Source organism: Eleutherodactylus coqui, chromosome 3 (assembly GCF_035609145.1).
Source record: "Eleutherodactylus coqui strain aEleCoq1 chromosome 3, aEleCoq1.hap1, whole genome shotgun sequence".
NCBI classification, from domain to species: domain Eukaryota; kingdom Metazoa; phylum Chordata; class Amphibia; order Anura; family Eleutherodactylidae; genus Eleutherodactylus; species Eleutherodactylus coqui.
Window position 1 is genome coordinate 36,525,676 of NC_089839.1, and position 72,089 is coordinate 36,597,764.

At 47.9% G+C, this 72,089-nt stretch overlaps 1 protein-coding gene across 1 annotated transcript; it reads right to left on the minus strand.

Moving 5' to 3' along the window:
* Positions 1–11,292: 11,292 nt before the first annotated feature.
* Positions 11,293–50,573, minus strand: LGALSL (galectin like). Its single transcript, XM_066595488.1, has 5 exons — positions 50,329–50,573; positions 35,869–35,940; positions 20,716–20,804; positions 17,871–18,048; positions 11,293–11,686 (listed from the first exon to the last, which is right to left on the minus strand). Exons 1-5 carry the CDS (start codon positions 50,359–50,361, stop codon positions 11,543–11,545), a joined length of 516 nt encoding a protein of 171 aa, XP_066451585.1. The 5' UTR covers positions 50,362–50,573; the 3' UTR covers positions 11,293–11,542.
* Between the last annotated feature and the right edge of the window lie 21,516 nt (positions 50,574–72,089).

Sequence of the window (72,089 nt, forward strand, 5' to 3'; positions counted from 1 at the left end):
GCGCTGTCCACATTGACAGTGGGCCGGGTGATCAGCTGATCGTCTGGGAACTCGGATGGCAGACCGCCACCCATCAGCTATTGACCTATCCTGAGAAGGAAAAGAAAAATCATCTTGATTGATCTGAACCAATAGTACCAAGGAGATAACAATTAAGGATAATTGTTCGTGCAGACGCCTGTTTTGTTTTGGGCGGTGTGCAGGTTCGTGCGGCTCAGCAATATAATTGATTCTGAATGAAGAAGTGAAAACCTCCTGAATATTAATACAGACTAAGGGCTCGTTCACATCGTGCAAATCGTGCAGATGTTAGCAGCGCAAAAAAAACCATGGCTAACTACCCAAAAATTGTGTGAACGGGTGATTTTTCTGCGCAGCAGTCCCAAGCTTAATTAGCATGAAAATCGCACATTCACACAGGGAGCAGCGTGTTGCTTAAAAAAGGCATTGCTGCTGTGGGAGGAGAGATGAAGGCCCATGAGGCTTCGGGCTTCCCCCATAGCAGGGCTAGAGGGCATCCCAGAGGGATTCACCCATAGCGGGGAGAGAGGGAGAGAGCAGGGCTGGAGGAGATCCCCGAGGGATTCCCTATACCAAGGAGAGAGAGAGGGCGGGGGTTTCTCCCAGGGAATCCCCCATAGCAAGGAGAGATGGAGGGCAGGGCTAGAGAGAGGGCGGGGCTAGAGGTCTTCTCCCAGGGATTCCCTAATACTAAGAAGAAAGGGTGGGGCTAGAGAAAAAGGGCAAGGCTAGAGAGCGGTTCCCTCTAGCGCCACTCTCTCTCCCAGCACTCTTAGGGAAGCCCTTTAGCCACACCCCCATCTTGCTCCCTGCTACGTAATGCCTTCGTTCTCCCCTGCAGGGGAATTCGTCATTCTCCGCTGCTGTTCGGGGACAGCTGAACAGCAAGTTTAAATGTCCCGTTGTAAACTCCTGTTAGTCCACGCTGCAAAGAGGTATAAGCCCCAAGGCGATGAAGGGAACCCCTAGGGAGTCCCCTCATCCCCGCAGGGACTAGCAGGAGCTTACAGTGGGATATTTAAAATGTGCTTCTGTGTTTAGCAGCCTGGCAGCACTCCTTCCCCCTGAATCTCCCTTTCTCTCCCATTCCCATTGTTTAGAAGTTTAAACTAAACAATCAGAATGTTTAGCTAACATCCCTCCCCCTCCCTTGTTATCCAGCTCCCATAGGAGTCTATGGAAACTCCTGCGCTTTGCTCAATAATAAACTCCTGCGGGATTGCTCAATAATAAGAAAGTGTTCCTCCTACGCTGGACCTGCTCCCTTTTCCTGTGCAATTGAAACAAATGGGTTCAATTCTCCGTGTATATTTTACGTGCGCAAAAATATGCACAAATACGGTTACATGAAGAAGCCCTTAATTGGTAAATGCTACAGCCATTACTAATTCTTTCCCTCCCTTTCTGCTCGTTGGGTTGATGGCTTGTCAGTCTCTCATCATGTTGGTCGTCATTACTCCCCGTGTAACGAGCAGGTTTTGTGAATGAACATCAGTGATGATGGATGTATATTAGAAACGTAAAGATTTCCATCAGCACTGAATAAATGGTGTGAGATTCTGTTCTACTGAACACCTTCTGCAAACCGTAAGCTGCTAATAATAAACTGGAGGTCACACGGCATTGACTTTCTATATGGAGCTCCGCCACTTCATCAGATGAGTCAGAATTACTTAGGGTATGGTCTTTATGTGAAATAGGATGTTATCTCCATGGAGAAAGGAAGTGGTGAATATTAGATATTTGCAATAAAAGAAATGCCCCATAAGTTTTTCAATTAGCCGACTACGAAAATATGACCATTCCATTAAAGTGACCGTCTAGACCTGGAGAAACAAAGATGGCCATGTCACTTCTCTGACTACCGGACGCACACTGTGCATTAGTATGCATCATTAGTCTGAAGCATTACACTTTTCTTTGATTGGTCAGTGCTGAGCAGTGCTGGCCAATCAGAGAAGCATGTAGTGTCTTAGACTACTAATGCATGCTATGTACAGTTGCATCAGGTAGTCGGAGAAGTGGTTCGGCCTTCTTTGTTTCCAGGGGTCGCTTTAAAACATAACCTGACTCAGTGGCATATCTCCAATGGAGGCAGAGCACACGGTTGCTGTGGGTCCCGGGGCCGCTACAAACTTCAAGATCAGGCAAACTTCACCCTAAATCCCGCCCCATTTATGAATCCCGCTATGTGAAAGAAAAAGTACTTTGTCACCACCAATAACTGCAGCCAAATAGAGGACCAGGCAGGACTCACCTTATTTCTTCCTGTTCTCTTCTGCTCCTCATAATGACGGGACGTATGTCTTCATCTGAGCGGGGAGGAGAAGCTCTCCTTAGTGCGAACCGCGGGAGTCTAGAGTCCCTGCTCTTCCACTATGGTTGACACCTCACTTGCTACTCACGGGCCCGGCCAGTAATTAAGTCCAAAGACGGGTGTCGGTACTTCTTTTTTACCAGCCATATTAATGGCTAGTAAAAAAATAATTGTTAGCTGAGAACACGACCGGGCAGCAACCTCACAGCATCTAGTATTTCACCCACTCACTCTCTTTAGCTCCCTGCTGTAATCAGAGTTGTGACCCCCTGACCTCTCCTCCCAGCATCCGTGTTCCTGCATGTCTTATACACATAGCAGACACTGGGAGGAGAGGTCAGGGGTCATGGCTCTGATTATGGCGGCTGGTAGGGAATTAAAAAGAGCGAGTGAAACAGCAGATGCTGTGTGATCGCTACACAACTGCAGGTTCAGGGTGTGGAGGGCGCAGAGGGGGCCCTATTTCTAATGGGGCCACAACTGGAGGCATTCCTGCTACTGGGAGACACTATTACTACCGGGGGCACTATTAATATTGGGGCCACTACTTCAGGCACTATTACTATTGGGGCCACTACTAGGGCATTATTATTACTGGGGCACTATTACTATTAATAACTGAGATAAAAACATATGTTGTGGTAAGCCTCTAACCACACCACCTTTTACCTTGGTAGGTATCTTTTGTGGCAAAGGTGGTAACCCTACTGATACTGTTGTATCTTGTCTCCACCACAAGAATGGGTGGAGACGTGGGATTGTCCTGGGGGAGGTATATGTTATGCCCACAGCTGCTGATTGGCCCCCTTTCTCTATTCCCTGTCATCCATCCTTCTGCCATGTCAGCTCCCCGTATAAGCTCTTTTGGCTGCTGCCGCTGCTTCCTTTGGCCGTTGCTGGTAGCCCCGTTGTTGTGGGCGGCAGCCTCATCTCCATAAGGTGCCAAGGGCACTTCCATGTTCCTCGCTGTGACTGTCCCTGCCGGCCTTGCAGCAATGTCCCCCGCTGTGAGTGTAATGTCGTCCCCGGGCCCCAGATGCCGACCGAGCTCTGTGTCAGCCCCTTAGCTCAGAACTTGCGTTCACACCCTGCACCCCCTTCCCCAGCTGTCATGGCCGCTGATGGCAATAGCGCTCTCGCACCCTGCGTGCCGTGAGTCCGATCCCACCCTGCTCTCCCTTCCCCCAGCTATAACGGGCGCCAGCGCCAACAGTGCTTTCGCCCTGCATACTGTTGGTCCGATCACCAGATGCAGCAGTGGTTCTTGCACACCTCCTCAAGCTGCCTCCAACTCAATCAGCCGCTACTTCTGTAAGCTTAACCCTATGGCTACCCCTAACCCTCCAGACACGGCAAAATTACATTCTAGCCTAAGCCTAACCCTAACCCTCCTGCCACTGCAAACCGCCACCCTAGCCAATCAGAAGCTTGCAGGCGTTAACAGGGTGGATACAGGCAATCACTAAGTCTCCACCGATTCTTGTGGTGGAGACAAGATACAACAGTACCAACCCTACCTGCCACTGTCATCACAGGGCCCCCCAGTGCAATAGAGCCAGTAGTGGGGACAGCATCAGCAGAGCTCAGGTATGATGATTGACTGCCTGCCTTTCACCCTGTTCCCCCACTTCCCTACCACAGCTCAATTTCTGTGCTCCTTACCTGCTTTCTTCCCACAGTACCTACTACCTTCTGTGCCCCCCACCCACAGAGAGACCCCACCACTTTCTATATCTCCTGCCCCAACAGACACCCTGCCCCTTTTACCTCTCTGTCTCCTGACCACCGTCTGGCCTGCTTCCCCCACAGCTTGATCACCTTTCATCACGCCCTTACAGGGGTATTCCCATCACAGCAAATCGCTGATCGGTGGGTTCTGACCATTGGGTTCTTCCACTGCCCAAGAATTCAGCTCTGGCACATTCTGAAGTGTAGGCAGCAGAGGACATGCATGTGCATCACGGCTCCATTCACTTCTATGGGACTGCAGGAGATAGTTGAGTGCTTCAGCATGGCTATTTCCAGTGGTTCCCACCCATCTGCAAGTCATTCCATAGTCAAGCAGCTGAATGCAGTCCTAGGCTCTTGCTCACAACCTGAAGGTTGCAGGTTCAATCCTTACGTGGTTCAGGTAGCCGACTCAAGGCTGACTCAGCCTTCCATCCTTCTGAGGTCAGTAAAATGAGTACCCAGCTTGCTGGGGGGTAAGAAAGCACTGTGGAATAAGTTGGCACTATACAAATAACAAGTTCCTTTCCATTTATTGCCCCAAGTACTGAAAACTGTGGCCAAGTGGCACAATTTTTGCTAAGAAGCAGTAAAACTGTAATATTATGTCATGATTTCACAAGTGTTACAGAAAAAGAATGTGACATCTGAATATTCAGTACACTAACATCCCCTGCTACCTTTTTGCATCCCTGTCCCTCCATTTCTATGTACGCCCCTGACCTGACTGGTTACCCTATCTGTATTAAGGCAGCAGAGATGTTGACCTGCCAAACCGTTTTAGAAATCACAGATAGGTTTTGCTCAATACAAAATTATAAGGCTAAAGGTGCTCATACCATTCAAACTTATCCGAGCTTGATGGGATCTGTCGACGAACTAATGTGTATAGAGCTACCCAACTCTCCTATCACAGATGTAGGGGAAGAGAAGGATGGAGCTTGTTGGATTTCAACATTAGCCGTTGTTCACACGGGCTACAAACTCTCGCTACAAAATCATCAATGTTCTGTAGTCTGAAAGAACCCATTGGAAACCCTGGGCCTCACATACATGCGCTTTGTAGCGAGATTTTGTAGCCCATGTGAACAAGGCTATAAGGCCACTCTCACACATGCAGCCGATGAAACAGTGATTTTGATTGCGGCGTTTTGACCCGAAATTACTTTCGTTTTTGGATGCAGGTTCCTTCCTCCGACAGCAGGATTTAGCACACCCCATCATTGTGATGGATGATGAGGTGCGCTGAACGTGGTAAAATAGAGCAGACTGCGCTCAAAAATCACGGCATTGGAGCACATGTCTGCAAGGCCCCATTTAACAAATCAATGGGAGCGTTATACCGTGATTTGAATGATGCGGTAATCACGACAAAAAGTGCATGTGTGAGAGTGCCCTTAGTTTGGCAGACAAGACTTCTGGCAGCAGCTCTAGTCCGCTCTGTCAGTAAGGTCCCCTGCATACTGCAGAGCTGGATTCTGCATGCGTAATCCGGCTCTGGCAGCAGTGGCGTCCGCGCAAACCTTGTCATTTTGTTTTTCTTCTGTACTGCGCATGGTCCGCATGGCGAGTCATCAGACATGCACAGTACAGATTTTTTTTTAACTACTGCTTTCCCCGTATTAGCGCTAGGTGATGATGCGGTATCTGCAACCTTTCCGTATTGTCATTGCCGAAGTGCTGCGGATCGGATGGCTTCCATTGACTTCAATAGAAGCCGTCCGCACGGATTTCACGAAAAACTGGAGCACACTTCGATTTTTTTCCTCTGCTTGCATAAACTGCAATTGGTTTCCGCAAGTGTGGAGGAAGAATCGATTTCCCATAGCATGCTATGGGCGCTTTTTGCTGCGGATCCGCGGTGCAGATGCCACAGCGGATTCTGTAGCAAATATCCGACCGTAGGCAGGAGCCCTAAGTATTCTATATATTGATGTGCTAAAAGTCTTCTGATAGCAGTATGTAAATAGATGTAAGTGGTATTACCTCAACTGATGGCTTGACCTGTATAAGTTGTAAGGTGTTCTCTTGTGAGGTTGAACACTCGCTAGCGTGCTCATAATGAAGCGTGGCAGTGAGTGCCAGATGGATGGAACATTTAATCTCCGAAGTTTTGTGGCCATTTTACCCTGTCTACATGTGGGGAGGGACGACCCCAAGCAGGAACCTAGGGAAACCTGACTCACCCTAGAGAGTAACAGACAGGAACACCAGACAAGGATGTAGGACGCAACAAACATCTGCACACCTACAGGCACAGGGAAATTCAAACATAGTACATCGTTCACACAAGACATCTGTCCACCTACCAACAGATGAAGGAGAATGAATCGGACAAGGCGTGGGTGTCCACTAATGGATGAGTAGAAGAAACAAACATGGACTGGGCATCTAACTACCATCGGATGGGTGGATCAGACATAGGACATAGTTTAGACATGGGACATCAACTACATGTATGCAGACCACGAACCACACTGATGGAACAAGACACAAATGGAACAAGGATCTGCACAGCATGCATCCAAACACCTGGGTTTAGTTAGGAGGTGTAATGGTATATAATGATCTAGTAAGAGGGTCTGGTATTTATCTGTACAGACCCCTGAGTATTGGCTGGCTGGAGCAATCCACACAATATCCAGCCAAATCAGCCTACACCTGCTCCTGGAAGCCCATAGTGTTACAGGTCCCAGGAGCACATGACAGGTATGTTCTCATAGCATGGGTTGGGTCCCCCTAAATACATCATTGACCAATGACCTCTATGTTTCAGTGCATGTTGGCCAATTATAGCACTCCATGGACTTCATGTACCCTCACATTGATGGGATATTCCAGCAGGATAATGCACCATGCCATCAGACCCAAGTTATCCAGAATTGGTTTGAGAAGCGTTCTTTAGAGTTCTTATAAATGGTGAGGCTTGCATGTTCGCCCAACATCAGCCCAATTGAGCATTTATGGGAAGTGAAGAAGAGGTCCATTCACACCCGATATCCTACATCTTCAAAAACCACAGCATAGTAGGTGGCCATCCAGATGACACAGCTCAACATCCCTCTAGACGTCTTACATCCACTTGTGGAATCGATGCCACGTTGAGTTGCGGCACTTCAGCAGACTTTAGGGAGTCCTACACAATGTTAGTTCCCATCCCATGACGCTCGGCACATCAGTGAATACAGAAAAGTTGGGAAAAACTGAGTAAGAGTTGTACTGAGTAATATGCATGGGCATCTTCCGACCATATCACCACTCTCATGGCACATGTTACAAATCCGACAGCGTGATATTAGAAAAAATATATCACGATCTCGCAACACCATTGGTATTCGTATCCACTGAGACATCACATATTAAATTGGTCTACATGGATTATCCCCGTTTTCAGTGTTTTTTTTATTTTCCAGAATAGACTTTTTGTGGAATCACCGTTAGAATTCTTAACAAATTACAAAAAAAATGGCAACATCGTCTTAATACTCGTGAAGTCAATACAAAAATTTAGAAATCATGAAAATCACATTCCTCAACCAGAAGGACTAGCCAAGTATATCCAAAATATCTATAAATATTTTCAATACATGAGATGCTCGATGACTGATTGTATCCTCGGGAAACACAAGTGTACATTCAACGTGTTCCGTTTTTAGTAATCCTAAAAAAGGGAAAAATATTGCTTGCCGTTCTAATGCTACGTACAATGGATAAATAAGCAACAAAGAAAGCGTCGTAAGGGTGGAGACAATATACTGTGCAAAACAATCTACATCCTATGCAAATACCCTGACGATATAGGAATATATTATTGTGCTATGCTAATTCACTTCAGTGCAGAAACAATGTTTTCACACAAAAACCTTCTTTATTTGTATGAACGCTGATCTTTTTTGCATTTAAGTTAATGCCATGAAGTACAACTACCCTGAAAGTGGCGCAAAATACATTAAGTGAGGCGCGTGGAACAAATGAGGAGCGGGTGGGTGATGCTGGCTCAGACGTAACGATGACGATTGTGATTAATGATGAGGAAACAATGGCAGATATTGAGTTTACAACTTGGGGGCGGAGGGGTGCTGATGAATAAAAATGTAAACTTTTTGTAACAATGTGAACACTTAGGTGTTATTTTGCATTAAAATTAATATTTCAACTCTACTCAAATCCAAAAATTCACATATGACTGAGGTTGACGTAACAGCCACTTGGACAACTTCTTCTCTAGCTAAGAACCTTCTGGCGATCCTCCCTTATCAGCAAGAAGAGCTGTAGGATGCTGCACGTTTTTCCTGCAGTGGCCACTGCAGGAGAAAAGTGGTATTGCATCGTACCCATTCAAAAGAACGGCTGGCCATGATCATGCTGACTCCTCTGAAGCAGGGCATGGTCTTTGCAGCAGCTATGTCCGGTTATGAAAGGGGAGGTTCTAAGTGGTCAACTGGAGACCCAATTTCTATGAAATTTTAATTTGCACAACAGTCAAGGAAGTGGTGTCATAGGAAGTTATTTGACAGGCTCCTTACAATAATGAGGTGATTGCCTATGGTGAGCCTGTACAACCCCTTAAAGTGACCATCCAGTCCTGGACAAACCAAGATGACTTCACTGCTTCTCTAACTACCTGATGCATGCTGTTCATCACTAGTCCATCAAAACAGCATATAGTGTCTTACACCAGTGATGCACTATTACCTGATAGTCAGATAAGTGGTGTATCTATCTTGATTTGTCCAGGAGAGTGGCTTTATGAAGTCGAAATAGGGGGTTTCACAATGCAGACCCTCTATTCATGATAAGAAAACAATGGAGGACTCTTGTCAAACAACAACACATATCTAAGTTTCCTTCAAACCACAAATAGTACAACACGGGGTGGGGCGGGGTTGAATGGTTTTAAGTAAAACTATAGTCAAATATTGGACTAAACCCATGTGTAAGGGTCCTTTTACACGGGCCGATAGATGCTCAAGTAATCGCTCAGAAGAGTAAACATGGGACTTGATGGGCAAGTGAGCAAGAATCAGCCATTTGTCAGAGTCACTTGGTTATTAGTTCACCTAAAAACCAAGTGACTGTCGGCCCATTTAAACAGGCAGTCGTTCATGTATGAACGACTGCCTGTTTACTGTGAATGGTGGCTGGAAGAGATCTCTGGCGCACTCCGCCTCCATTCAGTGAGAGATCATCGCTCTTTTGTGAAAGCATTGGAGTGATAATGGCTTGGACCGCAGTAGGGCGCTTAAGAACCCAACAGTCGTCTTGTACCCAACTCCACAATCCTTATGTTCTCCAATATCTGCTGTCAGGGGAGAATCAGAGGCTTCCATACACTTGGCCAGACCCACCAAAATCACTAGGTTCGGCTGATATACATTTAACATGTATGACCACCCTAAGTTGATCATAAGTCCGTAATCTGCCCACACTGGAGCCTATGCATTGTAGATAGATGGATTGTTGAGAGTGCTGCATAACAGTAAGCTAGGAACCAGGATCTCTGATTTCAAAGGGGAACCGAAAGGATTATGAATACGGGCTAAAGAAAAAAAATATGAGCTTAAAGGGCTTGTCCGGGACTTCTGAGATTTTTTTCTAGCAATGACCTATCTAGAGGTCCAGATTCATATTGCAGGCACAGCTACTATTGAAGCGTCTACACTACAGACAGCGGGATCTGCTTCCTGTGATGTCCCTACTGACAGCGGTGACGGGAATAAGCTGATTGGTGGGGATCCTGAGCGGCACATACCTGCTGATCATCTATTAACGACCTATCCTTAGTCTTCCCGGACAACGTCTTTAGCAACCTAGGATTCAGTTGGGTACCCTTGCATTGATAAAGGTAAAGTGCTTTTCGCTATTTGCATTCAAATCTGAATGCAGAATACAGTGTAGTCGCTCCTATGGTTTGGACTCTTTCAATCCAATAACCCTACGATACTTCATAAACAGAGAGCAGGACAAGGAAGTGTTGCCATTGGGACATGGGTGCATAAATTTTCAACTTCAATAACTAAACATATGAAATATTTTTCAGATTTTTTTTTAATCATTAAAGGGGTTTTCCACCTAAATAAAATCATTTACCTTTCCTCAGAAGGGCCCACCACCTGATCCCCACCGATCAGCTCTTTGCAAGACCGCTGTCATGGTGTGTGAAACAGGAAGCAGATAGCTCCGTCCATTAGTGCAGTGGCACGGCATGGTATTACTAGCACATCTTCTATTGAAATTAATCAGAACTGTGCCTGCAATACCAACCCCGACTATTGCACAATGTACGGAGCTATCTGCTCTGTATACTAGGTGATCGGTGGGGATCCTGATTGTTGAACCCCTGCCATTTGGTTATTGATGACCTATCCTGATGATACGTTTTTAAAACTGGGCAACGCCTTTAAGGTTATTTAATGGAGTTGTCTGGTTGCCGGATTATTTTTTTAAGTGTAGCAACAATTGCATTAAGATAACAAAAGCAGCAGTATTTACCCGTCCTTCGCCTCGGCGATTATCATCGCAGTCCTCCTGGTCTTAGTTAGGAAAAGGATATCACCTGACTGCTGTAGCCAATCAGAGGCTGCAGCAGTTTGGTGCTGTTCTCCTAGCATCATGGCTCCAAGCATCTGAGCAGTGATGCCAGGAGGACAGTAGCTGACCACTGCAGCGGTCAGGTATCCGCTCCACAACAGGGACCGGGAGGACCGTGGGCTACAGAAGTGGATCCACAGAGCAGATGATGGGTAAATCCCCCTGTTTTTGTTTTTTAAGGGGGTCATTCATAGGGTATATTTTCTGTCCATATTACATCTCTACGGACAGCATACAACGCCAATGATTTGCATCGGTATACTCAAATAAAGTTTTCTTCTTTGCAGACCGATCATTGGGGTACAAAAACGCAGAATGTCCTCTTTTCTTCAGTATTTATGAACTGAAATCGGATGATAAAGTTTATGGAATCACGTAAAAACCGCAGCGAATACGCAAAAACCTACATAGCAATCCAAATGTCAGATACGCATTTACTCTACATTCACAAGGACAATGTTCCCTTTATTGATTGGCTTTACCATGGGCACTGTGAATGCGAACTATGAAGAAGATGCAAGATGATGAAAGGTGACCTCCAAAAACACCGTTTCATTTAAGGAAAATTAAAAAAAATGGTTAAAATAATGAAACATTAAAAAAATGAGCCACTGTTTTATGAAAAAAAAGTAATCCCAAGTCAATAAAATTTATTATTATACAGGCAGCCACCCCTGATATGGCGGAAAAAAAACAGAACGGCCAACGGTGGCGTCGTAGTCCTGCAGTCCTGTAAAAATGAGGCAAACTCACTGCAGAAGGAGCGCCGGCCGCCTCCTCGCACGCGCTGGAGTGTCTGCTCTCAGTCCACTGGTGACATTAGACCTTTATTAAGACATCAAGAAAAGGATCCAGCATCCGTAAAATCATGGCTTTATTAAGACATCAACCGAGTTTAGTAAGCTGGAGATCTCCATTGATCTTAACAGTGTCAATAGCAGAAAGTAGTTCCGCACGATGGTAAAAGTCAAAGAGCTGGTGTCCATCCACAAATACCCTGAACCGCGGATGTTCGCAGAGGATCTCTACCTGCAAGGAGAAACGAATAGATGAGTTAACGAAGCAAGGTCCGCTGCAAGCTAAAATGGCTAAGGGCGCGTTCACACCTCGTTGATTTGTTTCAGATTTTGTGGCGGCTTTCGACCAAAATCAGCAACAAATCATGTGAACGCATCCTTAAAAGAGCAAACACAGTCAATATGTTGTACGTTATATTGGGGGTATTCCAAAAGTTGACTATTACTATCCGTAGGATTGGTGATCAAAGTCTGATTAGTGGGAGGCTCACCACTGAAACCCCACTGATCTTGAAAATGGAGGTCCTGAGTCCCCCTGTCCTCCCCACTGGGGGCTGATTGCACTCACAAAAGTGAGGAGGAGACTAAACGGAGTGGTGATTGCACGGTGCCGCTTCATCCATCTTCAATGGCACTGCCAGAGATAGCTGAGCGCTTGTACTCCGTCAACCTCACTGATGTGAATGGAGCAGCGGTGCACATGTCAACCGCCACTCCATTCAATTTCCTCCTCACTGCGGGTCCCGTGTTCTCTGCGGGGGACGTTCCAGCAGTGAGACCGGCAAGATCAGACATTTCTCACTTTCCCTGTGGATAGCAACCCTTTAATGTGCTTGTCAAACATGGCCGAAAACCTCCGTCCACAAGTTGCGTGAGCTTGTTGATCGGCTCATCGCTGGTCCTCAAGTGAATCTTTAACCTACCCTCTAAGTTCTCTTCCTCCTTAAATATTTTACCTTGCCTGGCCAGGACCGATCGTCAGGTATGTTCCCTCCGTCGGGCATCTTCTTCGGTGACTTCTAGAAGCAGAGCAGGAGTGGTCAAAATGACCGCTTCCTGCTCTGCTCTGTCCGCCAGCCACTTCTGAGGTGAACGGACGGGCCGCCCACAGCAAGCACGTCACAAGCGGTGTGGGCGGCCCGTCCGTCCTGGCTGAAGTCGGAGTTCTGCGCATGTGCAGTGGAGACGCGGCCAGTCCTGATTCCTGTCAGAGGGCACCTCTCCACTGCGCATGCGTGGATTCCCGAAGGGGGCGGCTCGTCGGAGAATGAAGAGGAGCCTGCTGGGAGATGACCCCTGCTGCAGAACAACATCAGGAACAAAGGTAAGTGTAAACTTTTTATGCTTTAGCAGCCATTGATCGTGGGTTCCCTGTGTCCATTAGGCAGACCAGGGAACAATGGCTGCTAAAGCATAAAAATCGGATTCATGTCAGAACCCCTTTAACATATATTTATTATTAGATACAAATGTAGCAAAGTTTAACTTGGCACTTAACTTTAGTGCTATGATTAGAGATCAATAACTTTTCAATGGCTTCTAATAAGATGACTTGTTGCAGAAAGTTATCGCAGTTGGGTTAAACTTTGCTACAAGTGTAAAGGCCCTTTTACACAGGCCAACCTGTCAGATGCAGATGCCCAACAGGTCATCCCAATGATGATCATTCCTCTGCTTCTATGCAGGAACAAGCATTGCTCAGTGAATGGAGACAGAGAGGATCGGGGATTGTTCCGGCCGTCCCGCTCCCATTCACAATAAACAGGCAGTCGTTCATAACTGAACGGCTACCTGTTTACACGGGCCGATCGTCGTTCAGTTTTATGCATGCAGAAACTGAACGACGTAAGAGAAGCGAACGAACTCTCGTTCGTCGTTCAGTCGGGGCGTGCCTTTACATTGAGCTGTAATCGTTCAGATTCTCATTGGATGCGGGAACATGCATAATTTATCAGCCTGTGTAAAAAGAACCTAAGCACAATCTATGAGGGTCAGCATGTGCTGGGGGGACAGTGAAGGTTACTGTGATGGAACAGGCCAGCCTTTCTTTCTGCACCACTTTGGCGCTGCCGGGGTGAGATGTATTCACTGCAGGAGAAAAGGCTGTTAAATGAGTGTAATTTGTGTGCGGAGTGAGTTCTCTCCCTCTGATGTAACCCTTCCCGCATACAAAGATGCCATAAAACACTTCTAAATGACTGTTACAATTTGTAGCACTTCCTCGCAGGTACGTGAAGATACAATGTAGCGCAGAACTGCAGGACTGTGATACAATGTAGCGCCAGAAGCAGCTTCTGCTCGTCTGTTTGTCCTTTTAATTTCCCTTCTGTTTTCACTCCTCTCTTGTCCTATTATAGCAGCACTAATCTTATAATGCTGGCAAATCCACACCAAGGAGAGTAAATCCCGCATGTCATTCGCCTCATATGTGTTATAAGGGTAGGAGCCAAGGCGCAACCAGGTGGCGGCCGCAACGCCAAACACCAAGAGCCCTTCAGTAATGCATGATGTGGCTACATTGTAGTGCCAGAAATCGTGATATCGGCACGAGAAAAAGCAGCGATATCGCACAGAACACAGATGCGATTTTTTTTTCACGGCAATATAGCTGCCGTCCGTGTGGAAGAGGCCTTAAGGAACACTACAAGATCTCGTGATAACCAGCAGGGTCTCGGTGATAGGTCCTCTGGGGTTTAAAAAAAACTGACCTCTGCAGTCCTGACCTTTCCTTGTTATTTGCCCACCCTTTCATCATCTGCTGCCTGCTCCGACTCTTGGCCTGATCTTTGTTCTGTAAGTATTCCGCCTGCCATGACTTCGGCTCTGTTCTATATCTCTGTCTACACCCCTTGGTATCACATTATGGAAAACCTGACCTAGTGAGTCAGATACCTCTTAACAAGATTATTTCTAGGGTAAAGGTCTGGGGGTCCCAGAAGTGAAGACCAGATCCCGATTTGTGAGGAAGAAGGGTGAAAAGCGGGGAACCCCAGGTGCTGCCTCTGGGTCTAGCCCCACGGTAAATCTCTTGTGCAGCACTGTGGACGGACTGCTGACTGCTATGTTCATATGAGGTAAGCACTGGTTAGACCGTTCATTTAAAGAGGACCCCTCTTTTCTTCTAGCCTTAGTAAACACCTGCATTCCCCATGAAATAACAATAGCGACAGATCTTTTCTTAGAACTCTGCATTGTGTTGTTCCTCTGTTATTCCTCCTAGAAATGTATTGACAACCGGGTGTTACCAGCTGGGCGTGTCCCTACATACTGACACCGTCCAATCAGGGCCGACAGTATCAGACTGAGTAGGGTCACACCCTAGTGGCAAGGGGAACCATAACACCCATTTGTTAGTATATCCATACATTTCTAGGAGGAACAACAGAGGAACGCCATAATGTAGAATTTTAAGAAAAGAAGTTGCAGAATTGTTATTTTATGGGGAACACAAGTATTTAAAGGGGACCTTTCAGCTCCTATAAGCACCATAAACTTAGTTATTGTGCTTATAAGACAGGTCCCACCGAGTCTGGGGATATAATTCTTATACTTAGGCCACATGCACATGGCAGAACCGGATTCCTTATGCGGAATCCCACTGCGGAATCAGACCCTGGCGTTCGTGCGTACCTGCTTACTGAACCTTGAATCTGTACTGTGGATGGTCCACACGGCTGGCCGTCGGACATGTGCAGTACAAATTAATTTTATTGAAACTCCTGCTTTTCCCGCGGAATCTACGGCCCGTCCGCAATGTCAATTGAGGACGGGCCGCAGGTCGGACAGTTTCCATTTACTTAAATGGGTGCTGCCCGTGCGGAATCTGCAGAAAAATAGAGCAATTGGTTTCCGCTCATGTGTGTGAAGAATCGCTTTTCCATAGCATGCGGCGATCACCCGCTCTCAATTCCGCAATTTAAACCCGGTCATGTGCGTGAAACTTACTGGGCTCCTCGTTACCGCACTGTCACCCGAGGAAGTTGGTGCTCTGCCTATCAGCATGACTCTTTTCATTAACCCTTTCCAATTCACTGTCTGACGTCTAAAGACATTCTGATTGAAAGCTGTAAAGCTTCTGATGTCGAAAGACGTCCAGCAGGGTATTCTTACTGTTTATTACTGGCCGCTCTGTTGTCGGGGGGCCTCTCCAGCATGTCCAATACCACAGTACTGGCTCTAGCCAACAGGTGGCACCATTGTATATTGGCAGAAAGAGAAAACCCCCTAGAAGACCCTGAATCCAAAATTGGATTGCAAAGGGTTAAACGGTACCTCTTGGGTATCCACAAAGCCTAGTAAATTTTTTGCAGCTGCTAGCATATCATTTACCAATCATTACTGAACTTTTGGATTTTTCCATAAACTAATCCTATACTATTCTAGATCCTCTACTAGGTTTACATTAAGTCTCCTAGTTTGCTCATTTATGGGCCGATCGTGGACATATTCTCAAGGGCCGATGAGCGGGTAAATGACTGTTCCTACAAACGCTCATACTATCGGCTTGTGTTAAAAGAACTTTGCACTTTGCACAGGAACTTGTTTAAGTGCTGTAAATGTCTAACATCCGTGTCCTTCATTGGGAAACCCTGCTCTCCAGTTTATGTGAAACATGCTGGTATCATGCTCCCTCCTAGGAAACACCACCTTTTAATTGCTGGTAGCCCATCCTGGAGGAGTCTTCAGGAAACGATATAGCCATAGCAGACTGAAAGCACCACAGCGGCACAATAAAAATAACAATATTTAGAGGAAGTCTTTCACATATCCAGCTTCTCATTACATATAATGTCCCTTCCAATAGGTGGCGCTGCAGAGGTATTGTTCCATCTCCCTTATTTGCATATTACCCAGAGGAGCATGGATGGCCTTATAAGTCTCACTCACCTAAGGGGAAAAGATAGCGTTTCTGACCCACATCACAGGCCTCTAGCCAGCCAAGCCAAAAACCCACTGCACACCGATGAGGGGCAAACCCCCCCGAAACAGCTGTCTGTGTGTGGTTTTCTGGCTTGGCTTTCAATTCCCAGTCATTGTTACAAGGTTTGTATAAAGAGTCTAACATGACTTGTAGGAATGCTGCCTTCCAATAGGTGGTGCTGCAGAGGTATTGTTCCATCTCCCTTATTTGCATAAATTACCCAGAGGAGCATGAATGGCCTTATAAGCCTCCTCACCTACTCACCTTCTAGGTGCTCTCCCTAAGGAGAAAAGCTACCGTTCCTGATAAAATGTGCTACTAACACGACTCCAATGCTACCTTTATCTTCCTTAGTTCTGCATTTCAGTGAAAATACATTTGTTTTGCACTTTCCACAGAGTATGTAAATGACTTCTGAATTGTCAGATGGGCGATTTCACTGCCCAATTCTTCCGGGACTCAGTGTGCACTTCAAACGCTGACTCAATGATGTCACTGCGCATGCAGCGATGTGGAAGTGCAGTGTCGGTGCATTCCTTCAGCGATGCCCAACATCTCCAGCGCCCCTGAGGTGGAGATGTCAATTAACAGCTAGGGAACGTGTTTAGTGCTTGCATGGGATAGCACAGGGAAGGAATGCCCAAGAGCTGTCCGTTGCCATTTGCACAACTTCTTAAATCGCCCGTGTACAAGTAGCCTAAGGCTCACACGAGCGGATTTCAATAGCGGAATCCGCGATCGTCACCCACATGGAATCCGGATTGCCCATGTGAGACCGGCATAAGGAGGGTGCTTGAGGCTCCATTTGCCCCCTATAATCTGACCCCAGATAGACTATGCTGGTTCGCAGAACCTACCTAAATATGTCCTGATAAACACAACAACAAATGGGATTCCCAGTTGCACAGTTTGTAAACATTCGCAAAATGGACATATTACAGATGAACCAGCATCCATATGTCATCAGTACTTCCTCCCATTGCTTTCATTCTCTACGGATTCTGGATGGACCCCACTATAATTAATGGGGTCTGTCCCGTTTGAGCCTGGCATGTACTACCGTGTTTCCCCGAAAATAAGACAGTGTCTTATATTAATTTTTATTCAAAAAGGTTTAACTTTTTTACATGTATAGCTGCCTGGACACTATTTAAATTGACTTTTTAAATTAACTGTTAGCAGGGCCTGATTTTGGAGTAGGGCTTATATTTCAAGCATCCTCAAAAAGCCTGAAAAATCATTTTGCATCCTCAAAAATTCAGGAAAATCATGCTACGTCTTATTTTCAGGGTATGTTTTATTTTCAGGGAAACAGGGTAGATCAGGCACTTCCGGTCTTACATTTGTTCATCTCCTAGGACCTGAGCCGAGTAAAGGAAACCATGTAAAGCACCCTGAAAGTGCTACACAGACGGCGCTAGAATGCCAAAACTTCAAAAAGAGTGAATTAGCAATTTTATGGGAAAGCCAACTTCAGTGCGGTCTTATCACTCACCCTGAATGGCTGATCGGCAATGAATGGGAAGTACGGGATTGCAGATTCCTCTTCTCCCCACTCCCCGGATACACAGGCGTTCCTGAGCAGCTGCTTATCGCTGAACTCTGCTTTCATCTCTATGGCCACATCGCCAGGTGGGTCTTCTGCGTCTCCACATGTCAGCTGGATGTCAAAACTGACAAAAAAGAAGAAACAATCGCAAGATAGTGATAGATCAGACGTTTGGTTTAATCTCATTATTTAGTTGTACCACTCGGAGAAATGCTTGGCAAAGTATTCAGAATCGGGAAGTGCAGAATAGAGAAAAACGTGTGTAAAAATTGCACGTAAATCTCACAGAAAAGCGGTCGTTTTTTGCACTGACCAAAATCACGCTCGCTACAGCTGCACTTAGAGATTCGCTTTACAGCAAACACAAGGAACCTGTAGACTGAAGATGACTCATTGTCTTCTATGGGGGACTGATCTGGACATGCTGATGTGACTTGTGCAGGGAGGAGGAGGTGGTGAGCTGTGATATCACCTATTGTGAATGGTGGATCCTGTGTTATCTATATATAGGTGTTACCTTTCCTTGTAATCCTGCCTCTGATGACAATGACTGCTGAAAAGTTTTCTCTATAGAACAGGAAGTGCCAGACTCTTACTAGTCTTAGGCCTAGTGCCCAGGGCCGCGACGGGCTCTGCAAGCAGAATACCGCAGCGGAGTCCGTAACGGCGCCCCCCCCCAGAGACTACATACTCCGCTCCGGATCCGCTCCCCGACGTCCCGCATCCCATGCCGGCGCACTTGCGTAGTACAGCGCATGACGCCCTGGCAGTGTCATGTGACGCGCCGGCAGCGTCATGTGACCAGGAGCATTGTGCTATTAGGTTCAATAGAACCTAATAGCTGCGGGCCAGCGCTGCGGATTTCCGCCACGAAATCCGCCCGTGGGAATTAGGCCTTAGTGGTTAGAGTGAAAACTGCAAGAATTCAGGATTTTTTTAAATGTACTACTCACTCGAGTAATGTGCCTTAGCGAGTATACTCGCTCATCTCTAGTAAGCACCCTTATATAAATTGCTATGAGGCATTATATACTGAGTAGTAGTCAAAAAGCCGGATTCAGCGCTATATATCTCAATACAAAACAAAACACTTCAACACATCAATATATCTCAATACTGATGTCCTACATTGAAACAACAATAGCGTAGTTGAACAGGAAGGTATGGATGTGCTACATGGTGTAATGGGTCAAGAGGGGTGTCATCTCTCCTTAAGGAGAGCATCCAATAAGTTTATAGAAACACCTAGGGGGTGAGTGGGATGGGGAATGGTAATGTCTCTCCCCAAGGAGAACACCCAGAAGGGGTGTAAGAAGACACCTGAGAGGTGAGTGAGGAGACTTATATGGCCATGCATGCTCCTCTGGGTAATGTATGCAAATAAGGAAGCTGGAACAATATCTCTGCAGTGCCACCTAGTGGATGGCAGCATTCCTGCAAATCAATGTCAGACCCTTTATAACAATGATTGGGAATAGGAAACCAAGCCAGAAACCATACACAGACACCTGTTTCGGGGTGTTTGCCTCTCATCAGTGTGCACGGATACCTAGTGTTATATTGTGCTGCTGAGACCTGTAGTACTATGGTTGCTAGCAGCACAGCTACACAGGTGGTGAATGATTGAGCTGGCTGGGTATGGTGACTTCCTGCTAGCCAATCTCCTGAGTCTTGGCTTACATATAAACCCAGCTCCGGTCAGTTTCTGTCTAGTGTCCAGAGTGAGCAGTCATGTATCCATGTTCGTTACAGCTTGCTGTGTGTTTAGTGTTCAGGGTGAGCAGTCATGTTACTTCAGCTTGCAGCTTTCTGTGTGACTTGTGTCCTGTTGTCTGTCCTGTTGCAGCTTGCTGTGTGATCTGTGTTCTGGTCTGTCCTGTTGCAGCTTGCTGTGTAATCTGTGTTCTGGTCTGTGCTGTTGCAGCTTGCAGTGTGAACTGTGTCTGGTCCCTCTGGACTCCTGGTTAGTGTAGGGACTAGTTGTATAGCCAAGAGCCGTGAAGTGGCCCGCTAGCTTCCATGTTTTGATCAAAATGTCAACTAATACCTGGTATTTATATTCAGCTTACTATCTGCTATTAGTGGTTGCATTTTGGCTGCTGTATGCTGTGTTTTCTGGCTCTGTGTGTCTTCTTCTTCTGTCCAGTTGTCCCTGTTATGTGGCATGTGGTTCCTAGGAGCAGCTAGGGCCCAGTTCCGAAGACTGCTGGGCCACCCTTTATTGGGGCGATGTTCCCGCTTAGGTAGGGCCATGTCATCCTCCCTGCAGCACAGGGCCAGTTGCTTGAAACCCATGTGCGTATCCGTTCCCTCGTGGTCACGATTGAGTGGGCCCCGTGCTTAGTTTGCCCAGACGATCGTAACACCTAGAACATGGATTTCAATGGGTTTTCTTTTCTATCTCTTACAGGGGCCACAACACAAAATTGAAATCCATGTTCCAGGGCCCCCAGCGGCCTGTACGCCATACTATCATGTAGCGCATCCATGCCTGCCTATTGCTATTTCAATATAGCATGCTAGTATTGTGATACAGCGCCGGATCCATCTTTTTCACTACACCCTGTATAGCCAGCATTACGTAGGCACAGCACTTTCAAACAAACTTTGCATAAATCAATAGTAAAGGAGACTATAAGAAACTTTGTCTTCTTTCTCCACTTATCGGGTATTCTATAAAAGTTGATAAATTCCCATATCTTGGCTGCTACTGTAATAACCAACTATTGTCCTACCAGTCACAACTCACAGATCCAGCAGGAACACAACAAATCAGTAAAAGTATTCACACCTCTCTGGATTCACGCCGACGATTCCCATAATGAGGATCTTCTTCCCTGGTCTCATGCCGCCTTTTATGTGACCGCAGAAAGGAACTGTCTGAAATAACAAGCAATAGGATGAAGCGAGGATATTAAAAACATACACTAATATATATATATATATAAACTCTTACAAGTAAGGGAACACCTAAATCACACATCAAATTTCAATGAATGAAGAACGACTTAGCACATCTGTGAAAAGAACGGGGTGTGAATGGGGACTGGCCAATTCTGGTGTCGTCTGGCGAATGCCAACAGAGCCGCACGGTGACGGGCGGCGAGTCTTACTACGGAACTTACTCGGGCCCTATCGGGTCCATTTTTGACACTTTGGTCAGAAACATGCATTTTGTATGGCTCTGGCAGTGCTCCTCCGGTCCCCCCCCCCCTCCCATCCTGATTTAAAAGGCTACTTACCCTAATAAGGTCCAGAAGTGTTCAATTCCTCACAGAATTGTGCATCGTATTGCAGAATTGCGCACCTCCCCATGACTTCTATGGGGCTATGTGGTACACAAATAAACAGAAAAAAAGAGCAGGTACCCTTTTCATGTGTGTGTGACTTAAATGTAACATAGTAACATAGTTTATAAGGCCGAATGAAGACAATGGCCATCTAGTCCAGCCTGTCTATCCTCCTGTGTTGATCCAGAGGAAGGCAAAAAAAAACTAAAGCAGAAGCCTTCCCGACTCCCTAATGGCCATCAGACTAATCCCTGGATCAACCCCTAATAGTTCCTACCTGCCTGTAAACCCAGATTACAATTAACCTAAGATTTATATCCTATAATGTCCCTCCTCTCCAGAAAGACATCTAGTCCCTCTTAAACTCCTCTATGGATTTTGCCGTCACCACTTCCTCAGGCAGAGAGTTCCACAGTCTAACTGCTCTTACAGTAAGGAATCCCCTTCTATGTTGGTGATGAAACCTGCTTTCCTCTAAACTTAGCGGATTCCCTCTTGTTACCGTCGCGGTCCTGGGTATAAACAGATCCTGGGAGAGATCCTTGTATTGTCCCCTCATGTATTTATACATAGTTATTTGATCGCCCCTTAGCCGTCTTTTTTCTAGAGTAGATAGTCCCAATTTGGATAGCCTCTCTGGGTATTCCAGTCCCAGTTGCGTGGAAAAAAAATCGTTAATGAGAAGATACCCATTGACATCATTGGGTTCTATCCTCTAAGTATTGCGTGTGCTAATTCCATGCGTGCAATGCAAGACGCGCATACGTCCGTGTAAAGCTGCCCTCATTTGCACCAAAGCAGGTGAAATAGATTCCCAATCGCTTCAGCTTCCAAACTGGACAGACTGATATCCCACAGTAGACTATGTATGCGCACACCCGTTACGGCAGGACTAGTCCTGTTCATTAGGAGTGTCTGCAGACGTAGTCAAGGTGTGACGGCTATGTGGGCGGACAGCAAGGGAACGGGGCGAGTATGAGTGACACCCCCTGATTCAAACATGATTCGTGACAGCATGTCAGGGGCGAAAAATGAAAGCCAAACTTTATTCCTCCTCCATCATCATCATCCCCCAACTCCATGCCTCAGCAACTGAACCCAAAGTGAACAGTACTCATAGGAGCCAGCGGTCTCATTATGGTCTTGTTCAAACCAGCAGGAAGGCGTGCTTCACACCCTTTTTGTGTGACTTTCAAGCATTTTTTCCATCTTTTTTAATACAGGCATTTTAGTCATAGGTTACCTTTTTTTCATATTTTTTGCCATGGAAAAGCATATGAAGAAAAGCCTGAAAAAATAAGCTAAAGCTAGAGTTGGCAAAAAAAAGGTCAAAAAAGTACAAAAACCACGACAAAGTGCAATATTTGTGGCATGTTTAATACTTGAATAAATGCATAAACTCTGCCAAGAAAAAAGCCACTAAACCCTAAAAATGGGTTAAATGTATCAAAACAGATGAATTAATGTATCCTCTGTGGAGGATAATGTGAGGCAGACTTTGTATCACTTGGGGAAACTCTTGGCAGAGCATTGGGAATCACAAATATTCATTGAGATCCTGTATGAAATGTGCCAGTCGGCCGCCTGTTCTTCCAACCGCTGCAGCTGGAAACCACATGTTGGGAGTCACTGATGCAATGTACACTATCCTACTACAAGTATGTGGACACCCCTATCGGTAGAAGGGATCGTGTCATATTAGCGTGTCACGTGTCCTAAGCCATACTACATAGGATGCAGACCCTTGGGGGTGTCAGCCATAGTTTGTGATGGGAAGTGTACACTATTGGATATACGGGTTATGCCGAAGGGCAATGTATCGGCCTGACTACAATGGTGGAAGGAGCGTCGTCATTGGATAGTAGAGCAATGGAAGAACATTCTATGGAGTGGTGAATCCTTCTACTCTATCTACAAATCAGATGGACGTACCTGGGTGTGGAGGACGTCTGAGGAGGTTCCATTATGGTCTGGGATCTTTTACATGGCATGGTCTCGGTCCGTTGGTTGTAGTGACAAGAACCATGAACACGGAGGCGTACCCTGACATTCTAGACAATAATGTGCTGCCGACAACGTGTCAGTACTCTGGGAATGGTCGGCCATACTTCCAACAAGACAACGCGCCTTGTCACAAATCTAACCATGTTTTATGTTGGTTTGAGGATATGGATGTTCAATGATTGGAGCCCTGAACCGAATCCTACTGACATCTTTAGGATGAACTAGAACACCGAGACAGAAAATATGAGAGAGCTCAGAGGATGTTTACAGGATGAATGGAGGGAAACACCAGCTGAAGTGTATCAGGCATTAGTAGAAAGTATGCCACGGAGAGTATCCGATGTCATTAGGGCCAAAAGAGCCCCACTAAGTATTAACCTATGGAAATAAATGCTTATTTTGGTTCTTGCTCAGGCTACTTTTGGTAGGATAGTGTATCGGTTATACCTACACAAGTATGATCAGGCGGTCAGGGTGGTTTTACAAATTTCATGAAGTACTTTGCCATATATTTTATAGTGGACTAGCTTACCCGTCACGCATTGCTGCGAAGACAGACAGACATACATTAATTCGTTTTTATATATCTAGATAACAATCACAGCGCAGCTTTCATGTTACCTCAGTGGTATAATATATAACAACCAATCACAGTGCAGCTTTCATGTTACCTCAGTGGTATAATATATAACAACCAATCACAGTGCAGCTTTCATGTTACCTCAGTGGTATAATATATAACAACCAATCACAGCGCAGCTTTCATGTTACCTTAGCAGTATAAAATATAACAACCAATCACAGCGCAGCTTTCATGTTACCTCAGCAGTAAGAGAAATAACAACCAATCACAGCGCAACGTTTATTCTGCCTCAGCAATATAAAAAATAGCAACCAATCACAGCGCAGCTTTCATGTTACCTCTGCGGTGTTATATATAGCAACCAATCACAGCGCAGCTTTCATGTTACCTCAGTGGTATAATATATAACAACGAATCGCAGCACAGCTTTCATGCAACCTCAGTAGTATAAGAAGTAGCAACCAATCACAGCACAGCTTTCATTTTACCTCAGCATTCTCAATATCCAGCAATTGTCTTGTGATATGTTCGGCGGATGCATCATTTTGTAGTTGAGCACGCATCCTGTTGCTCGTAATGCCTTTTGCTTTCGTGCTTGAGATGGAAATCAAACGATCTTTGTCTGGGGGGCATAACTGTCGACGATGCTCGCACGCACCCCACCTATCGTAGGATAGTTGTACTATGCCAGTAATCTTCCCAGGAGTGTACTCAACAACCTCCCAAAGTCTCATGGCAATTGGATGAATGGTGTAGTAATGCATAAAGGACAGACAGACAGACATACATTCATTTATATATATCAGGAAGTGAAAAATTACATTCCGTACGTAAAATTTGGACGCTAATTGTTTTGCGCTTAGAATTGAATAATCGAGTTGGGACCCATTAGCGTTTCCTATTTATGGCATAATTAATGCTCGTGCCAAATTTCATGTTTCTACAACATCGGGAAGTGAGAGAATTAGTGGCAATGATGGAAATCGAACGATCTACGTGGGGGGGTCGTAACTGTCGACGACGCACGCACGCGCGCCATTTATCGTAGCATAAATGTACTATGCCTATAATCTTCCCAGGAGTGTACTCAACAACTTCCCAAAGTTTCATGGCGATCGGATGAATGGTGTAGTAGCACATAAAGGACAAACAGACAGACAGACAGACACGCATACATTCAATTTTATATATATAGATATAGAAGATATGGCAAATATAAAAGGAAAGGACTTCTGCTTCTCCTTCCTGCTGGATCCGCTTCTTGCTTTTGCTCAAAAAACTGCATTATAAACTTCAGTGTTATTTTTAAAAAAACAAAAAAAAAACTGTGCTTGTGAAACCAACCTTGGGGCGACAATAACTTTGATTTCTTACATTGTAGTCATCTAAAGTCCTGCAAACACAGACACCCGGAGCAGCGCCAGTATACTGTGATGCACGAAGCATAACATGATTATAGGGTCCAATCTGGACTAACCAGAGCTGCTTCCAGTTATAATTACCGGCGTACGACATGTATAATTAGGTTGACATTGTTGTACTGGGGAACTGGACTTGAAGTTTTTCATGTTTTTTAAGAGCACATAAATGTAAAAAAGCATCTGCTTGTTTATAGACCTTGTATACAGCATTACTGTAATAACATAATTGGCTCGGTAACACTGAGCCGGCAGGACGAGACCGTGAACCGCCACCTGGCTCTGGACCTGGCATAACTCAGCTTACACAATGCTGACACAGGGATTACCTGCCGGGATGGGAACTATTTCTGGTCGTAGATGAAGGACGATGGTGATCATTACAGCAGATATTTTTAGCAGGTCGGATCCTATAATTGTCACCATTTACACACAGCAATTGTTGCTTTGATTGGCAGCCAGAACATAGCAAAAATGTCTTACTAAGCACCCCGTAAAAGCTTGTCCACCACGGCAACCATTTTTCTTGCTTGACTGCATATAAAATACAAAAGGCTAAAACAACTTTGCAAAGTCTTGCTTAAAAATATTATGCGGACAAAGTAATCTCCTGGGACAAACTCACAGAGACTCACGAAAAGCAAACAGAAAGTGGAAAACAAGAAACTAAAGTAAACGGGAACTCTCCCTATAGGATTGTAAAAGGTGAAATAATCCCTGCCTAAATAATGAATGGATCGCCCTGATAAGGACGCACTTACGCTGGAACCTGGGGTTCTCGCTCATCCTGACCTGGCGATACCAAAAACCCAATTCCATTGCACACACTCCACCATAACACAAAACACAGGACTTCTCTTAAAGGGGTTCTGTCATTAAAAAAAATTCCTCCCCCGTTAGTCTTCTTATCGCATCTTCTCCCCGCCGATCTTCTCCTATCTCCTGCAGTCCCCGGGTCACCTCCAGCCGGCCGATTCTTCTTTTTCCGGTGATGAAGCGTCTATTCTCTGCAGTCTTCTTCCTGCCGGGCAATGTACTCTACACTACTAGTGACGTAGTGTTCATAGCCTAGCAGGGAGTGCCGAGCTATTGCTGAGACTGCTGTGGTCTCGCTGCAATAGCATATGAACTCTCACGGCGAGACAGAGTGCACGCGCACTCTCGGTAATAGCTTGGCATTTCTTTCTAGGCAGTGAACGTTACGTTACTAGTGACATAACCTACCCTGACCTGCCACAAGAAGAATGCATAGAATGGACACATCATAACAAGAAGAGGATCCGGCCAGCTGGCGGTGAGGTGACCCGCGGGACTGGAGAAGAAGGCAAGAAGAAGACACGGTAAGAAGACGGCCTGGGGAGGAATACGTAGGAATTTAATGTTTTTTTTTAATGACAGAAACCCTTTAAACACTTGCAGCAAACCTAGGGAGCCAAAGCACCAGATGAGTGACTGCACACAGCTATGCTCTCTAGCATGTCCAGAAGGACACTGCATAGAACAACCGATTAGCACAGCTCTAAGTCTGAGGAGGGATTAAGAACCCTCCCAATTAACCCCCAGGTGCACTAAACCAGCAACCCAGACAAAACCCATTCCATCCGTAATCCAGGACACAAGTGCACAGAGGACTCAGACCCCCAGCAAAGTAGCTCATACTGACATAACAATCTCCTACCGTTTTGTGACTCCAGCTCCTATGCATTCCTAGGCGTCTCTATAGTTACAGACTACAAACAAACCATTAGCAGTCTGATCCTGCAGTCATACTTCCCCCTGTCATGGTAAAGGGAGGTTTAACATGGTTCAAATAGTCGCAAATGTAAGTGACAATCATTCACCAACTGGGTGACGAGCGAGAATTTGTTCACTAGTTGCTTCGTCTCAGCTTGCCTTAAAATAGTCGCTGTGCAGCGTCCGAGGAGTGGGCCCCAGCCTAGAAGACAACGGGGGTAGAGTAGTTCACTTGACACAGTGGCTCTAGTGTCTCCCTCTCGGAAGGTAACCAGGGACAGGTCCAAGGGCCGATGGCAGACTGTTTTAAATTGGGAAACCCACTGGTGGATTACCTTAGTCCTTTTGTCACGGGTGACGCCACCGTTCCTTCCTTCGCGGTGATCTCTCGGGGAAACAAATAAGAATGCGCACGCAGGTGGTAAAGTTTAAAGGCCAAACCGGGAACGGTCGGAAAAGCCGTTTACTGTAAATCAACTGGTAACGGTTCCACCAATTATAGTCCACTTTACATCCGCCGGCGGTACAATAGTGCAGAGGAACACGTGATGCGTCAGGGAGGAAAATACAGGAGAACTGAGTGACTTACACAGGCCTAGAAATCTGTGGTTCTCTGGTCCCGGACACCATCTCTTGAGCGACTCCACCAACACTCTACTGGTCTACACTCACGGAATTTTGTAGAATTGCACTTCACACTGCGTGGCGGGAAACTCACAGTAATTGCGGCACTCCTCATATACTCCACTCCACATGGGGAAAGAAAAAGGGGTTCCCGGCACTAGCAGTCTATCTGTTCAGCCTCTTTCATCTCTTCTAGTACTCAGACTGAAGGTGTCTGAGTACCGGCCCACCATAGTCCTAGCTCACTCTCCAACTCTCACCAACTACTGACTCCTCTCTACAAACTAAACTCAACAACCACTTTCATGCACCTTGCAACCACATATATAAAACAAGGTCACATGACATACAAATAGATACTTTTCCAGACATAACCCAGACTGTAACCCATTCAGTGCTGCAGCTATGCAATACACATCATATTCCTACACAAAGAAGACAGTGGAAATACACATAAGCACAAGACAACATAGACAATTCAGAAACTTCCAGAACATATGCACAACAACTTCTGTACACTACAGCTGGTTTATTATCATCTGGTGTAAAGAAGTAATCGCTGCTTTTGAACAACCAACCAACAACTTTGTATGGAGGTGTGCGCTTGTTTCCCTTTTTTTGGAACATTTTTTACTACCACTTAATACTCATTGGTTCCCGAAAACACATGAATATGTGAAAGTGATTTTCGACTGAACAGTCTGGCTAGTCTTTGAACTGCTGTGGTTTCTATCTGGTTTTGGTTAAGCAAGAGACCGCAGCCGCGAATGTTCACTTGAGACCACTTGCGCATATTGTGTACCTGCAGTGGACTCGGCAACAAATACGCAAGCATTGAGGAGAGGGTCAAAATTTCAAATACATGCCTGCCAAAGAACCTGGGGAATGATAGTTCAGGTACTGTTGTACCTTGACGCCACCGGAAGCTAGGGGTTTGACAGGGCTTGCAGCAGCGTCTGTATTGATTTTTGCCTGGGCTGGAGGGTTAGGATTCATTTTCCTGTTAGGCTTACATTATATGTAAGCCTAACAGGAAAAGTAACCCTAACCCTCCAGCCCAGGCAAAAATCAATGCAGACACTGCTGGTAGGACCTGTGGCTCTGCTGCCGCCGCAGCCGCCGGCTCTCCTCCTGCCACCGCTGCCTCTGCCTCTCCTCCTGGTGCTGCTGCCAGTGGCTCTCCTCTCGCCGCTGCCTCTCTTCCTGCCTCCGCCACACCCTCTCCTCATGCCGCGCCGCAGACTCTCCTCATGCCACCCCTGCAGTCCCTCCTCATGCCGTGCCGCAGCCTCTCCTCATGCCACCGCCGCTGCCTCTCCTTCTGCTGCCGCTGTCCTCCTTGAGAGACAATGGCACTTGGGGGATGACACACGCCCCCAGCCAATCAGAAGCTAGGGGCGTTACTCAATGTCAAGAGTGCTGTATTATGTCGCCGCCCCTAACTTCGGGTGGTGACATAATGCAACAGTACCGATAGTTCGTTCTGTATAAATGCTTCCAACAATTTGTTACACTCTGTGTAAAAACACACAGACAGTCATTCGTATGCCAGTAAGTCGTTTCCCCTTTTATGTTCCAGCGGTCATAACTTTTTAAATTTTTTTACCATTGTAGCTGTATGACACCTTGTATTTTGCGGGATGAGTTCTGCTTTTATAGGAATCAATTTCAGGTAAATAAAATGTATTAAATAACTTTTATTAATTTCTTTTATTTGCTAGGGGCACGAGAAAAAAACTAATTCACCAATTGTTTTTCTGCAATTTATTTTATGGCTTTTACTAAGTGGTATAAATATGATGTCAACTTCATTCTACGAGTTATTGCGATTATGACAACACCAAATTGATATATAATATAATATTTTATAGCACGGGTTGTTACGGATGTGGTGATTCTAATTATGTGTAGAAGGGAAGGGGTTCTTCTTATTTCTTTTCAATATTTAAAGCCATGTATAAGGGGAAAAAAAGGTTTTTTTTCAATCTTTTTTTTTTCTATAAAATCATTTAGAGACCACAGTCAGCAATGACTGCAGCATCTGTGGGGTTAAATAGTATAGAGAAATGCTAAGATGAGCAAGTCTTCATCATTTCACTTCCTTTCTGGGAAAAATCCCTTATGTGACAATCAGAGAGCAAACATGCTCACTGATTGATGTGGGGTTGACAACATAAACAAAAATTCATGTCACCCCTCCCCTGTGAGAGGAAGATATACAAGAGAATCACTATTCCCTATGCACAGGATAGGGATGACTTACTGATCTTGGGGGTCTCACCACTGAGTCCCCCACCGATCCCGAGAACATGGGTCCCATGTGTCTCGTCCTCCTCACTGTAGGCTCTTTGCACTGCCCACGGCAAGGAGGGGACTGAATGGAGCGCTGATCATGTAAGTGTGCTGACATTCCACTCACCTTTCACAGAACTGCAGAGATAGCGAAGTGGCAAGCGCTTGGGTATTTCCATCAGCCCCACTGAAATGAATGGAGAGCTAATTGCACATGCTCAGCCATTCTGACGTTACTGCAGGGGAAGAAATGACCTCACAGTGACAGGCAGAGGGGGACATGGGAACCCTGTTTATGAGATTGGTGGGGGTCTCACATCTGAGACCCCACTAATCAGTAAGTTAACCCCTATTCTGTGGACAGAGGATACGTTGTTGCCTCCCAATCCAATGCAGGAGGCCCTGTCCATGGTGCTCTGATCCCAGAAGAAACTGCAGTCATCACATCCCAATCACAGGCTTCACCAGTGATTCAGCGATGGATAGCATGTGACTGCCAAAGCCCTCTTTCTTAAGAAGCAATGCATGGCCTACATAAGACTACTACAACCTTGTGGTGCTCTCCATAAGGAAAGACATTACCTCTCAGACATTGATGGCCACTCATGTAGGTAGCCTCTTACTGTACACTGATGAGGGGCAATAAGCCCAAAACAGCTGTATCTACATGGATTATGGCTCGTATCTCTAGTCATGCTGCAAGGCCTGTTAAAAGGTTGGATATTGACTCAGAGTAGATACCTTCCTATAGGTGGCACTGTGGAGGAATTCTTTTGTCACTGATTTGCATAACTTTTACCCAGGAAGCACTGCACGGCCTATCTAAGACTTCTTGCACCCTCATGGTGCTCTCCTCAAGGAAAAACATTACTTCCCAGGCTCAGCCTTGGCATTACACCTCCCACATGTCATTGTTCCTGGGATAGGATATGTCTGTAATATTGTTAGTGGATGTCACATTATAGCAAGAAAGCATAAATAGTACTCAACTCAGTGCAAATATGGCGAGCCACACAGCATGGGGTGGCAAGCTGCATGTGGCTTCTGAGCCATTAGTTGGGGACCAATGCTCTAGTAGGACAAGTTAAGCTGACTTAGGACCTCGGACATCGCTGTGTGTAAAAGCATCCTTACACTTAAGGCCTCCTTCACACGCCATTTATCGAGCACTGGCTGTGATTGGCTAAGCGTCAGCCAATCACAGCCAGCGCTTCCAGCAGCCGGGGATTTTTCCATCCCCGGCCAGAAGATTAAGAAGATGATCAGTGCCGGGACTTGGGGAGAAGCTGCGGGGGTGCCCCGGACAGCACAGGAGAGGTGATGCATACTTTTGTTTTTTCTTCAGTCACAGCTTATTTTCAGGGTAGGGCTTATATTTCAAGCCCCCCGAAAATCCTTGTATGTGACGCTACAAAGTTGCACAACTTTGTAGCGTCACATGCGACTTTGTAGCGCTACAAAATCGCAGTATTGCCGCGAGAAGATGCAGCGATGCGATATCGTGGCGATGCCATGTCGCCCGTGTGAAGGAGGCCTAGAAGGGCGCTTACAGCTCCGGAGTTCCACTTGCAAGTGTAATGAATGTGCGCTGATTTCAATAGTCACCGTGTAATACAATATCATGTAGTTGTAATGAATCGGCAATCTGAATATGTACAAAGCGATTCTACATAGCAGAAGTAATGGCGTGAACGGCGTGTCCTAGGCGTCCGTTATTCTGCCACATTTTAGCCTGTAGCAGATTTTAGCGATATTTTTTGCAATATAGAAAGTAGCATATAGCCCCCCCCCCTCCCCCGTAGCTGCCGGCGGAAACACCAAAATGTATTATTCTTCCCCTATAATGAACATCCCCATGTTTTTGAAGTAAATGCAGATGATTTGCGGAGTGTAACATTCACGCTGCATTATATATTCTTCTGATCTTCTGCATGCTCAGAATTTACTTAGCATCTAGTCCAATCACCCGTCTCAGGGAGTCCTCGCTCCTCGCAGAATTACCACCCGTGCTACTTACAGTGTCGGCTACATTCACTGTGCATTTAAAGGGAACCTGTCATCACCTCTGAGACCCATATACTACGCTACTGAGGAGGAGCATTAGCCTCGCTCATTGACCTTTATGGGATAGCATACGCACAGAGCAATCTGAAGAGTCGCAACATGGGTACAGGGCTGGAACAGGGGACCCGGCAAGTACAAGAAGCAGCTACCCCCCCCCCCTCAATGTAGATTATGGGGCTCAAAAGTACTGACAGGTTCCTTTTAAACCCCTGTTTGGGAGGGGGGTAAGGGAGGAATCTGTGACATTCATATCACCTAAAATGAATAGCTTGCAGCTTTGATCTCCGTTTTAGTAGGCTATGGTTCTATCTGGACGTCATTCTTAATGATCCGGACGGAGTTCTGGGATGGAAGCCCCAAATGGGGCTTTAAGTGCAGTTGCCTAAGGCTCTATTCACACCACATTGTATGTTTTTTTTCCGATTGTCGGTTGCTATTCTATAATTACGTTCTCATATTGCGTTTGTTTGTTTTTTTTCCCGATTTTTACTATATCTGAATGCTCCCTTAAAGGGGTTCTATCAGAATTACAATTACTAATTTTCCTATCCAGCCACTTCTCAGACGCCTCTGCACTATGCCAGTTGCTGCACTGGCTGCCCATCCACTACAGAACTAAATTCAAACTCATCACCCTCACCCACTAAGCTCTCCGTGGCGCCGCGCCCCCATACATCGCCTCACTCCTGTCCCTACAGCACCCAGCCCGCACAGTCCGATCAGCCAACACATAGAGATTAAACGCCCCTCTAATGCTCACCCCCAGGACTTCTATAGAGCTGCATCGGTCCTTTGGAACACTCTACCCAAAACATCTGGACAATCCCCGATGCACGGAACTTCAGACGCGCCTTAAAAGCGCACCTCTTCAGGGAGGCATACCAAATCTCCTGATCCAGCCCCCATAACATACCCCCTGCCCCTCCCTATGGCTCCGCACACCTTCCACTTTGCCTATCTTATACATCCCCTGCCCCTGTACCTCCTTTTCATCCCCCGTTCTGTTTCCTAATAATGAAATACCGCATGCAATTTTCGTACTACTTTGTGCTCCTCATGCCTCCTCTCCTACACCTCCTGAACCACCCCCACCCCGTCTCTCTCCAAATAAGTGTGTACCATATGTAACCGCCTTGTTTGTGTTCCTCTGTGATTTGAAAGCTCTATGGAATAAGTTGGCACTATACAAATAAAGATTATTATTATCCCGTATCCCAAGGATAGGATGTAACTTGCTGATTAGTGGGAGTCTCGCCACTGAGAACCTCATGCATTCAGAGAACAGGGGTCCCCTGTCCTCCTCACTGCACCCCCCGCAGTGAGGAGATAAAACAATGGAGCGTTGGTCGCACAAGAGCGCTGCCGCTCCATTCATTTCCATTTGTCAGATAGTCAAGCGACAAGCGTTCAGGTGTTTCTGTAAAGAATGGAGCGCCGACCGAGCATGCATGACCGGCACTCCATTCACTGTGACGTCACTGCAGGAGGGGAAGCGACCTCGCGGTGACAGACATGAGACCTCCATTCTCAGCATTAGTGAGACCCCCACCGATCAGCACATTATCCCCTATCCTTATAATTCCGCTACTACACAGAGTTAGCCCACAAAGGTGTAGTACCGGAATTACAAGGATAGGGGATAACGTGTTCATCAGTGGGGGTCTTTTGAGAAAAACGAACAGCACACGGACTGCGCAAGGATGGCATCAGGGTTTTTTTCGTGTAACTTGAATGGGCGAATCGCACCAGCATGATGCACGCCAAGAGTTCTTTCACGCGTGTCCGTTTATAAATACTGGGTGTTCCTCGCCACATTGATTAATATGGGGTCGATGCCTTCTGTTTTCAGTCCACTTGTTAATCGGACACCACACAGAAATAAAAAGGCTAGCGTGACAGAAGCGGTACCGCCACGCACTGCAGAGGCTGCCGCTTCCTGGCAAGCAGGGCTGAAAGCTGTACTGTCATAAGTAATTGGAGGCCTGAGCAAGAATCAAAAGTAGTATTCATTTCCATACATTAATACATAGGGCCCATTTACACGCAGACGATTGTCGGGTGCCGGAGCCCGACAGTCGTCCCAGCAATAATCACTCCCGTCCTTCACACGATCATTGGGTCAGAGATCACTCCTTCAGCCCACCTCCATAGTCAGTAAACAGGCCGTCATTCATAGATGAACGACGGCCTGTTTACACGAGCCGATCTGTCATTCAGTTTTTATGCCTGCAGAAATTGAATGACGAACAATAAGTAATTGAATTATCATTCGTCATTCAGTCGCTGCTAGCATTTACACTGAATGATTAATGTCCCGTGTAAAAGGGCCCTTAGTGGGACTCCTTTGGCCTAATGACATCGGATCCTCTCCGTGGCACACTGTCTACTAACGTCTGATAGCTGGTATTTCCCACCATTCACCCTGCAAATATTTGTCAAGTTCTCTTAAAGAAAATGGACCCGCTGTGCATTTCCTAACCGCACGTTCCTGTTCATCCCAGAGACATTCCGTACGGTTTCGTTAGGTCCAATTATGGAACATCCATATCCTCAAACCAATGTAGAACAATGTTGGATCTGTGACAAGGTGCGTTGTCTTGTTGGAAGTATGGCCGACCATTCCCAGAGTATTACCACATTGACGACAGCACGTAATTGTCTAGAATGTCAGGGTTCATGGTTCTTGTCATTACAACCAACAGACTGAGACCGTGTCACGTAAAACATCCCCAGACCATATCGGAGCCTCCACCATACTTACTTTTGCCACTAGAGATGAGCGAGTATACTTGCTAAGGCACATTACTCGAGCGAGTAGTGCCTTAGCCGAGTATCTCCCCGCTCGTCTCTAAAGATTCGGGGGGCGACGCGGGTGACAGGTGAGTTGCGGCGGGGAGAGAGATCTCCCCTCCGTTCCTCCCCGCTCTCCCCCGCCGCTCCCCGCCCCCCAAATCTTTAGAGACTACTCGCTCGAGTAATGTGCCTTAGCGAGTATACTCGCTCATCTCTAGTTGCCACAAATCACCCAGGTAAAAGGTGTTGCTCAGGCTCCTCCACACTCAGGCACAGCCATCTGTTCTGAAGATGGAGTAGTATGAATCGCCACTCCATAGAACGTTCTTCCATTGCTCAACTGTCCAATGATGATGCTCCTTGCACCATTGTAGATGGGCCGATGCATCTTCTTTGAGAGAGCTCTCCAGACATTTGCAGGATTCATGGAGGGCAATACCAGCTGAAATGTATCGACATTAGAAAAAAGTATGCCCCTGGGAGTATCCAATGTGATCAGAGCCAAAGTAGCCCACTAAGTATTAACCTATGGAAATAAATACTACTTTTGATTCTTGCTGAGGAGTACATTACTTTTGGTAGGATGATGTACTTCTATTGGCTGCTCTGCAATGAACACAGGATACCTACAGAGACCTGGCTGCGGGGAGAAGGACTGAGCACGTGCGTCCTCCAGCACTCCGCTCATTAGGTGGACGTGCACAACAGATGATGTCATACTATGTAATTAAATGTCAGAATTCTTCCTTGTACCACAATGTTGAAAAGCCTGTAAAGTTGTGTTCACATTTGGGTCTGGGAATTCATTAGGAGTCTCTATTGCAGATTGCATCAAATTGACGGAAAAAATAGCGCAACTTTTTTTTTCCCCGGAAAGATGACAGACGCCATCACTGAAACCCGACAGACCCCATAAGAATCAATGGGGTCCGTCAGACGCCGCTGGTTTCTGTCATATAACTGATCTGCACTGTAGTCATTTTCATTCCTCTGACAAAAAAAAGGAAATGCGAATGCAGGTATGAATAAAGCCTAAATGGCTAATATTGTCCATTTTTTATGATTTCTACAATGAATATGATATTTAATAGTAGACAAGCCAATTAACTTGTATAGATTGCATGAAGAAAGCAGCGACTTACCAGTCGTGGAAAGAACACTTCAGCTTGTACCGGTGAGCCCAACGGACTGCTTAAACGTCTGCTGTCAAGCTGCTGTAGAGAGAACATACGACAAACACATTTATAATCTACTGCAATACTGATAATACGGTACATATGCTTTATATTATCCCGCCATGCACAAGTGAAAGGAAGTTGTATTTTTTCCTGCTTGAATATTCGACCTTCGGTACTGTGCAAATGACAGTGACAGCGATGATAAGCGGCGCGGCCACCTTTCCACCTGTTCTAGTAGATTACGGCACTTGCAACATGATCCCTAGTGGCACTACATGGTATACTGAGCTACGGAGCGCTCCTTAGGAGAAAGATCACATTAACTTGTAAGTGAAAGCTTAGAACGCGGGCAGAGATCAGCGCGACTACTGCTGCAAAGATGCAGTGTAACTTAAAGGGAACCTGTCATCACGTCTGAACTCCATAAACTACCTAAAGAGGCAATGGGTAGTCTGGGGAGCGGTGCTTTATACTATCCGGGTCCCCCGTTCCAGCGCTGTGTTTTCAGACGGCTGTGTGTGCACTTTCTTCCTATTCCCAATCATTGTTTTACAGACTTGTTGAAGAGTCATACATTGATTTGAAGGAATGCTGCCATCCTATAGGTGGCGCTGCAGAGGTTTGTGCTCTTCCATAGAAAGGCATTAGAGAGCGTACGCAGTAGTGTGCACGCAGCAACTTCATGCGGACAGAGCGCTGGAATGGGGGGCCCAGATAGTATCAAACACGGCTCCCTGCACTACCTGCTTCCTCATATTTAAGCCCAATAGTTTTTGGGGCTCAAACGTAATGACAGGTTTCCTTTAAACCTTTGTTAATTTTAGGCTTAGGAGTCCCGTGGACGGTCCTATCCGTGACTGACAGCTATCTCATAGGACCGCCCACTTGACTCCTAAGCCCAAAATGAGCACAGATTTAGATCAATAAAATAAAAGTTATGCTGAATGGTTTCCCATAAAACTATGCATCCATCCCCTCAGCTCCTCCTACTTTATAACATCCACAGGATAGGTGATAAAAGTCTAATCAGTGGGGTCTCAACACTGAGATCCCAACCAATCCCAAGAACGGGGATCCATTAGTTTGAACAGGGCTGACGGAAATGGCCAAGTACAAGCACTTGGCTATATTCAGCAATCCCACTGAAGACAAATGGGGTGGTATCGCACATCTGTGATCACTGCTTCATTCAAGCTTCGCCTTACTGTGGTGGGAGTGGGGGGCAGTAAGTCCGCAGAAAGGAGGAGGGGTGGGCACAGGACCCCTGTTCCTGGGATCGTTGGAGGTCTCAACAATTAGACTTTTAGCACCTATCATATGGACAGATGATAAAAGCCAATCTTGGTACAACCTCTTAAAGGGATTTTCTAGTTTCAGCATATAAGGCATACTAGTAATTATTAGGAAATTATAATACTAGTGTTTCTGGTGGTGCAATGCGCCACACAGCTCTGCTACATGTACATCACACACAGCTCTGCTACATGCACGTCTCACACACAGCTCTGCTACATGTACATCATACACAGCTCTGCTACATGCACGTCACACACACACAGCTCTGCTACATTGTACATCACACACAGCTTTGCTACGTACATTTTTCATCCCATACAACAGAGATCACAACCAGCAGAGTCCTGCGCACACTGATCACTCCCTGGTCATGTGACCCTCGGACTCCTCTCACACAGGTGGCTGATCACATGACAGTGACATCATCACAGGTCCTGTAAGCACACAGCTGTTGTCAGGCTCTGCATGTTTTATGACCTTTGATGACGTCACTGTCATGTGATCAGGGGCGGGGCATGTAACTCACTCACGGACGGGTGGTCGTTAGTATTTTGATTCATTGTTATTGAAAAGTTATGTCATTTCATAATATACTCTGTGTATTCATTTTTTTTTAGAGTTTTCAAGATCTCTGCTTGCAAACATTGAAATGGAACCTTCATTGCTTCCTGAGGATTAAAAATCAGTCCTGGTTATGTGATGCTCAATAAATGAACGGTCCAATAAATCTTTCCCGTTGATACATAAATGTCCGATTGGTGAGGGTGACCACCACCGCTGATTATCATAAGGAACTGGAAGTAGCTCTAGGAAAGCTCTATGCTTATCTCAAAGCCGTTACGTTCCTTTATTTCCTGGGGCCACATGGTCAGCAGTTGGCTATAAAGGGCCAATCATACGGCCACCGAAAAAAGTCAAGTAGAGTCACTGGAGGCCAAGGTGCCCCAAAGCCACTCCATTCATGCAATCACTGGAAGTCATATTTGTTGACCCACCCCGATTGGGATATTAGTGACGTATCCTCCAACCAATTGATGCTTATAGTCAGAAGATGCTATGGTGAAGAACAGTTGTATTCTGCAGTGAAGAGTTATAAAAGTTGGCTGCTGAGTAGCGACCTACATTTTATAGAACAAATTCATGCCACTTTTTTATAAGATGGCATGCTAAACCTTTTACAGTCTATATGGGCATCTGTAACCCTAGACGTGGCAGCCGCCTACTGACAGCTCGCGCCGTAGAGTCCATAAGCCGATTGGATTCACTAAATTGATTCTGACACAAGGATGAAATGTATCATTGTGTGCGCAGCGAGAACGGGTTCTGTTCCCTATTACAGTCCTCCTGCACATGGAACCTGCGTAATAAGATGGCGGTCATCGCGTACGCTGCTAATCAATAGCATAACTAATCACTCAGTGTATTACATTGTTGCAGTACTGTTAGGAGTCGGTATAGCACAGGGTTACGAAAAAAGGGGCTTTTTTTTTTTGCATATACAGATTGACAGTCTATTCTTATACTAGGCCATCATGTAATATGTTGAATATTACCCCAGAAAACCCCACAAAACAGCCATTTTTGTCATCTGGGCGATGTATGAGCCCGTACTGTAACTTGGTGAACTGCCTAGTTTTGTCAGAGTCAGTGTAAATACGGCAAATAGGAATTGACCCGGAGGGGTTCTGTTCGCATATTTGGTATTTCAGCCGCACTTCAGTAGCGGTGAGCGATTCCAGCGACCTGATGGGTTGTTGGGTACACCCCCCCTTTGGAGATGTGTATGAGTGGCTGGCCCGTTAAATAAGCAGCAGCAGGGCTGTAGGAGGGTCGGCAACTAACCCCAACCCCAAACGTAACCCTAAACTTAACCCTAAACCCTAACCCTAAACCTAACTCTAACCCCCGCTGGTCTCGTGACTTGAGAATTGCGGCGTTAGAAAACACTGCGATCGAGCGCAGGTCTGCAAGGCTCCATTAAAATCAATGGGAGCCTTGTACTGCGATTACCGCAGCGTTTAGAATGCCGCGGTAATCACGGTAAAAAACGGATGTGTGAGAGTAGCCTTAGGTTGGATGGCATCATGTGCAGATTTTTCTTTTGGCGCCTCCAAAAAAAACTTTATATATATTATATTGCACTGAAGGGCGGTCTGTCTGCATTGTGCTTGTGCATTAAAGCAGAAAGTAAGCTGCGTACCCACAAGTGAATAAATACTGTACCAGAACCAAGCTCAGAACATAAATAAAGCACCAGAACCAAGCTCAGTATAGAAATATAGCACCAGAACCAAATTTATAATATAAATACAGTATCAGAACCAAGCTCACTACATAAATACATCCCCAAAATCAAGCTCACAATATAAATACAGCACCAGAACCAAACCAATAATAGAATCAAAATTATAACGAATACAGTACCAGAACCAAACACAGTATATAAAAGCAGTCCCAACACCAATAGTATGTAAAAAAAAGCACCAGAACCAAGCTCATAACATTATTACAACTCTAGAACCAACCTCATAACATAAATATCGTACCAGAGCCAATCTAAGTACATTAATACAGCACCAAAATCAAGCTTATCATATAAATTCAGCACCAGAACCAAACTTATAACATAAATACAGCAACAGATTCAAGCTCATAACAAATACAGTACCGGAACCAAGATCAACTGCATAAATAGAGCACAAAATATCCTCACACGTAGATACAATACCAGAACTAAGCTACTAACATAAATACAGCTCCAGAACCAAGCTCAAAAAATAAATACAGTAGATACAGCAGAACTAAGCGACTGGGTTATGGATGCGTAAATAGGCTGACAGCGGTGCCTCAAAACATTATAGGGGCAGGGACAAAGCCAGGAGGAGGATTATCATCTGGCCAGTCAGACCTTAGGGGGGCAATCACCCCCAATGCACATTCTGGTGGCCCTCCCTACAAGCATGTGGCTAGCACCCTGTCCACCTGGATGGGTCGCAAGTAGCAAAGGCCTGCCATGACTAGGGATTTAAGCCTAACCAGAGACTTTGCCATAAGAAAATGACTCCCATGTACAGACAGCTGTTCCAGGGTTAGGGTTCTGATTGGCTTGGTGCAAGGCCTGTCCAATAGGTGGCGCTATAGATGCATTATAACATCTATCATTTGCATAAAAAAAGACGACCACCATGTTACAGTGATGAACTGCGGGATAACGCCTCCATAAAGCAGGGGCTATACGGCCTCCATGCAGCCAAAGAAATCAAATCAAGCAAGAAACGTGCCCAAAATGTAAAAAACAAAGCCCCAAACAGGGCATCCTAAATATGGCGCTTGGCATAATTACATTGATATATGTGCCCCAATGTTAGGAGCACCGACTAGCATTTCGTACAAGGGCCCGATCCATAGCAGCTGCCTTATTGATTCTTAGGACGTGGGATTTAGGCTTGGAAATAGATATTGGCAACTGAGAAGGCTTGGAGCGGCCGAGTGTTTGTTGCCGGTGGCTGTAAGCCTGAGCAGTATGACCGTAGCAGCGGCACTGACCGGCTTATACTGTAAGCTTCTTTGAATTCGGAGAGCGTTAAATCCCTCAAATAAGGAATGAAAAAGCTCAGATTTCTCCTCACGAATGTCGGCCACAATTCTCCTTCTGATCTCTGAAGAAGGACAACCTGGTAGCAGGCGCTGGACACAGACCCTTCAGATTAGGTCTTGAGAAAAGTGACGACCATGCCGGCATACTACTCAATGAACCCTGCTGGGGTCAACACTGGTAACTCATGTGGTGCAGATGGTAAATCAGCAGTCAGTCCTAAGCTCTCGCTCATGACCTGAAGGTCGTGAGTTCAATCCCAACTTGATTCAGGTAGCCGGCTCAAGGTTGACTTAGCCTTCCATCCTCTCAAGGTTGGTAAAATGAGTACCCAGCTTGGTGGGGGGGTAATAAATAAATTACCTGAAAGCCTTGTGGAATAAGTGCCTTCTCTCCTGCCCAGTTCTAGGTATCTACAGGCGCTTAACCCCTTCCTACTTAAATTTTTTTTTTACTTTACCATTCCATATAATATATTGGAAAACCTTGAAAAGTTCAATGTCCTGGTTTCATCGTAGACTATAGAGGCTACGTGTGCCGTCTGCGAACTGTATGCGGCCGTATGGATAAGGCCTTAGTTCTTGTACATCTTGTCTTTAGCTTTGGTATTGAACATATCTTGTCCATATGGATAAATATATATGGACCCCCCCAACTGGTGAATTTGCCGATATTAGATCAGTAGGATGTACTTTTTACCTCTACCGCTGGGTATGGTGTAACTGTTTTATCCCGTACCTCACCGTCTTGTCTTTCACTTCCTCCAATCTCATTTCTTTGTCGCCCAGGTGTGTCTGGCGTCCCTGGTTTACCGTGGTCAGCCATGGTCTTAAGGCAGCAGTTGGGCGCTTGCAAGAACCAATGACATGTCCTGACTGAGGTACGCTGACGTTAAGTGAAGCTTTTCGCTAGAGACCTGGGTTGGAGGAGTTTGCATTAGGCCAGCGCTGAGGTGCAGTCAGTATGTCGATGCTGATGGATGTGATGCCAAAGGGACAGCTGGCAGTTGGTTGGCAGTTAGCATGCCCACAGTATAGCAGAGAGAGATGTATTCGCGTATATACCAGTGTGGTAGACATCTTTCACTTCCATAGACCCTGTGTACTGGGAGAAGCGGGTCTGTACCCATTCCTGAAAAGTTGGGAAAAGTTTGTAAATAGTTTAAAAAGTTGTCCCACGAATTGAAGTTGTCCCCAATCCACTGGATAGGGATAAACTATGTGACTGTGGGGGTTCAACTGCTGTGACCCCCATCGATAATAAGAATTGGTGTCCCTAAGGTCTCCAAATGTATGGACTGAAGGTCACACACATGCACCGCCGCTCCATTCACGTAAACTGGGCATCTGGTGATAGCCGTGCGCTTGACCTCGGCTATGTTCGGTAATCCAATTTCACATCTGTGTCAGGCTGTACTTGTACGGGTGAGTTTCACGCACAATTTCTGTGCGATGCAAGATGCGCGGAAATCTCGCATGAAAAGGACCCATTATTTTCAAGGAGCAGCATGTCCTAATTTTGGGGGCAAATCTGTTCAAGCTTTCACCATTATTTCCTATGGGTGCGCAAAAAAAAAAAAGTAGTGTTGCACCAGGATGTCATGTGATTTGTATGTAAGTGCGATGTGCTGTTTTCCATTATAAGGCCTCATTCACACAACCCTTTTTATGCGGCTATTGAATGTTGCCTGAAAATTGGGACCATGTGAAGCATTGGATTCCAATGCATTCATTTTCATGAGCGATTTTTGGGCACGTGAAAAAAAACGCACCATCAAAACATTAAATCGGTGACCATTTTCAGTCACCGATTTTTCCTCGCTGCGTCCATAGATAGGTCTTGAACTATCTTTTGACAAAAAAAAAATCACTGGAAGCTCCTGGAACTTTCTTCACATGCATATAGAGAGATACAATATGTTTTTCTCGCAAAACGCATTGCAATCGCAGAAAAATCGCAGGTTTATGAGTTCGATATTGGTTTGATTTTCTCGGACTGATATCGCACCCGTATAAATACAGCTTGACGCTTCTTACCCACGATCATCCTACCTCCAAGCCATCAATTGGAGGAGACGGGACAGTTCGGCGCTTAGCTCCGCCCACATCGCACCCCCTCCCATTGTAAAGAACAGCGTGGAGGAGAGGAGAGGTGAGCCTGCGATGGGGAGGGAGGGAAAAGGGGTGACGGCATGGTAGTCTCGGCGTATATGCACTGGGACCCATGCCGTCTGAATGGGAGCACAAACGTTTGATTTGTGCGCCCGTTCACCAGTTTTATCTCTCCCAACGTAGAGTATATCGTCCGGCCGTGAAAACAGCGGCTGATATACACTCGTGGGAAAGAAGCCTGATACTGGAAAACTAATAGCTTATATGCGGACGGCTACAATAGGGGTCATCCCATTGGCCAGCCCAGGGACTCTCTTCGTACACTACAAGGAGATTCTAAGAGCGGACAGCCCCTACAGGCGGGGAGTACCAGACCTCCATGCAGTGGGATTTTGGCTGCGCCCCACGGCGTAATTCCGTTTTGTGTTAAAGGTCCTATAGGCTACCTTCTCGCAGGGCGGAAACGGAAAACATCACATCGCACGGCATGCCATGTGTTTGACTGTCTCATAAAAACAATGGGCAATGCATTCCAAGCAGAGCGTAAAAGTAGGACACGCGGCGATTTTTTGCACCTCTTACCATCGCTGCGAGGGAATAAAACGAAAAAACGCTCATGTGTATGGCTCTATTCAAAAGAACGGAGTACATATTGGCGGGAGTTTTGTGCTCGTTGCGAATGTAGCCTTAGGCTGCTTTCAGGCGTAGTGTAAATGCTGCGGAACTTCCACTCCAGATTTTGCGCGGTAATTACGCAGCATTGGAGATTTCATGCGTGCCGAAAACTGCTGCGTTTTTTCCACATGTGCAAAATGCACACGCAAAAATATGAAATGAGGACGACCCCATTGAAATCAATGAGCTCTACTCTCTGCGTACTGCGCGTATAAAATTTGCGCGTGCAAACATACCTGCGGGTACCCAAAATAAGTCTCACAGACGCAGGCCCCTTCCACCGACACTGTCATCAGTAATATGGCGTTCATACGCGGTAAATGCGTCAAAACCGTCCCCAATGTTTGGCAGTCAGAGGTTTCCTCGCTGCACGTATAGATACATAAAACGCCATTAATATACCGTATGATGCAAATCCAGTCCCTGTTGGACTAATCAGAGCACTTTAATTATTGATGTATCTCAGGGAGCCGGCCCTCGGGAGAAAGACTGATTTAATTACTACAGTTTAATTAAGCAAGAAGGATAAAGACAAGTTTGATCCTCCAAGAGGCGCATAAACTACACGTACCTCAATATGGTGGCGCAAGCCAACATAGGAGCTGGTGAAAGTGCGATTACGTGATCCCACCATATTCCCTTCCAACACTAATATACTGGTCTTACTGGTAGAACGGGCTTTACGCTGCCATATAACATCACAATGCTTTTATACAGACGGCTCGTTGGTAGAAAAATGGCGCAAGTGTTCATCAAATATGGAGCTCAAAACTTTGAGCCTGTTCTGGTCATGCCGCTGTAAAAACGTAATAAGACCATAATGAATGCCCAATGCCCTGGGGTGCTTTCACACAGGGGAACGCGATATCGCACATACAGCCTTGTGATTTTTGACTGCGAGCGCTGCATATTTTAAGAAAAACGTATTGCATCGCTGCGCTTGCGCTATTAAAGGGCGTGAAAATGGCATGTTTTTTCAATAGTAAAGATTGAAAATTCGCATTGCGCTGTCATGAAACTTGCATTTACATGTGAGCGTGATGCGGGGGTTTTTTTTGCCGTAGGAAATAATGAACAATTCTTAAACAAGAATTGCGCAAAAATAGGACATGCAGTGGTTTGGTTTCCTGTGAATTACATACCTGAAATCAATTGGTCATTTTCACGCACAATATCTCGACCACACTGCAGATGTCACACGCGAAAATCACTCGTGTGAAAATCACTCTTTTCCGCACAGCAGAATGTATTTCGATGCGGATTTCATACCGTCTATATGGCGTGAATTTTTCCGCCAACGGAATGGAGTTGTTTGCGCAGCATGTGTGTGCATTTATGGAGTATTTGAGGGCCACATTCTTAAAATGTGTGACTGAGGGCGGCGCTACAAAAGCAGACTGCAAAATATGCCATTTTTTTACGCAGAGAATGAGTGTTCTTTGCGTGCTTGCGCACAAAACTGTGCGTATTTGCGCAGGCACTGCTAGTTCACATGGGTGCCAGAATCACCCCGCTCTGATTTAAATGGTTATTAAGCAAAACGAGGTGCCAGTGGGCGCTGGTTTGCACAGCGTTTTTTGCATACACATGCGTACATATATAAACATTTGCGCACCTCTCATAGACATCTATGGGTTTCTCTGGGGGCGCACCATATACAGCAGGCATTACTTTTTTTGCACCTGCGAGAACCAAGAAATTAAAATGAGCCCAGTGAAATCAATGGGTTCTAGTCTATGCGTTTTGCAAGCCGGATTTTTCCTTGCGCAAAAATACGCTTGCGTGATGCCGCCCTGATATTGCAAATTCTTGGATTCAGCAGGGGGAAAGCATTAGGGCTCCTTCACACAGGCGGATTCGTGCACGTACAATTTACACGCGCGGTACGCAGAGAATAGAACCCATTGATTTCAAAGGGCACAAATAAACCCTGTGATAAAAAAAAGACAGTAAAATATGATGGTACGTGCGCAAAAAAGCGTTTTTCGGTACGCAAAAATGCAGCACTGCTGTGCGCGCAAATGTGCATTCGCTCGTGAGAACAGCGTTTTTTCTACAGGCGGTCTCACATTTGTGCTGGGATCGCCGGTCGGAGGTTCCGTCACAGATCTGGCTCAAAATACCGCTGCATGCAGGTGAAAGCGGACAAAGCCCATTATAGTCAATGGGGTCCGTCCGGCAATGTTCGGTTCTGTCCAGAAACGGCGCCGTTCAGCCGCAGGGATTCCCTTTTTCCGGTCCCAGAATGGAGCTGGGAAGCAGAATCCCCAAAGCAGGTGTGAAACTTACTTTGTATCATATTTACCAAACATGTAAGACCTTCGTAAACATGTTATCCAACAACGATACAATGTTGCAAGTGGTTATAGAAGAAGCGAGTAAAGCCAGAAAACTAAATGACATTCGCAGCGTGGTACGATTCTCAGGCGAATAGCTGGCGGCGCTGGATACCAGAAATAAAAGCCAACTATTTGGTGTTTTTTTAAGATCTTGGCAAACGTTCTTCACCGGGACAACGGCTGGAATCTCAATCCACAAGCTTAGGGGCCATTCTTTACACCAGCCATACCCGTAAGGGCACATTGCAATGGGTATTTGTTAGCTGTGAAAAAAATGGCGCAAACACCAGACTGCGCCAAATGCACAAGATCAGTATACAGACATACGAGAATCCAAAGCAAATTCTATCGGAGCGTGCTCAGTAGTGTCTGATACGTCACAATGACTGACTATGTACATCCGCTCTGGCCTGCGAATCTGCACACAGTTTAGGCATTTCGGCCATGAGGGAAGTGCACAAAAATGCGATTATACTTTAGCCTTGTGGGAGAATACTTTGCAGCTACAGCTTGTACTCTGCACGAGCCACCAGAAAGGCTCACGCACACATTATAGGCCAACGAGGACGTGCACACTGACGGTTTTTCATGCGGACCTACGGTCGATGTGAAAAAACTCATCGTATACATCATTCCTGTCTGTTTCAAGGACAAGAAATACAATGCTGTGTCCGTGTAAAAGCTCATTCCCACGGGTGTGAGAATAAGTATGTATATGTATATATTTACAAATGTGTGTATTTGCGGCATATGCATTTTTTGCAAAAAAAACGCAAGAAGGCGCAGTTGATGTCACTATTTTTAAACCTCCGTTTCCTTCATAAGAAAGCATGCAAGTGCCAACAGACTTTTAATATTGATTTTGGTCCATAAATACAAAATACATTTATGTTTATTATGCACTTAAATGTACGGCGCGGGATTAAAGCTCCTGCAATCTAGCGGAAGCAGGTCATGTTCTCAGCTGTCAGACACAGCCGAAGACCCGCAGGAGAAGACAGAAGCGGTTTTTAACAGACGGGCATGTAGGCTCTAGCACCCTGTTGTACTACCTCTAGCTTAGATACAAGATGTGATAAAGGTGAGCAGGGAGGCTCTAGTACCCTGTTGGGCCGCCTCTAGCTTAGATACAAGATGTGATACAGGCGGGGATGTAGGCTCTAGTACATTGTTGCATTGCCTCGATACAGGCGGGCATAGAGGCTCTAGTACTTTATTGTACCGCCTCTAGCTTGGATTCAAGATCTGATACGGGCAGGTATGCAGGCTCTAGTGCCCTGTTGTACCCCCTTTAGCTTGGATAAAAGATGTGATACAGACAGGCACAGAGGCTCTAGTACCCTGTTGTACCATCTCTAGCTTGGATACAAGATGTGATATGGGGGGCATGGAGGCTCTAGTACTCTGTTGTACCATCTCTAGCTTGGATACAAGATGTGATATGGTGGGTATGGAAGCTCTAGTACCCTGTTGGGCAGCCTCTAGCTTGGATACAAGATGTGCTACTGGCAGGCATGAAAGTTCTATTAACTTGTTGGGTTGCCTCTAGCTTGGATATAAGATGTGATACAAGCGGGCATGGAGGCTCCAGTACCCTGTTGTACTGCTTCTAGCTTGGATACAAGATGTGATACGGGCGGGCATGGAGGCATACAGGTTCTGAATGGTATCCTGCAGTAGATTGCTCCACATGTGCTGTAACTGGGCCTCTAGATCATGCATACTCATAGGCTGTCATCCCAGCTGGTCCAATACATGACCTATTAGTGATGAATCTGGTGACCGGGCGGCCACAGAAGTGTGACAATGTTGTGGGGGCTCCTGTGACCCCCTTGTGTGTGCGGCTGATCATTATCCTGCTGCCTCTTGGAAGCCACCATGAGAGGAACACATGTGGCTGCAGGATGTCCTGAACATATCGCTGGGCTGTCATTGTCCCTCGTACCACTACTAGGGGGGACCGACTGTTATATGCGATGGCTCTCCCAGATCACCACACCAGCAGGGGGCAGTGTGCCACTGCACAGCAAAGGCAGGATTGAGGTGCTCACCCCGAGGTCTCCAGACACAAACATGGCCGTCATCAGTTTGCAAACTAAACCTGTATTTGTTACTGAAGACAACCCGGTCCCACTCCGGAGCGTCCAGTTTCGTCGCTCATGACATCACTGTAAACAAAGGTGATGGTGGGTGTCAGAGGCCGTACATGTAATGGGAGTCGTCAGGCCACGTCCTTCAGCCAAGCACCTGTAAAGGGTTCCAACAGACACAGGGGTGTAACGATAGCGCCACCTGTCTCTATACGGAGCAAAACGAAATAGTTGGAGCTGCTGATGCTTGTTGGATGATCAGATGCTCCTCTCTACTGGTGGTCTGTTGGGGGTCCTGAGCCCAGTCACCTTGTGTGCCCTCACACATCCACTGGTCCCAACACCTACTAACAGTCTGGTCAGACACTCCTCTCTACTAGTGGTCTGTAGGGGGCGTCCTGAGCTCGGACACCTTGCGTGCCCTCACACATCCACTGGTCCCAACACCTCCTAACAGCCTGGTCAGACGCTTCTCTCTACTGATGGTCTGTAGGGGGCGTCCTGAGCCCGGTCATCTTGTGTGCCCTCACACATCCACTGGTCCCAACACCTCCTAACAGTCTGGTCAGACGCTCCTCTCTACTGGTGGTCTGTAGGGGGCGTTCTGAGCCCGGTCCCCTTGTGTGCCCTCACACATCCACTGGTCCCAACACCTCCTAACAGTCTGGTCAGACGCTCCTCTCTACTGGTGGTCTGTGGGGGGCATCATGAGCCCGGTCACCCTGTGTGCCCTCACACATCTGCTGGTCCCAACACCTACCAACAGTCTGGTCAAACACTCCTCTCTACTAGTGGTCTGTAGGGGGCGTCCTGAGCCCGGTCACCTTGCGTGCCCTCACACATCCACTGGCCCCAACACCTCCCAACAGTCTGGTCAGACGCTCCTCTCTACTTGTGGTCTGTAGGGGGTGTCCTGAGCCCGGTCACCTTGTGTGCCCTCACACATCCACTGGTCCCAACACCTCCTAACAGTCTGGTCAGACGCTCCTCTCTACTTGTGGTCTGTAGGGGGTGTCCTGAGCCCAGTCTCCTTGTGTGCCCTCACACATCCACTGGTCCCAACACCTCCTAACAGTCTGGTCAGAACGGCCGGTGGGGGACAATTCGTTTATACAACCATCCAGCTTCTCACATCCCAATAATGCGCCCCTCTCAGACTCTGGTAACGGGGTGAAATCTCTTCTCTGCGTCGTAGAGGCGTCTAGTGGTCAACAAGCTCTACAAGCGGAAGAAGAGACCACTACACACAAGGCGCCTCCGAGAGCCTCTTATAGGCCAAGGGGGAAACCCATTCTAGGGCTTCAGGGACAAGACCATCCATCTAATCACCACAACTCTAATTATTTACAGATCTGCCCGAGATGGAACTACGGGACGGGTTTTGCTGCAAAACAACTTCTAGGGGCACAATGTTTTTTGACAAAGAGTGTATAATAAGTTCAAAAATAACTATGAATTATTATTTTTAACATTCCATATGCTTTCCCCCTAGTAAAATAAGAAAACGGCAATATATATATATATATATATATATTTTTTTTTTTTAACATTGCAGTCAATGTAAAAATATGACCAATATGGCTGTACGTTTCCATGCGCTTAATTTATATATTTTTTCTGATCAAGGAAAAGCTTTAATAAGAAAAAAGCTGTAAAGTTACAAAATGCATCCGATTCTCAAATAGGAAAAAAGCGGATGAAAAGGGTTCAAAACGCATACAGCGCACACGATTTTAAAAAGGCACATTCCTAAAGTGCATGCGTTTTTGATGGACCTTTTTTGCGTACATGAAAATGTATATGAAAGTGACGGCGCGGACGCACCTCACTGTGATCATACCGAACATATCACATGCGTGTCTGTGCTGAAATCCCATGCGGAAACACGGAACACTGCAAAACAAATGCGCCACCTGCATGTGATGGCGGCTCCGGTCAGGGAATAGCGAAACGCGTACGGGATATACAATATAAACTAATAGGAAGTTAAGGTCATCTTATATATATATATATAATGCGTGTGTGTAAATAAATATATCCTCCCCCCCTCAAACACACACACATATATATATCCCACAAATTATATATATATCCCCCCCACACACGTATATATCACCCCCCTACACACAGAGCCCCTCACACCCGGCTGCCCTCCACTGGTAACAGGTTCCCCCTGACGACGGGCAGCAGATCTGTGAGGGCACAGCAGGCACGGAGCGGCTGGCACCGACTGGCAGCAGGGCCCCACCCCCTCCACTTTAGGTGATGCAGGTACATACCTGCTGCCCCCGTGTCCTTCTACCCCAGAAGCCACTTACCATCGTCTCCCTCTCGACCAGGGACCCCGCCATCTTGCCGAGCGGTGTGTAGGTGGTGCGGAGGGACGGGGTGAGCCAGGCAGCAGGAGGGTGGCAGCAGCCGGGCACAGGAGGGCAGAGCCGGGCTCAGCTCAGGATCACACTGCAAGGAAGAAGCCGAGGCTCAGTGACCTGGCAGACTGGAAAAGCTGAGGAGAGGGAGGCGGTGATGGCGGAGGAGGAGCGCAGGCGGCTCTCTGGAGCTACAATAAGGCGATGTGTGTGGTGATGCAGGCTGGGCATGTATGAGGAGGGCACCTCTACTGCCACCACCACAGCCCTGCCCTGCCACCAGGGGAATCTACAGGCTGGGCATGTGTGAGGAGGGCACCTCTACTACCACCACAGCCCTGCCCTGCCACCAGGGGAAGCTACAGGCTGGGCATGTGTGAGGAGGGCACCTCTACTACCACCACAGCCCTGCCCTGCCACCAGGGGAAGCTACAGGCTGGGCATGTGTGAGGAGGGCACCTCTACTACCACCACAGCCCTGTCCTGCCACCAGGGGAAGTTACAATCTGGCATGTGTGAGGAGGGCACCTCTACTACCACCACAGCCCTGCCCTTCCACCAGGGGAAGTTACAGGCTAACATGTGTGAGAAGGGCTCTTCTACTACCACTAGAGCCCTGCCCTGCCACCAGGGGAAGCTACAGGCTGGGTAAGAGTGAGGAGGGCACCTCTACTGCCACCACCACAGCCCCACCCTACCATCAGGGGAAGCTACTGGTTGGGCATGTGTGAGGAGGGCACCTCTACTACCACCACAGCCCTGCCCTGCCACCAGGGGAAGCTACAGGCTGGGCATGTGTGAGGAGGGCACCTCTACTACCACCACAGCCCTGCCCTGCCACCAGGGGAAGCTACAGGCTGGGCATGTGTGAGGAGGGCACCTCTACTACCACCACAGCCCTGTCCTGCCACCAGGGGAAGGTACAATCTGGCATGTGTGAGGAGGGCACCTCTACTACCACCACAGCCCTGCCCTTCCACCAGGGGAAGTTACAGGCTAACATGTGTGAGAAGGGCTCTTCTACTACCACTAGAGCCCTGCCCTGCCACCAGGGGAAGCTACAGGCTGGGTAAGAGTGAGGAGGGCACCTCTACTGCCACCACCACAGCCCCACCCTACCATCAGGGGAAGCTACTGGTTGGGCATGTGTGAGGAGGGCACCTCTAGTGCCACCACCACAGCTCTGCCCTGCGACCAGGGGAAACTACAGGCTGGGCATATGTGAGAATGATACCTCTACTGCCACCACAGCCCTGCCACCAGGCGAAGCTACAGGCTGTGCAAGTGTGAGGAGGGCACCTCCACTGCCACCACCACAGCCCTGCCACCAGGGGAAGCTACAGGCTGGGCATGTGTGAGGAGGGCACTTCTACTGCCACCACCACAGCCCTGCCCTGCCACCAGGGGAAACTACAGGCTGGGCATGTGTGAGGAGGGCACCTCCGCTGCCACCACCACAGCCCTGCCCTACCACCAGGGGAAGTTACAATCTGGCATACGTGAGGAGGGCACCTGTACTACCACCACAACCCTGCCCTGCCTCCAGGGGAACTTACAGTCTGGCATGCGTGAGGAGGGCACCTGTACTACCACCACAGCCCTGCCCTACCACCAGGGGAAGTTACAGGCTGGCATGTGTGAGGAGGGCACTTCTACTGCCACTAGAGCCCTGCCCTGCCACCAGGGAAAGCTACAGGCTAGGCATGCGTGAGGAGGGCACCTCTACTGCCACCACCACAGCCCTGCCCTGCCACCAGGGGAAGTCACAGGCTGGCATGTGTGAGGAGGGCACTTCTACTGCTACCACAGCCTTGCCCTGCCACTAGGGAAAGCTACAGGCTGTGCATGTGTGAGGAGGGCACCTCTACTGCCACCACCACAGCCCTGCCCTGCCACCAGGGGAAACTACAGGCTGGGTATGTGTGAGGAGGGCACCTCTACTGCCACCGCCACAGCCCTGCCCTGCCATCAGGTGAACCTACAGGCTGGGTATGAGTGAGGAGGGCACCTCTACTACCACCACAGCCCTGCCCTGCCACCAGGGGAAGTTACAATCTGGCATGCGTGAGGAGGGCACCTGTACTACCACCACAGCCCTGCCCTTCCACCAGGGGAAGTTACAGGCTGGCATTTGTGAGGAGGGCACTTCTACTACCACCACAGCCCTGCCCTGCCATAAGGGGAAGCTACAGGCTGGGTAAGAGTGAGGAGGGCACCTCTACTGCCACCACCACAGCCCCACCCTACCATCAGGGGAAGCTACTGGTTGGGCATGTGTGAGGAGGGCACCTCTAGTGCCACCACCACAGCTCTGCCCTGCCACCAGAGGAAACTACAGGCTGGGCATATGTGAGAATGATACCTCTACTGCCACCACAGTCCTGCCACCAGGCGAAGCTACAGGCTGTGCAAGTGTGAGGATGGCACCTCCACTGCCACCACCACAGCCCTGCCACCAGGGGAAGCTACAGGCTGGGCATGTGTGAGGAGGGCACCTCTACTGCCACCACCACAGCCCTGCCCTGCCACCAGGGGAAACTACAGGCTGGGCATGTGTGAGGAGGGCACCTCCGCTGCCACCACCACAGCCCTGCCCTACCACCAGGGGAAGTTACAATCTGGCATGCGTGAGGAGGGCACCTGTACTACCACCACAACCCTGCCCTGCCTCCAGGGGAACTTACAGTCTGGCATGCGTGAGGAGGGCACCTGTACTACCACGACAGCCTTGCCCTGCCACCAGGGGAAGTTACAGGCTGGCATGTGTGAGGAGGGCAGTTCTACTGCCACTAGAGCCCTGCCCTGCCACCAGGGAAAGCTACAGGCTAGGCATGCGTGAGGAGGACACCTCTACTGCCACCACCACAGCCCTGCCCTGCCACCAGGGGAAGTCACAGGCTGGCATGTGTGAGGAGGGCACTTCTACTGCTACCACAGCCTTGCCCTGCCACTAGGGAAAGCTACAGGCTGTGCATGTGTGAGGAGGGCACCTCTTCTGCCACCACCACAGCCCTGCCCTGCCACCAGGGGAAACTACAGGCTGGGTATGTGTGAGGAGGGCACCTCTACTGCCACCACCACAGCCCTGCCCTTCCCTGCCACCAGGGGAAGCTACAGGCTGTGCATGTGTTAGAATAGTACCTCTACTGCCACCACAGTCCTGCCCTTCCACCAGGGGAAGCTACAGGCTGGCACGTGTGAGGAGGGCACCTCTACTGCCACCACTATAGCCCTGCCCTGACACCAGGGTAAGTTACAGGCTTTGCATGTGTGAGGAGGGCACCTGTACTGCCGCCACCAGGGACCTGCCCTGACACCAGGGGAAGCTACAGGCTGGCATGTCTGAGGGGGCACCTCTACTGCCACCACCATAGCCCTGCCCAGACAGCAGGGGAAGTTACAGGCTGGTCATGTGTGAGGAGGACACCTCTTCTACCACTACCTCCACTCTGCCCTGACACCAGGGGAAGCTACAGGCTGGGCATGTGTGAGGAGGGCACCTATACTACCCCCACCACCACCATGCTTTGAGACCAGGGGAAGCTACAGGCTGGGCATGTGTGAGAAGGGCACCTCTACTGCCACCACAGCCCTGCCTTGACACCAGCGGAAGCTACAGGCTGGGCATGTGTGAGGAGGGCACCTCCACTGCCACCACCACCACACTGCCCTGACACCAGGGGAAGTTATAGGCTGCGCGTGTTTGAGGAGGGCATGTCTAGTGCCACCACTACTGCCCTGCCCTATCACCAGGGAATGCTACAGGCTGGGCATGTGTGAGGAGGGCACCTCTACTCCCACCAACATAGCCCTGCCCAGACACCAGGGGAAGTTATAGGCTTGGCATGTGTGAGGAGGGCACCGCCGCTGCCACCCCCACCACACTGCCCTGACACCAGAGCAAGTTATAGGCTGGGACGTGTGAGGAGGGCACCTCTACTGCCACCACAGCCCTGCCCTTCCACCAGGGGAAGCTACAGACTTGGCACGTGTGAGGAGGGCACCTCTACTGCCACCACAGCCCTGCCCTGCCACCAGGGAAAGCTACAGACTGGGCACGTGAGAGGAGGGCACCTCTACTGCCACCACTATAGCCCTGCCCTGACACCAGGGTAAGTTACAGGCTTTGCATGTGTGAGGAGGGCACCTGTAATGCCACCACCAGGGACCTGCCCTGACACCAGGGGAAGCTACAGGCTGGCATGTCTGAGGGGAGCACCTCTACTGCCAGCACCATAGCCCTGCCCAGACAGCAGGGGAAGTTACAGGCTGGGCATGTGTGAGGAGGACACCTCTCCTACCACTACCTCCACTCTGCCCTGACACAAGGGGAAGTTACAGGCTGGACATTTGTGAGAAAGGCACCTCTACCGCCACCACAGTCCGGCCCTGACACCAGGGGAAGCTACAGGCTGAGCATGTGTGAGGAGGGCACCTATACTACCCCCACCACCACCATGTTTTGAGACCAGGGGAAGCTACAGGCTGGGCATGTGTGAGAAGGGCACCTCTACTGCCACTACAGCCCTGTCCTGACACCAGCGGAAGCTACAGGCTGGGCATGTGTGAGGAGGGCACCTCCACTGCCACCCCCACCACACTGCCCTGACACCAGGGGAAGTTATAGGCTGCGCATGTTTGAGGAGGGCACGTCTAGTGCCACCACTACTGCCCTGCCCTATCACCAGGGAATGCTACAGGCTGGGCACGTGTGAGGAGGGCACCTCTACTCCCACCAACATAGCCCTGCCCAGACACCAGGGTAAGCTACAGGCTGGGCATGAGTGAGGAGAGCACCTCTACTGCCACCACCACAGCCCTGCCCTGGGGAACCTGGATATGTATGAGGGCACCTCTGCTACCTGCACATTACAGCATTGCTTAACCTGAAGTTGCACCCACACTGGTTACAATCAAGCTGGCATGTGCCATACACAAGTCGCGTGTTGACGAAATCCCCACAATTTCACAGTGTTGGGCACACAAGACAAGGACAACTTCAGTGCCCCTACAACAGAGGCAGTCATAGTGCCTACATTACAATGAAAGCCACAGTGGCAACCATAACAGAGTCCGCCGTAGTGTCCCTATGCCTGAGCTGGATATAGTGCCCTGGTAGTAACAGCCATGGTGCCCCCACAACAGAGTCTGCCATCATAGTCCAATAATTACCTCCACCGTTAGCTATAGTGCCCTGATATTAGCTGTGGTGCCCCCAGCAGCCATAGTGAACCCCGTTATGATTAGAGCAACAGGGTCGCATAACAGAGCCAGCTACAGTGTCCTCCTAACTGAGCGTGCCACAGAGCCCCTAACAGAGCCTGCCATGGTAAAAACAAGACAGAGTGCCCTCATTAGGAGCTCCTTCACACGGGCGTATGCAATTTTGGTCCGTGAAAAATGCAGCGTTTTTACTACGTGTGTTTATCCATTTTTTGTATATGCGTCCAAAGTAAAAAGCTAAGCGAGTCCAATTGATGTCACTTTTTTTTCACACATGCATGAAAAAAACGTAACGTCCTTCCCGGGGCGCTGGTTGCATCAGCGTAGAGTTTTCTCTTTCACTACTTTGTTATGGGAGCAGGAAAAGTGAATCCACTGGCCGAACAGATCCAACGTATCACAAAAATGAACGGACCCCACTGAGTTTAATGAAATTGATTTAGGTTTCATCATGCTGTCCAGCACTGCGCCATATGTGATAGCGCAGCAGGCTGCATGTTTTTTTAACTGGGACTATAGCAGAATTTTAAGATATGGGCTCTGAGTAGTAAGTCTGTCACAGCGGGCCAATAAATGAGAAGTTATAAAAAATTCTGATTTATTACTCACCACGTATGTCTAGAAATGAGCCAAGCCTCGGCCAACAACTTCATCAGGTTGGACCAGTTTTTTGCGAAAGATACACAATAAAAAATCAGAAATGTTACAGGAACGCAACTGTTGAGTTTTCCATTCTCAAGGAAAATTTGAAAAGTTTTTTACTAAAAAGGTTTATTATTAGAGATGAGCGAACGTACTCTTTTCGGGTGTTTTTGCACTCGAGCACCACTTTTTCCGAGTAACTGATTACTTGGACGAAAAGATTCAGGGGGCACCGGGGGTGAGCGGGGGGTTGCAGAGGGGAGTGGGGGGGGGAGAGAGAGAGAGCTCCCCCTGTTCCCCACTGCTACCCCTCGCTCCACCACGCCGTCCCCGCCCCCCGAATCTTTTCGTCTGAGTAGTCAGTTACTCGGAAAAAGCGGTGCTCGAGTGCAAAAACACCCGAACCGAGTACGCTCGCTCATCTCTATTTGTTATCTGAGCTAATCATGCCTGAGATGGAGATGCCCCTTTATATTAAAGGAGTCTTAGTGGGATATTTTTGAGGGGGAGGGTAAATATGCTTTTTATTATAATGTAAGGGACCTTTAAGTGCTATCACATTTTAAATTTGGTCTCTGAGCCTGATCCCCTATTGCATGATCCCACCATCTGTGCATTTGCATGACTGGCATTGGTCACGTGACCTAACATCATCAGTGATGTTGCATATAAATGGGGCAGGGCTATCTTTAAGAGCTACTGCCCTTCAAACACCATAGACATCCGAGAAGGGTGACCCCATGCAAATATCACAACCAAAAAAGGGAGAATGGACTCTAACCTATTGACGGAAGATAGGCCTACCTATAAATAGTGTTATTACCCTGATGAGGTTGGCTCCACACTATGAACCTAGGCAGACCCTGACTCTCCCTACGAGGAAATAGGGAACGTGGAAAAGGTAGATAGGAAAATGTATTAACCAGAGAAACACAGGGATAAGATGTAACCACACCGCAGATGAAAGCTAGAACCAGCCAATCTTATCTTGGTAGAAGTGCAGGGCAAGACCAGAAACAGCCAACTAGACCAGATATTATTTCAGGCAGGAGGTAACAGACAGGAATCAGACCTAAGTCAGACTGGAGTAAACCAGAGGACAGACGGGTCAGACAGGAGACAGACTGGAGTTAAACAGGAGACCACAAGGTATCAGACTGGAGTTGAGTCAGTCAGGTATCAGATAGAGACCTCAAACAACAGGTCAGACCAACTGCTGCAGGAGTATAACTGGCACCCTCTGAGAGGAGGAGCCAGAATAAATATACAAAGACAGATGGTGATTGGCTGGCTCGTAGGTCCCACCTCCCAGCCGACCTATCTGCCCAAAAAACACAGGGGATGTCGCTGTTGGTGCCCAGTGCTGAAATGAAAGTGAGTATGCGTTGGAGTGAGGACACTGTGGGCTGTGGCCGACGACGTGATGTCACCCTAGACTCAATCCTTACTCAGTACCCTAGTAAGTCCATCTCACTAATGTAGCAATCTGTTTCTAACTTCAGAGGAACAGAAAAACATGGGGACCTTTTTATCATTCCCAGACTTTTTGGATATGTACACCGCACCCTGGCACTTCTTCAAAAAGTAGCCATGGGGCAGAAGTGGGAAGGGGTATATTACCTGCAACCTCTCCAATCCACCAGTTCCAGACCCATTTAGAACTGTTCAAGTTGGCTGCAGCAGTTGTCTAACTATCTAATGCACACTGTACTGCTCTCTGATTGGCCATTGCAGATCACATGGGAAGCTTTGGCCAATCAGAGAGCAGGTATATTGCATTAGTAGCCTAATACTATAAATGCACTGTACAGATTAGGTAGTCTGTTGATTGCGTTGGTCATTTTGGATGACCATGTCACCAGTGTAGCCAGTGATTGGCTATAGTGGTCACATGTCATGTCAACAAATCATCACTGGAGCAAGAAGAAAAGTGACCGGCAAGGATGCATCAACACAGGAATGTAGAGGACTGGAAAAGTATTACTTTTGTTATTTTATAGCACTGCAAAGTATTTATAAGACTTTTAATGCAGATGGACAACCCCTCTAATTCAGCAATTAGTCACCTGCCGTCTCTTCCTGACAACTAATTATTTTTCTGTACTTTTGTTTCATTTGCCCTTGTGAGTTGTGCCACATTCTTTAACGCCGTCATGCATATAAACTCGCCTTGCTACTTTTCATATTTTATTTTATAAGGATGCTGACATAATGGTATCTAGAAAAACACCTCTCATACATTCCCACCCTGCTGCTAATTAACTACCAAAGGTCTGTGTAATGACGTGTTTAGCATAGCCCCTGTAGGCAGGGATGGTTGGCGGTACGCCTAGTTTCTGGCAAAGCCTGCTTTACTTCCCCGGCAGTCAAAAAGTTAATATAGCATCAAGATCATAGTGTCCTCTAAGGTATGGCAACACTTTGTATTTTTACGTACAGCGCTGGCCGGCCCCGTCTGCATATTTGTTTTAGCTTTGCTCAATTATGTTTTAAGAGCAAGACTATAATAATTGCGCTGCGCTTTGGCATGTGAACGAAAACCTGTAATTGTTATATAAAGGAAACGCATTTCAACTTGTGTCATCCAATGGCAACACTAATGCGGACTAGTGAAGTATTAGGCTGAAATGCACCAAGAACCTTACTGACACGTGTAAGCAGACTAATTAAAAAAACACAAGCAAATACCCATCTTATTGCAATTACAATGGAGTCTAAGCTCGACTACTGCAACTCACTAGTGCTAGCTCTTCCCTTCTCTAAACTCTCCTCTCTTAATCCATCCAGAATGTAGCAGCCAGGCATATATTTTTGTCCAATAACCACACTGATCCTTCCACCCTGTGCCATTCGTTACACTTATCCCTCCGCCCCGTGCCAGTCACTACACTGATCCCTCCGCCCTGTACCAGTCACTACAGTGATCCCTCCACCCTGTTGGTCACTGCACTGATCCCTCCAACCTCTGCCAGTCACTACACTGATGCCTCCACCCTGCCGGTCACTGCACTAATCCCTCCACCCTGTGCCAGTCACTGCACTAATCCCTCCGCCCTGTTGGTCACTGTATCGATCCCTTCACCCTATGCCAGTCACTACACTGATCCCTCCACCCTGTGCCAGTCACTACACTGATCCCTCCACCCTTTTCCAGTCACTACACTGACTCTCCACCCTATGCCAGTCACTACCCTGATCCTTCCCCTCTGTGCCAGTCACTACACTGATCCTTCCACCCTGTACTAGTCACTGCACTGATCCATCCACCCTGTCAGTCAATGCACTGATCCCTTCAACGTGTGCCAGTCACTACATTGATCCCTCCAACCTGTGCCAGTCACTGCACTAATCACTCCACCCTGTCAGTCACTGCACTGATCCCTCCACCCTGTTCCAGCCAGTACCCAAATCCCTCCACCCTGTGCCAGTCACTGTCCTAATCTCTCCACCCTGTGCCAGTCACTGCCCATTCACTATAGAATGTAATTCAAATTCATCTCATCCATAAAGCTCTGTTAATGATGCTGCACCTCCCTGTATCTCCTCCCTCATCTCTGTCTACCACCCTACCAATGTTCTCCTTTCTACTAATGACTAGAGATGAGCGAACGCGTTCGTCCGAGCTTGATATTCGTGCGAATATTAGGGTGTTCGGGATGTTCGTTATTCGTAACGAACACCATGCGGTGTTCTGGTTACTTTCACTTCCTTCCCTGAGACGTTAGCGCGCTTTTCTGGCCAATTGAAAGACAGGGAAGGCATTACAACTTCCCCCTGCAACGTTTAAGCCCTATACCACCCCCCTGCTGTGAGTGGCTGGCGAGATCAGGTGTTCGCCTAATATAAAAGTCGGCCCCTCCCGCGGCTCGCCTCAGATGCGGTGTGAGTTAGATGAGGGACAGTGCTGTTTATACCGGAGCTGCTGTAGGGAAAGAATTGGTAGTTAGTGTAGGCTTCAAGACCCCCCAAAGGTCCTTATTAGGGCCACTGATAGCTGTGTGTTGGCTGCTGTTAGCAGTGGGATTTTTTTTTTTCTCAAAATCGCCTCTGCAGACCGTTGCACCTGGCATTAGGGACAGAAGTGCTGCATAGGCAGGGAGAGTGTTAGGAGTGAGTGTAGCCTTCAAGAACCTCAACGGTCCTTTCTAGGGCCATATTTATCCGTGTGCAGTACTGTCCAGGCTGCTGTTAGCTGTGCTGCATTTTTTTTGGGCTTCTCAAAATCGCCTCTGCAGAGCATTCCACCCTCCATTGATACTGCAGGGAAAGAATTGTATAGGCAGGGCCACAACACAGTTATTATTCATAGAATATACGCAGTGCTGCCTTTTGGTGGGAAAAAACTGAAAACAAATCTATTTGTCCAGCCTCTGTCCGTCCTTACGGGCGGTGGAGACGTGTGAGCTGCGTGAAGAACAGTGCTAAATCATACGCACCCAGCTACGCTTTACTGCTGGCTTCGCCATTTGCTTTCCTTAATTGGGAAAAAAAATACCTGCTCTGCCAGAGTTATAATAACTCTGCTACCCTCACGTTCTGTGACACATAAGCAGGGACACAGCACAGTTATTAAACTTCTCATGTTCATAGAATATACGCAGTGCTGCCTTTTGGTGGGAAAAAACTGAAAACAAATCTATTTGTCCAGCCTCTGTCCGTCCTTACGGGCGGTGGAGACGTGTGAGCTGCGTGAAGAACAGTGCTAAATCATACGCACCCAGCTACGCTTTACTGCTGGCTTCGCCATTTGCTTTCCTTAATTGGGAAAAAAAATACCTGCTCTGCCAGAGTTATAATAACTCTGCTACCCTCACGTTCTGTGACACATAAGCAGGGACACAGCACAGTTATTAAACTTCTCATGTTCATAGAATATACGCAGTGCTGCCTTTTGGTGGGAAAAAACTGAAAACAAATCTATTTGTCCAGCCTCTGTCCGTCCTTACGGGCGGTGGAGACGTGTGAGCTGCGTGAAGAACAGTGCTAAATCATACGCACCCAGCTACGCTTTACTGCTGGCTTCGCCATTTGCTTTCCTTAATTGGGAAAAAAAATACCTGCTCTGCCAGAGTTATAATAACTCTGCTACCCTCACGTTCTGTGACACATAAGCAGGGACACAGCACAGTTATTAAACTTAGATAATTCATTCACTAGAGGCAGTGGGGCCTTTCGTTTTCCAAAAAGGGCAAAAATTATATTTGGCCTGCAGTCTTGCGCCAATTTATTTCCTGCCTGTGAAATCAAATCACTGGTAATACAGCATGCTGAGGGGTAGGGGTAGGCCTAGAGGACGTGGACGCGGCCGAGGACGCGGAGGGCCAAGTCAGGGTGTGGGCACAGGCCAAGCTCCTGATCCAGGTGTGTCGCAGCCGACTGCTGCGCGATTAGGAGAGAGGCACGTTTCTGGCGTCCCCACATTCATCGCCCAATTAATGGGTCCACGCGGGAGACGGTTATTAGAAAATGAGCAGTGTGAGCAGGTCCTGTCCTGGATGGCAGAAAGTGCTTCGAGCAACCTATCGTCTACCCGCAGTTCTGCGCCGTCCACTGCTGCCAATCCGAATCCTCTGTCTGCTGCTCCTCCTTCCTCCCAGCCTCCTCACTCCACTACAATAACACCTGCTCAGGAGCGGGAGCACTCCCAGGAACTGTTCTCGGGCCCCTGCTTAGATTGGGCAGCAGCGGTTCCTCTCCCACCAGAGGAGTTTATCGTCACTGATGCCCAACCATTCGAAAGTTCCCGGGGTCCGGGGGAAGAGGCTGGGGACTTCCGCCAACTGTCTCAACAACTTTCTGTGGGTGAGGAGGACGATGACGATCAGACACAGTTGTCTTGCAGTGAGGTAGTAGTAAGGGCAGTAAGTCCCAGGGAGCAGCGCACAGAGGATTCGGAGGAAGAGCAGCAGGACGATGAGGTGACTGACCCCACCTGGTGTGCAACGCTTACTCAGGAGGACAGGTCTTCAGAGGGGGAGTCAAGGGCATCAGCAGGGCAGGTTGCAAGAGGCAGTGCAGTGGCCAGGGGTAGAGGCAGGGCCAGACCGAATAATCCACCAAGTGTTTCCCAAAGCGCCCCCTCGCGCCATGCCACCCTGCGGAGGCCGAGGTGCTCTAAGGTCTGGCAGTTTTTCACAGAGACGCCTGACGACCGACGAACAGTGGTGTGCAACCTTTGTCGCGCAAAGCTCAGCCGGGGAGCCAACACCAACAGCCTCACCACCACCAGCATGCGCAGACATATGATGGCCAAGCACCCCGCAAGGTGGGACAAAGGCCGTTCACCGCCTCCGGTTTGCACCCCTGCCTCTCCCCCTGTGCCCCAACCTGCCACTGAGATGCAACCCCCCTCTCAGGACACAGGCACTACCGCCTCATGGCCTGCACCCACACCCTCATCTCCGCTGTCCTCGGCCCCATCCAGCAGTGTAGTTCAGCGCACCGTTCAGCCGTCGCTTGCGCAAGTGTTCGAGCGCAAGCGCAAGTACGCCGCCACGCACCCGCACGCTCAAACGTTAACCGTCCGCATCGCAAAATTCATCAGCCTTGAGATGCTGCCGTATAGGGTTGTGGAAACGGAGTCCTTCAAAAGTATCATGGAGGCGGCGGCCCCGCGCTACTCAGTTCCCAGTCGCCACTACTTTTCCCGATGTGCCGTCCCAGCCCTGCACGACCACGTCTCCCGCAACATTGTGCGCGCCCTCACCAACGCGGTTACTGCCACGGTCCACTTAACTACGGACACGTGGACAAGCACAGGCGGGCAGGGCCACTACATCTCCCTGACGGCACATTGGGTGAATTTAGTGGAGGCTGGGACAGAGTCAGAGCCTGGGACCGCTCACGTCCTACCCACCCCCAGAATTGCGGGCCCCAGCTCGGTGCTGGTATCTGCGGAGGTGTATGCTTCCTCCACTAAAGCACCCTCCTCCTCCTCCTCCTCCTCTGTCTCACAATCAAGATGTGTTAGCAGCAGCATGTCGCCAGCAGTCGGTGTCGCGCGGTGTGGCAGCACAGCGGTGGGCAAGCGTCAGCAGGCCGTGCTGAAACTACTCAGCTTAGGCGATAAGAGGCACACGGCCCACGAACTGCTGCAGGGTCTGACACAGCAGACCGACCGCTGGCTTGCGCCGCTGAGCCTCCAACCGGGCATGGTCGTGTGTGACAACGGCCGTAACCTGGTGGCGGCTCTGCAGCTCGGCAGCCTCACGCACGTGCCATGCCTGGCCCACGTCTTTAATTTGGTGGTTCAGCGCTTTCTGAAAAGCTACCCACGCTTGTCAGACCTGCTCGTAAAGGCGCGCCGGCTCTGCGCACATTTCCGCAAGTCCCACACGGACGCTGCCACCCTGCGCACCCTGCAACATCACTTTAAGCTGCCAGTGCACCGACTGCTGTGCGACGTGCCCACACGGTGGAACTCTACGCTCCACATGTTGGCCAGGCTCTATGAACAACGGAGAGCTATAGTCGAATACCAACTCCAACATGGGCGGCGCAGTGGGAGTCAGCCTCCTCAATTCCTTTCAGAAGAGTGGGCCTGGTTGGCAGACATCTGCCATGTCCTTGGTAATTTTGAGGAGTCTACCCAGGTGGTGAGCGGCGATGCTACAATCATTAGCGTCACCATTCCTCTGCTATGCATCTTGAGAAATTCCCTGCAAACCATAAAGGCAGCTGCTTTGCGCTCGGAAACGGGGGCGGGGGAAGACAGTATGCCGCTGGATAGTCAGGGCACCCTCCTGTCTATTTCTCAGCGCGTACAGGAGGAGGAGCATGAGGAGGATGAGGAGGAGGGGGAAGAGACAGCTTGGGCCGCTGCTGACGGTACACCGGCTGATTGCCTGTCATCCTTTCAGCGTGTATGGCCTGAGGAGGAGGAGGAGGAGGAGGATCCTGAAAGTGATCTTCCTAGTGAGGACAGCCATGTGTTGCGTACTGGTACCCTGGCACACATGGCTGACTTCATGTTAGGATGCCTTTCTCGTGACCCTCGCGTTGCACGCATTCTGGCCACGACGGATTACTGGGTGTACACACTGCTCGATCCACGGTATAAGGAGAACCTGCCCACTCTGATTCCCGAAGAGGAAAGGGGTTCGAGAGTGTTGCTATACCACAGGACCCTTGCGGACAAGCTGATGGTAAAATTCCCAGCCGACAGCGCTAGTGGCAGAAGGCGCAGTACCGAGGGCAAGGTAGCAGGGGATGTGCGTAGATCGAGCAGCATGTACATCCCAGGCAGTGCAACAGTCTTTAAGGGCCTGGCCAGCTTTATGGCTCCCCACCAAGACTGTGTCACCGCTCCCCAGTCACGGCTGAGTCGGCGGGAGCACTGTAAAAGGATGGTGAGGGAGTACGTAGCGGATCGCACGACCATCCTTGGTGACGCCTCTGCCCCCTACAACTACTGGGTGTCGAAGCTGGACACGTGGCCTGAACTCGCGCTGTATGCCCTGGAGGTGCTTGCTTGTCCTGCGGCTAGCGTCTTGTCGGAAAGGGTGTTTAGTGCGGCTGGGGGAATCATCACAGATAAGCGTAGCCGCTTGTCAACCGACAGTGCCGACAGGCTAACACTCATCAAGATGAACAAAGGCTGGATTTCCCCAGACTTCTGTTCTCCACCAGCGGACAGCAGCGATACGTAAGCAATACGTAGGCTGCACCCGCGGATGGAAGCTACGTTCTCTCTCACCATCCAAAACGGGGACATTTCTGCTTCATCAATCTGTGTCTAATATTCCTCCTCCTCCTCCTGCTCCTCCTCCTGAAACCTCACGTAATCACGCTGAACGGGCAATTTTTCTTAGGGCCACAAGGCTCACTCAAATAATTTTTCTGAACAATTTTTATAAGTTTCAATGCGCTTAAAAGCGTTGGAACTTTAACTTGAACCAATTTTTCGTTACACTGGGCTGCCTACAGGCCTAGTTACCACTTAAGCCACATTAACCATTGCTTACATGGAACGAAGACTGCGCTCCCGCTATACTGCTGCTTCAGAATTGTTACTGGGGCCTGTCTTGAGTGCTACTATTGCTTACATGGAACGAAGACTGCGCTCCCGCTATACTGCTGCTTCAGAATTGTTACTGGGGCCTGTCTTGAGTGCTACTATTGCTTACATGGAACGAAGACTGCGCTCCCGCTATACTGCTGCTTCAGAATTGTTACTGGGGCCTGTCTTGAGTGCTACTATTGCTTACATGGAACGAAGACTGCGCTCCCGCTATACTGCTGCTTCAGAATTGTTACTGGGGCCTGTCTTGAGTGCTACTATTGCTTACATGGAACGAAGACTGCGCTCCTGCTATACTGCTGCTTCAGAATTGTTACTGGGGCCTGTCTTGAGTGCTACTATTGCTGACATGGAACGGACACGTGGAGAGGACACGTAGTGCCTCAAAAACATCCCCCTCCTCCTCCAACAGGGAAAACATTGTTGGCAAATGCCTTTGCATTGGTTCGTCTGGTGGCAGTCCAAGAATTTCACCTTTACCGACACTACAAGAGAGCCCCCCCACCATCCCCCCGCCACGGCCTACTTAATCCTGGCCACATTCCGAAAACCAACAAAATACAACCGTGCTACTAGGTCCGCAGTCACCACCACATTACCACCAACGCGGTTACTGTTAAGGTGCATATAACCACGGACACGTGGAGAGGACACGTAGTGCCTCAAAAACATCCCCCTCCTCCTCCAACAGGGAAAACATTGTTGGCAAATGCCTTTGCATTGGTTCGTCTGGTGGCAGTCCAAGAATTTCACCTTTACCGACACTACAAGAGAGCCCCCCCACCATCCCCCCGCCACGGCCTACTTAATCCTGGCCACATTCCGAAAACCAACAAAATACAACCGTGCTACTAGGTCCGCAGTCACCACCACATTACCACCAACGCGGTTACTGTTAAGGTGCATATTACCAGTCTGACTGGGGCATGCAGACACCTTGACAGAATGAATAGTGTGTGGCACATAGGTTCCCCATTGCTATGCCCACGTGTGCAGCTCCTGATGGCGGTGGCACAGGATTCTATTTCTCATTGCTTCTGTACAGCATTGTGGGCTATCGCTCCGCCACTTTTAAAGAGGGTCGCTGCCTAGCCGTGCCAACCTCTGCAGTGTGTGCCTGCGGTCCCTCGTCATGGCAGACGCAATTCTAAATAGACATGAGCGTGGTGTGGCATGAGGGCAGCTGAAGGCTGCCCAGGGACACTTTGGTGTGCGCTGTGGGGGGGAGGGGGGGCGGTTGGTCAGCATGTAACCCAGGAGAAGTGGCAGCGGAGTGTCATGCAGGCAGTGATTGTGCTTTGTTGGAGGTAGTGTGGTGCTTAGCAAAGGTATGCCATGCTAATGAGCGCTTTTCAGAAGTAAAAGTTGTTGGGAGGGGGGGGGCCCACTCTTGCCGCTATTGTGGCTTAATAGTGGGACCTGTGAACTTAGGATGCAGCCCAACATGTAGCCCCTCGCCTGCCCTATCCGTCACTGTGTCATTCCCATCACTTTCCTGAATTGCCCAGATTTTCACACATGAAAACCTTAGCGAGCATCGGCGAAATACAAAAATGTTCTGGTCGCCCATTGACTTCAATGGGGTTCGTTGTTCGAAACGAACCCTCGAGCATCACGGGAAGTTCGTTACGAATAACGAACACCCGAACATTTTGGTGTTCGCTCATCTCTACTAATGACCTTAGACTATGTTCCTCTTTAAAGTATAACTACTTTTTCTTAAAGCTTTTGACATGTCAAAAGGTTTGATCATTGAGGGTCTGGATGCTGAAGCCCCCACCAATTTCCAGAACGAGCCAGCTAAAGCGCTGTCACTGCTTGCAAGCTGAAGATGGATCCATTGACTTTCTACTAAGTTTGTCTTCAGCTAGCAAGCAGTGGCCATGCAAAACATTTGACAAGTCCCTGTTGTAAGAAGGGAGAGCGCTACCCTGATCTCTTCATACTAGTAACAGAGGCCATTTCGTCCATGTTAAGCTCTGACCCCAGTCAGGCAAGGCAGGGGCAAGCAGAGAAGTCAGAGAGCCATGAGCCAGAGTTAGACGCATGGCAGAAGATTCAGCTACAGGAAGCTCCAGAAAGTTACAGCACTTGTCAACACTGAAGGATTGAGCTCTGTCCCCTTCCGAGACCCCAAATGCTCTCAGCACTGAAAAGAAAGTCCTTGCGACAGCATGTCTGGTGGAAAATGAAAATCAACACTTTATTCTTCCTTCACAAACAACGTTTCGACCTCATAGATATTCATCAAGCATGAAAATAATCAGTTATGTACATCATCGATATACCACCCCTAGGTCGATTAACCAAGCAATCAGCCATTGCATACATATCATCACAGATGAGAGGCATAAACAACGCTGGTCACCCAGCAAGAATCGGTCAGATGACATCATCACATCACGCCCATTCAATCATATGAGCACTCGAATCATCGCCTCACATAGCGCCTGCGCACGAACCAACTACCAGGACAGATAGGTCATATTGTACATTGGGAAATCTGTGCATGTATATATAATATGTATGAAAACTAGGGAAGAGCTGATCTAGTAATGCGCATAAATGAATATATATCTATATGTGTGTACAGTAAGTATACCTGAGGCCAAGAGAGAAAACCAATTATTAACATTACACCCTTATGTTGAAATCTAATTAGATAACATACGGTCATAACATATTATAAATGGAATAACATATGGTCCTGAGGAATATCGCACCTGTATAATAAAGGAGGAGGAATAAAGTTTTGCTTTTCATTTTGTACCTAACAGTTGTCACAAGGACTTTTTTTGGCGTTTTTTTTATGGATCTGTGTATGAGGAGTCCCACCACTTAGGATATTGGATGCTCTGTTGACTAACTGCAATTATCTGCTCTCAGCATGGCAGGTGCCACTGAGAATGCAAGGACTGTGCTAGTGAGTGGAGGTGCAGTTAGGGTTGCTGTCAGAAGAGGTGCAACAGTCTGTGGAGGACTGTTCTAAGCATTATGTCTGGAGGAAACTAGGCGCTGCTCATCACCTGCCCAATATCATCCCTATAGTGAAGCCTGATGGTGGCAGCATCATGTTGGGGACAGAGAGAACGATCAGGGCTGATGGAAAGCTGAATGGAGCAAAGTACAGAGATATTCTTAATGAACACCTGATCCAGAGCACAAGGGACCTCAGACTGGGCAGAAGCAAGGCAACGACCCTAAGCCCACAGCCAGGACAACACAAGGGTGGCTTCGGGACAACTTTGTGAATGCCCTTATGTGGCCCGGCCAGAACCCCGACTTGAACTCACTCAGATCTCTGGAGAGACCTTAAAAAATGTCGGCCCCCATCAAACCTGACAGAGCTGGAGAGGGTCTACAGAGAAGAATGGCAGAAAATCCCCAAATCCACATGTGCAAACCTAGTGGCATCAAATCCAAGAAGACTGCAGGCTGTAATCACTGCCAAAGGTGCTTCATCTAAGTACTGAGCGCAGGGCGTGAATACAATGCATTGTACATCAAGGGAACCCATCTGTACCTATCAGTATCAGTCATCTAATGAAAAAGTAATGCCACTTTTGACAATGTTTCCCCTGCAGTGAAGTTCTGTTCCCCTTTATCTCTTCTTCTCCCTGGTTCATTCTTCTCCCCATTTCTGCCTGAAATACAGTATTAGCCATCTGGAGATTTTTACATACATATGCCCTTGCTTCCCTGAATTGCAATGTAATGATACTAAGAATAACAGCATTGTGGCAAGAAACAAATTAACTTTTTGATTATAGTTGCATTTTCTTCATTAGATGGATTATCTGAAAGTTGAAGAAATTACAGTAGCTGCAGAAAACAAAATCAAAGTACATTACAGACATGTTAAACCCCCAGCCACCCCACCACCCATGCTTCGGTGGTCACCACCAGTGTTTGTTTATTATCCTTAAAGGGGTTGTCCTACCAAAATCATTTATCACCTAACGTGGAGTGGTGATACATGTTTGATCACTAAGGGCCCAACTGCTGGGTCTCCCAGGGATCATGACAACGGCACATCAGGTCAGAGCTGGCAGTGCAATCTTACAGGGTGTCAGCCACCAGCCTGTAGAGGAGGCAGCAGGCAGATGTACACTGGGGGCGATCAAGCACCTTAATTCTGCCTGATCCAATGATCTTTTTCCCCTGTGTGGCAGCATCTTGTGGAGCTACATGAATCATCCTCGTCCTGGCTGTGTCCTCCCCTTTGATGTTTTGAGGCACCCCTGTCAAGTCATCGGTGCCTCTGCAATACAGTTGCCTAGTTCTGATACTGTGTTTATGCTATGAGCTTGGTTCTGGTATTGTATCTATGTACTGAGGTTGGTTTGTACTGTATTTGTGTACTAAACTTGGTGTCAGGAATCAAACCCGGGACCTCTTGTGCTCCAGCCAGTGGCTCTCCCTGTTTAGCTATCCAGCCTTGGGCAGTTCCCCTGCATGACTCTCAGCCTCTGTTTCTGATTACTCTTGCTTTATAAACCTGACCTTGATCCCTCCTTCTTGGCGTCATTATTCTGCTCAACAGTATTTGGTCAAGCTCCACTTCTGCCTGCTTCTCTACTATTACTACAAGACCTCCTGATACCGACTTCTGGCTTCCCTTCTCACTACGCTACGCACCTCATTCATTTGTGCTGTAAACCAAGACCTCCTGAAACCAACTTCTGGCTTCCCTTCTCACTACACTGCCCGTCTCATTCATTTGTATTGCAGACTGAGACCTTACTGACTCCTGGCCCTCCCCGACTACTCTCCAGACCTGCAGTTGCTACGCTTGAGGCTCCATCCTCGTGCCTGAAACTACTGCACTTGGTTCTGGTGCTGGATTTGTTTTGAGCTTGGTTCTGGGGCTCTATTTATGTGATGAGTTGGTTTTGGTGCTGTATTCATGTACTGAGTATGGCTTTGGTGTTGTATTTATGTAGTGAGTTTGGTTCTAGTGCTGTATTTGTTATGAACTTGGTTCTGGTGTTGTAGTTATGTTATGAGCTTGGTTCTAGGGCTGTATTTATGTACTGAGTATGGTTCTAGTGCTGTATTTTTTATGAGCTTGGTTCTTGTGCTGTAGTTTCTTTTTGAGCTTGGTTCTTGTGCTTTAGTTTTGTTTTGAGCTTGGTTCTTGTGCTGTAGTTTTGTTTTGAGCTTGGTTCTAGGGCTGTATTTATGTACTGAGTTTGGTTCTGGTTCTGTATTCATGTTATGAGCTTGATTCTAGAGTTATATTTGTTATGAGCTTGTTACTAGTGCTGTATTTATGTTATGAGCTTGGTGCTGGTGCCGTATTTCTTCCTTGAGCTGCTGTGATGTGGGTATGCTATCTTGCTGCTATCACAAATTTTTTTGTATATGCATTCTAGGAAGCTTTTATAGAATTTGTAGTACTTTCAGCCATACGGCTTGCTTTTTATTCTGCCCAGAGAGATGTTAGAGGATCGCTGAATCCCTTAATCCTTTTAATAAAATGGATTACATTAAAGCAAGACCTACAAACTCCATCAGGAACACATTAGAGACAATTAGCAATTACTGTGCCATAATTGTTGCTAAAACAACTTTTAACAAGTGTTTGTCGTCCCGGCGAACACGACGTTCAGCCATATGATATGGTAATGCCCTGTACATTTGGCAGACATACAGCATTTGTAATATAGTAATCTTGTATTATAATTTGCAGGAAAAGTAATACACCTCAATATGCTAATAAGTAATTAACAGATGGATCCTCATCCCAACCATATAGGATTGCAGAAAGTGCAGGATGAGGCGGCCGCTTTAGCACAAGCTTAGTTTTGGTTCTTTTCTGTGTCTGTTGTGTGTTTGTATGGGGGTCCTCTGGATACTCTGTTTTCCTCCCAGACTCTGATAGGTGAATTTGGAAGCTCCAATAGGCTGAGGGGCCGATGGAAGTGATGACAGTCCTTGTATAGCGCTGCGGAATATACGTATATCTGCTATATAAATGAGTCAAATAAATAACTTCTATTTTTTTGAATCTCTTAGTTCTAGCTTCACAAGCTGCATCAAAATGGAACTTTTAATGCACTCTTAAAGGGGTTGTCTCGAGGAAGCAGTGAATTTTTTTTTTGCCCAGTCCCCCTAATTAACCATACATTACTAAGCCCCCCTGTAAATGACTTTTCTAGCTGGTTTCTACTTACTGTTCCCGCGTTTCAGCAACTTATAAAAGTTTCCCCAAGATGGCCGCCGGCTCTTTTCCCTTCGCTTGCTGCAGCCCGACGTGCGCGCTCCCGAGACGCTACCAGCTGTGTCTCCCTGACAACCAGACGCCCCGCAGCCGCCGACCGGACCCCGGGATTGAACACCGCCGACCAGTCACCCACCGCCAGGCAGCAGGTAACCGGCGCTAGCCCCCGGCTCCCCCGCGCTAGCCCCCAGCTCCCCAGCGCTACGCCCCGGCCCCCCCGCGCTACGCCCCGGCTCCCCAGCGCTACGCCCCGGCCCCCCCGCGCTAGACCCTGACAACAGACGAAGGCCCCTCGGCCCAGCGGTAGGCCCCGGAGCCCAGCGCTAGGCTCCGGAGCCCAGCGCTGGGCTCCGGAACCTAGCGCTGGGCTCCGGGGCCTAGCGCTGTGGCCCGGGACCTTCACCTGTTAGTGACACATCACCCCCGACCCATCACTTACCTGGGCGGCTTCTTGGGACAGCTGAACGGCTGGGCGGCTTCTCGGCACTGCTGGGCGGCTCCAGTTTCTGCACCTTCCTCTACCAGAGGATGGTACAGAATGGCCGCTCCAGCGCGCTCCCGAGAAGATACAGCTCGTCTGCGCATGCGCAGAAGAGCTGTAGC

Excerpts from the sequence above, each read along its gene's own strand:
- LGALSL (XM_066595488.1), bottom strand. The coding sequence starts at position 50,361 with ATGGCGGGGTCCCTGGTCGAGAGGGAGACGATG. Across the intron at positions 35,941-50,328 it reads TGGTCGAGAGGGAGACGATG|CAGCTTGACAGCAGACGTTT; the intron begins GTAAGTGGCTTC and ends TTCTCTCTACAG. Across the intron at positions 20,805-35,868 it reads AAGTGTTCTTTCCACGACTG|ACAGTTCCTTTCTGCGGTCA; the intron begins GTAAGTCGCTGC and ends TTGTTATTTCAG.